The sequence below is a fragment of the Bos indicus x Bos taurus genome, chromosome 15, assembly GCF_003369695.1.
Source record: "Bos indicus x Bos taurus breed Angus x Brahman F1 hybrid chromosome 15, Bos_hybrid_MaternalHap_v2.0, whole genome shotgun sequence".
In the NCBI taxonomy this organism is placed as follows: Eukaryota; Metazoa; Chordata; class Mammalia; order Artiodactyla; family Bovidae; genus Bos; species Bos indicus x Bos taurus.
Genome location: NC_040090.1, coordinates 34,819,177 through 34,891,265, shown reverse-complemented (window position 1 = coordinate 34,891,265; position 72,089 = coordinate 34,819,177). Strand labels below are relative to the sequence as shown.

Genomic DNA, 72,089 nt, shown 5'->3' with positions numbered 1-72,089 from the left:
TTTGGAACCATCCATTTTCGAATCACATAGAGAGAAAAGATATATCTAAAGGAGCTGAAATAAGATTGATTATATTCTTTGCAGCCACAGATGGAGACGCTCTATACAGTCAGCAAAAACAAGACCAGGAGCTGACTGTGGCTCAGACCATGAACTCCTTATTGCCAAATTCAGACTTAAATTGAAGAAAGTAAGGAAAACCACTAGACCATTCAGGTATGACTTAAATCAAATCCCTTATGATTATACAGTGGAAGTGAGAAATAGTTTTAAGGGCCTAGATCTGATAGAGTGCCTGGTGAGCTATGGAATGAGGTTCATGACATTGTACAGGAGACAGGGATCAAGACCACCCCCGTGGAAAAGAAATGCAAAAAAAGTGAAATGGCTGTCTGGGGAGGCTTTACAAATAGCCGTGAAAGAAGAGAAGCGAAAGGCAAAGGAGAAAAGGAAAGATATAAGCATCTGAATGCAGAGTTCCAAAGAATAGCAAGAAGAGATAAGAAAGCCTTCTTCAGCGATCAATGCAAAGAAATAGAGGAAAACAACAGAATGGGAAACACTAGAGCTCTCTTCAAGAAAATCAGAGATACAAAAGGAACATTTCATGCAAAGATGGGCTCGATAAAGGACAGAAATGCTATGGACCTAACAGAAGCAGAAGATATTAAGAAGAGATGGCAAGAATACACAGAAGAACTATACAAAAAAGATCTTCACGACCCAGATAATCACGATGGTGTGGTCACTGACCTACAGCCAGACATCCTGGAATGTGAAGTCAATTGGGCATTAGAAAGCATCACTATGAACAAAGCTAGTGGAGGTGATAGAATTCCAGTTGAGCTATTTCAAATCTTGAAAGATGATGCTGTGAAAATGCTGCACTCAATATGCCAGCAAATCTGGACTCAGCAGTGGCCACAGGACTGGAAAAGGTCAGTTTTTATTCCAATGCCAAAGAAAGGCAATGCCAAAGAATGCTCAAACTACTGCACAATTGCACTCGTCTCACACGCTAGTAAAGTCATGCTCAAAATTCTCCAAGCCAGGCTTCAGCAATATGTGAACCATGAACTTCCAGATGTTCAAGCTGGTCTTAGAAAATGCAGACGAACCAGAGATCGAATTGCCAACATCAGCTGGATCATGGAAAAAGCAAGAGAGTTCCAGAAAAACATCTATTTCTGCTTTATTGACTGTGCCAAAGCCTTTGACTGTGTGGATCACAATAAACCGTGGAAAATTCTGAAAGAGATGGGAATACCAGACCACCTGATCTGCCTCTTGAGAAATTTGTATGCAGGTCAGGAAGCAACAGTTAGAACTGGACATGGAACAACAGACTGGTTCCAAATAGGAAAAGGAATAAGTCAAGGCTGTATATTGTCACCCTGCTTATTTAACTTCTATGCAGAGTACATCATGAGAAACGCCGGACTGGAAGAAACACAAACTGGAATCAAGATTGCCGGGAGAAATATCAATAACCTCAGATATGCAGATGACACCACCCTTATGGCAGAAAGGGAAGAGGAACTCAAAAGCCTCTTGATGAAAGTGAAAGTGGAGAGTGAAAAAGTTGGCTTAAAGCTCAACATTCAGAAAACGAAGATCATGGCATCCGGTCCCATCACTTCATGGGAAATAGATGGGGAAACAGTGGAAACAGTGTCAGACTTTATTTTTCTGGGCTCCACAATCACTGCAGATGGTGACTGCAGCCATGAAATTAAAAGACGCTTACTCCTTGGAAGGAAAGTTATGACCAACCTAGATAGCATATTCAAAAGCAGAGACATTACTTTGCAAGCAAAGGTTCGTCTAGTCAAGGCTATGGTTTTTCCTGTGGTCATGTATGGATGTGACAGTTGGACTGTGAAGAAGGCTGAGTGCCGAAGAATTGATGCTTTTGAACTGTGGTGTTGGAGAAGACTCTTGAGAGTCCCTTGGACTGCAAGGAGATCCAACCAGTTCATTCTGAAGGAGATCAGCCCTGGGTTTTCTTTGGAAGGAATGATGCTAAGCTGAAACTGCAGTACCTTGGCCATCTCATGTGAAGAGTTGACTCATTGGAAAAGACTCTGATGCTGGGAGGAATTGGGGGCAAGAAGAGAAGGGGACAACAGAGGATGAGATGGCTGGGTGGCATCACTGACTCAATGGACGTGAGTCTGAGTGAACTTCGGGAGTTGGTGATGGACAGGGAGGCCTGGTGTGCTGCAATTATGGGGTCGCAAAGAGTCGGACACGACTGAGAGACTGATCTGATCTGAAGGGAGCCTCAAGTATTTGGCTCAAAACAAAGGGCTCACTATCTTCTAAAAGATTGTGTTTAAAGGATAAGTAAGTTTGTGTATATATGCACATATATATAAAGGGAGGCTGCTTCATTAAAAGAAATAACTCTCAGTTGTGCAACACAGCTTGAAACAACTGTGTTCATACTGCAGAGCTGAACATGGTGGCTCCTTACTCATCACAGCTCCAAGCTCCAGGTAAACAAGGTTTCTGCCAAAAGGAACATCAATCCAGACACAGGAAAAAGGTATAGCCAAACTAAGTATACATTCATGTAGTGACTTGCTGCTGCTCAGTCGCTTCAGTCATGTCCGACTCTGTGTGACCCCATAGATGGCAGCCCACCAGGCTCCCCTGTCTCTGGGATTCTCCGGGCAAGAGTACTGGAGTAGGGTGCCATTGCCTTCTCCTGTAGTGACTTAGAAGTTTTAAAGAGTATTACACGGACTATATGGGCCAGAGATAAGTAGTAAGAAGGCAAAATACCAACAGAGACATGAAGAAATAAAAAGAGGATTCCAGTGTATCCTGATCCAAGAAAAAGTTGACATTAATTCTTGCTTAAATGACTTCACTTTCAACTCTGATTAATCAATTTTAATTACAATAAAGTGAACAAAGTCAGAGAAAGACAAATACATATGATATCACATATGTGAAATCTTAAAAAATGATATAAATGAACTTATTTACAAAACGGACAGACCCAAAGACATAGAAAACAAACTTATGGTTCCCAAAGAGGAAAGAGGGAGAGGGATAAATTAGGGATATTAGATTAATAGATACACTCCTATATATAAATCAGAAAAGCAACAAAGTCCTACTGTATAGCACAGGGAACTCTACTCAGTATTCTGTAATAACCTATAAGGGAAAGAATCTGAAAATAATATGTGTAACTGAATCATTTTGGTGTATACCTGAAACTAAAGAACACTGTGAATCAATTATATTTCAATTAAAAAAAAATGAAAAAAAATTTTTTTTTTCCTTCAAATCCACATATTAAATACTTTACCATTCAAAATAGATGAGGAATATTGTGAGAAATACAGCTAGAGAAGGAAGATTATATATATATATATGTGTGTGTGTGTGTGTAAGTGTACATATATATACGAATGTGTTTATATAGATATGCATTTTTATACATATGCATGTATACACAAACTAACTTCTCCATCTCCCACAATATTCCCTATCACAATGAACTGTAATGACATGAAATGTATGTATGATCTTTGTTTCAAGACTATTCTTTTTTTATATCCATCCCTTTGCTTGAATTTCTTCATTATGTTTTTCACTCAGTAAGCTTCAATTTACAGTTTACAATTCAAATAAAATCTAAGACATGGTAAAACTTATCTGTGGTAATAAAAACAAGAAATATTAATAGTTGCTTGAAATGAAGAGAGGTTTGGATGATGATTGGAATGTGGCCTAAGGGAGTCTCCAAGATACTGAAGAATTTCAGTACCCAAAAATAAGGTGATGATTACATAGTAGTAATCATATATTAAACATATATTAAAGTAAACATATATTAAAAGTTCATCATACGGAGAAACAGAATCATTATCCTTTTGATGGACATTTCAGTCATTGGGGTTAGTCTGAAAAAGACTACTACAAAAATTACCATATAAGACTTACCGTGGACTTATATGTGTTACTTTTTAGTAAATACTATGTAGTAGAATTGTTGGGTCATGAGGGAAGTTTGTATTTCTTTGAAAGTAAAATTCTAATAGAGACAAAAAAGATTAAACCATATTGATATGGGACATACAAAGAATACACATATATGTACCTACATTTATACATACATATACTACTATTCAATAATGTAGCTATAAAATGAGAACTCTCTCTTTGTCTTTCTTGCTTTATGCTTTAAAAATGAATATTTTACCATTCTATGTATATGAATGGCTTCAAATTCTTTGTAGAATAAGACAATATTAAATAAATGAATAAATATACACATAAATATATACAATGAATAACATTTCTGAAATGCTTTTTGCCTAAAGGAGATTATATTTTTTAATGGAAAATCTCAAATTAATAAATGCATATTGGAGAAAGGAGAGAATGGGGAGGTAAATATTCCAGAAGGAGTGGACAACTGATGAAAACCTTACTCTGAGAAAACAGTGCGACAGGCAAAGAAAAAGAAAGTGAGAAAAAAATAGAGAAAGTGGGAGAAAGGAAGGAAAGACACAAGAAAGAAGTGAAAGACGGGCAATTATAAAGGAGTAAAATGAAAATCAGAAAGTAGAGAAAAGAAGGTAAGATAATGAGATGGGAAGAAGGGAGAGATGTCAGCCTTTAGTATAAATTCCTGAGGAAACTATGAAGAAAAAAAGAATAGTAAAAGTAATGAAGATGATAACAGTGCATGAAAGCATTTTCTTCTCCTCATATTTCAAATGGATTTCGTTTGTGTACTGAAGCTGGATAAATAATTCTGAGACTGGACAACTACTGACAACATAATACCCCAAATAAAAACATAAATAAGTAAATAAACAAAAATGTGATGGCATCATGTGAGGATTGAAAGTGAGTGCAGACAGTTGAGCCTCACTCAGAAGAAAACTATCTAGGTGGACACCCTCATATTTTGGTCACTGTCACTTAAACCCCCACAATCTGCATGCTTGCTACAGAAAGGCATCTTCTCATTGCAATCTTAGTTAATTAATGATTTTTGAAGTCAGTGAGTGAACTACTAAAGCTCTGGGTCAGGAAACAGTCTACATTTGCAACCTCTGAGAGGGAAAACCCATTACTGACAATCTTCTTAGATCCTTACCTCTTCAGTTCAGTTCAGTTCAGTTCAGTCGCTCAGTCGTGTCTCACTCTGTGACCCCATGGACTGCAGTATGCCAGGCTTCCCTGTCTATCACCAATTCCTGGAGCTTACTCAAACTCATGTCCAGTGAGTCAGTAATGCCATCCAACCATCCTTACCTCTCAACAACTATCAAACTCCTCTGTGACATTCAATTAGTATAGTTAGCTTTGAATAAAACATATTTAAAACCTGGCTACTCAGTAAGTCTCCTTTATAATAATGTATACCTGTGGCAGATTCATGTTGATATATGGCAAAACCAATACAATATTGTAAAGTTAAAAAATAAAATTAAATTAAAAAATAATGAATAACTTTAATGTTTTTTAAAAATATATTTAAGAGATTCAGAGGGTTATCAGCACATACCAAAGCTTTGTATACCTAAAACTGTAATTCCAAAGAGTACTTTAAGCCTTTAGAATTCTAAGCCCTTAGAGTAAATGGGACAGAAAAGAGCCCAGCGATGACCTGCTGGGCAGTGTCCTCACTCACACTCAGCCTACTGCTTCTGCTAGAGGAAAATAGAATAATATTTTAAAATGCTGTCTTGGTCATTCATTTTTCTGTTCATCACAATATCATTTCTGTTCTCTGTGTTTAGAATTTTTCATCAACAAAAAGAGAGTGGGGGAGCTAGATTAATATAATTTAGATTTGAAATAATTTTCCACATAATTTGGTCTCATTTTGTTATTTATAGTCCTCAAGTAATTTATTGTGTATGAAAAATTGTTCCCATGATTCTAGATTCAAGTCACCTGGAGGCCTGTTGACTCTAATGTTCTTTGGCTTCCTGAAAACTAAAAAGAATAATTATGAGCAACAGACCATCTATGTCTGTAGAGATATGGTATATGTTTGAGTGATATGGAAAGTAAGACAATATAGGAAAATCGCAAGCCTTGAAAAGGTTTAGTATCTTATCAATTTATACAAAATATTAGTCTTCTTTGTGACTGGGCAAAAGATATCCCAATCTCCTTTCTGGCTTATTGATTCTATTGGAGATCATCTATTAGCACCTTTTCTTCCTCTTCTTCTCAATAAGTAAGAATTAGATGATCCTGTATGTGACTGGATTATTTAAAAACTATGGTGCACTGGGATGACCCTGAGGGATGGGATGGGGAGGGAGATGGGAGGTGGTTCAGGATGGGGGACACATGTATATCCATGGCTGATTCATGTGAATGTATGGCAAAACCCACTACAATATTGTAAAGTAGTTAGCTTCCAATTAAATAAATTAAAACAAACAAACAAAAAGCTGCTAAGTGGCTTCAGTCGTGTCCGACTCTGTGTGATCCCATAGACGGCAGCCCACCAGGCTCCCCCATCCCTGGGATTCTCCAGGCAAGAATACTGGAGTGGGGTGCCATTGCCTTCTCCAATGCATGAAAGTGAAAAGTGAAAGTGAAGTTGCTCAGTCATGTCCAACTCTTCACAACCTCATGGACTGCAGCCTACCAGGCTCTTCTGTCCATGGGAATTTCTAGGCAAGAGTACTGGAGTGGGGTGCCATTGCCTTCTCCAATGCATGAAAGTGAAAAGTGAAAGTGAAGTTGCTTAGTCGTGTCTGACTCTTAGCAACCTCATGGACTGCAGCCTACCAGGCTCCCCAATCCATGGGATTTTCCAGGTAAGAGTACTGAGTGGGGTGCCATTGCCTTCTCCAATTTCCTAACTATATGATACTAAAGATATCACCTTACTATTGTGGCTGTGGTCAATCTTATACATAGGAAGATGAAGAAAGCTCTTAAGCTCTGGAATTTTCATCTTCTTGTGAGTTTTTCTTTTTTTTCCCATTTCTATAATGAAGGAGTTTTCAGTTGTGTGTATTGTTTTGCTTCCTCAATATTATTAGCTTGTTTCTTGGTAAAATAACCAGTTTTTTCATAGCTACTACAGATAATATCTGAACTGTGCCAACCATCAATCTATTCTATATATTATCTCATTTAGCACTGAGGTAAGGGAGGTTATTACTCCTTTATAGGCAAGTGAACTCTAATATTCCATAAAATCTTCAGCAAGATTCTATAGTTAAGTGTGGGAGGGTGGGATCTAGGATTAGTAGCCAGATGATCTTTCATATTTTCAAGCACTTAATTTTAACTTCTTGTTTTTCAGTCACTCAGTTGTGTCTGACTCTTTGTGACCCCATGGACTACAGCACACCAGGCTTCCCTGTCCTTCACCATCTCCTGGAGTTTGCTCAAACTCATGTCCGTTGGGTCCATGATACCATCCTACCATCTCATCCTCTGTCGTCCCTTTCTCCTCCTGCCTTCAGTCTTTCTCAGCATCAGGGTCATTTCCAATGAGTTGGCTCTTTGCATCAGGTGGCCAAAGTATAACTGTGTTAACTGTGCTATGCTGTGCTTAGTCTCTCAATCCTGTCAGACTCTCTGTGATCCAATTACTGATAATTAGACAACTAATCTGATAAAAGCATTGTCATCAAGTGGGTGTGGCTATTTATTTTTGCCTTTACAATTCAGGCAATTTTTGAATTCAGGAGATACTGATTTATTTGGATTCTGAGATTTCCTTTTCTCTTAGCTTTTATCATTTCTCACAACTCACACATAATTATTAGCAACATCTTCCACACATTTCATCATTTCTCCCACTACATCCTTCCAAATACTACATAGAAATATAAAAGAAAATTATTTGTCATAACATTTATTGCTTTAATCCATATCTTATGACTATTATGACTACAGTATTAATATCAGTACAGTATATAGCATTCATATCGGTGCAGGATCACAAGCAAAGAGATCTCAGTGTACCTCCATCATTCTTTTTTCATTCATATGAGAATTATTACACAAAAAATCCCTTTTATACCTCTATGCTGCTGCTGCTGCTGCTAAGTCGCTTCAGTCGTGTCCGACTCTGTTCAACCCCATAGACGGCAGCCCACCAGGCTCCCCTCTCCCTGGGATTCTCCAGGCAAGAACACTGGAGTGGGTTGTACATGTGCTTTAAGTGGCTATGAAACAGCTACTTATATGATCTTTTCAAGAGACTGACATCACAGACAAACAAAAATAGAGACTTCCACTTATATTCATAAATGGCTTCCTTTTCCATGGTATATGAATATGACCAGATCAGAGGAAACCTCTTTGTGGGAGTAGTTTCAATCAGTTTTTAGGCATGGACAGAAAGTAGTAAAATGTGAAGTGGTCCAAAAATTACAGAATGATTAATGAAACAGACATTAATAGGAAATAAAAATAAATTTCTTAAATTTAAGATTAGGTTCTTATAAAAGGGAACCCAAGTCAAATACAGAAAAGAGTATAAAACTAGGGAGGTACTAAGAGTTGGTCATTATATTCAAAAGTGCTTCAGAATCTAAGCCACAGCTAATGAACCACAGTATACTGTAGAGAGTCATTGTACAATTTGGGATCATAGTACAGTATAAAGCTATTAAAAAGAAAAGTTGGATCCCCACTGCATAAAGCAGAATGATATACAACTAGTTATCTACTGAACTTTAACTTGTGGGGAAAAAGCATAATATCATGCATCCAGCTATATGTTACATGTAAACTATCTTAGTTCTGCTTTTGACTCAATTCTACCCTATTTTTAGCTATTACCCTTCTTGAAATATTTCTCTCTATTCTTTTTTTTTTTTTTTAATTTCCTAAAGCCTCCCTGTAAAAATATCCTCTGTATTTCACCTTCCCTATTCCATGCAACAGTTCTCCTTAAACATAAATGAAGGATAATTTATAGAACCAACAACCCCAGAAGCCTTTAAAAATAGATCACCTTCTCCAAGTCTCCTCTAAGGGGCATGCTTAATGCCCTGCCAAATAGTGACTTGTTCAGCATCTTGATATTGGAATAAGTGAATGTAAGATAGCTAAACTCACTCCTACCGATCTACAATTGAGAACTAATGCCAATGACTTGGGGATAAATAGCATGCTCTCTGGGACCAGGAGTAGACTGCTTAAGGGTGGAGATTCCCAATAGGATTGTGGACTAATGATCATGGGTGATAGAAACAGTACTTTCTGGATCCTTAAGAATCCTAGGGAGAATTTTCACTTACAAGAAAATTGGGTTGGTATCTAGAGATAAAGAAAGAAAGCCTGACAGTTTTGCAAATAGCCCAGACTCTAGGTCAAGGAAAATGCAAGAAGAGTGTTCTGAGTCATAGTTTCTACTTACATAAATGATGGGTTAGAAATCCTGAGACTTTTCCCTGTTGTCTCTAGTAAAGGTTTTGTAGGATGGCTTTCTACTGCCATTCTGTCATCCTGCATAGAACCTCTCAATATTCTGGCCTGATTGTCATCTAAAGCACTAAGTTTATTTCTTTAATGTCCAATATGTCTTAATGATAGTGAGGTCAGTGTCCTGTTTCTCTTCTCATTCATTCTCTTCTGTAGGTATGATAATCAGTGGTGAAAAGAGATCACTAACATCCGTGGAATCCATGAACATGTCATATATGGACCCCAAAACAGTGACACTGATTGGTATCCCTGGACTGGAGCATGTGCAGTTTTGGATTGGGTTTTCCTTCTTTGCTGTGTGCCTAGTGGCTCTTGTGGGAAACATCATTTTACTGCTAATTATCCCTACAGAATGCAGTCTGCACCAGCCCATGTACATCTTCTTGGCAGTGTTGGCAGCCACTGACATAGGACTCTGTGTAGCCATTGCTCTGAAAATGTTGGCTATCTTCTGGTTTGGCTTTTATTCCATGGCCTTTGATGCTTGCTTAGCCCAGCTGTTCTTCATCCATGCCTTGCAGGGCATGGAATCTGGAATCCTGTTGGCAATGGCCTTTGATCGCTATGTTGCCATCTGTGATCCTTTGAGGCACACAACCACCCTTACACCTTTCCTCCTGGTTAGTATGGTGCTGGCCGTGGCAATCCGAGCAACAGTGCTCGTTGGCATTTTACCCATTCTACTCAAAAGACTGCACTTTTTCCAATCCATTGTAATTGCCCACTCTTACTGTGAGCACATGGCTGTGGTCAAGCTGGCTGCAGAGGACACCCATGTCAATAAAACATGTGGTCTTTTCGTAGGTTTCACAATTCTAGGATTTGACATGATTTTCATCCTCATTTCCTATACCCTTATTTTCCAGGCTGTTTTTCGTCTACACCAAAAGGAGGCATGGCTTAAAGCATTCAACACATGTACAGCTCACATTTTTGTTTTCCTTGAGTTTTATATTCTTGCCTTTTTCTCCTTCTTCAGCCATCAGTTTGGACATGTTGTGCCCTCTACCCACATTCTTCTGTCTACCGTCTACCTCCTTGTGCCACCTGCACTCAACCCTATTGTCTATGGTGTGAAAAATAAGGTAATTCGCAAGCGTGTGGCATGGATATTTTTCCTGAATCACTGATAATAATGGTGATCCATCAAATATTAAAATTATAGGAAGAATATTTTAATTTCCTAAAGATAGAGATGACATTGGCTAAACTCTGTGTATTCATTGTTAAAGACTTCACTTCATCATACTCAAACTTTTAGACATTTATTTCACTAACTACAGATAGAATAAAATAAAATCTATTCAGGTCAATACTGATATTAGTCTTATTTAATAATTTCATTTCTAATTTCATTTTTATTGCTTCCTTTTAATTTGTATTTAATTTGTAATTATGTTATTTATTGATAGGAAAATTCATTAATATTTTTAAATGTTTACCTTTTGCAATATTTGTATTTTAAACTGCAGTTGCATCTTAAACCACTATCTCTGCTGCAGCCCCGAATTTTGGCATTTTGCCTTAAAGTGCTGTAATATTCCAGTAACTAATAACAAACTGTCATTCACATCTTCCTGGCTTAAACTTTAAAAACACCAAATCAGAGTCCCTCATTTGGAATAGCTTCTTGAGTCTACCTACATTCCTAATATATCTTACTGGATGAGAACAGAGAATGTTGGTTACAGTCTAGGGTAGATATCCTAGTGCAACAGTCATAGCTAAAGGAACTTTTGTCCAGGTGCACAGTTGCTACCACAGACTTTCTACTGGTGCCATTGACATCATTTCTGCTACCCCTAGAGCATCCCTCAAATCGAGCTGCCACCTTAACCACTGTAAGCTAGCCTTGAAATCTGGCTGCCCTACCAAAACTCCAGTCTTTAAGCAAGCACAGAGAAATTCCTAGGTGATTCTCCATGAGTTGGAGCTTTCCCAGAGTAAGAGACAATCAACCCACAGCTCAGTTTCATTTCCTACAGTTCTGCCTAGCCCTGTGTTCTGGCATCTAGATGTGTGTCTAAATTGTTGCATCTCCTGGGAGAGATTCACACAGTCTTAACAATGATAGGAGTCAAAGCCCGTTGACCTTTTTGTATATGGGCTTGCAGGTATTCTCACTCAAGGTCAGTCAGGTGGCATGGCTTAGTTTGGCCTGTAATCATCATTTGCCCCAGTGGTATTATCATTCATATCAGTTCAGATATGGCTACATTCATGGGTAGGCTCATTTCAAGTCCAGACGTGGAGAAGATAAATCTTTCTTCCAATACAGACATAATTTCATTCCAACTTTCATAAATTGTTCTTCTGGATTTGGATCCTTAAATGTGAGCAATAACCCAGACATGGTGATGGAAATTGTGCCATCTTTCTCAGTTCACCAGTTTAATCAGTTGCATACTTAAGGTTACTTTATACCACAGTGTACAGTACTGTTCTGTGCTAGCAAGGCACTCTTCCTGATCCATGAACACAAAGCTGGCATTCCTGCACTATTCAGATAATCAGTTGCTTCAATCCCATAGTGCAGTTACCTCTTTCACTTGTACTGTCACAACAAGGTCTTGAACACAGAAAGAACCTTTACACTTCTAGCCATCCTGGGAATGTTCTTAATCTGAATCGATTCATCTAATCTCTCTCTCTCTAAGCCAGCCATATTGTTAGGTCAACCTATAACTCTAGTTAATCCTCAAAGTATTAAAAAAACATTGTGCTTTCAAATGTCCCTGTGAAATGCAATTTACTTTACAACAATAACAGGATCCAATTGAAGATAATGTTATCCAGAATGTTCTAGGATCCCTCATGAATATTTTTTTTTTCACAATCCTAAATGTAAAATATATCTTCCTTATACTTCTGAAATAGAGGTAACACAAGAATTGCCCCTCAAAAAGTCCCCGATTACTTGTATGTATTAGTGACATATCATTTATCTTTATTTTGTAGGATTCGATTTACTAATGTATAGTTGAAGATTTTAACATCTATATTCATGAGTATTGATCTATAGCTTCTTTTCTTGTACAATTTTCATCTGGTTGTCATTATGAGCAAGTTTGGGCTCATAAAACAAGTCTGAAAGTTGTTTCCTTTCCCTCTTAGCTTCTAGATGATATTGAAAGTAACTGGTGTTATTTCTTTCTTAAATTCACTTAAAATTCACTAAGATATAGATGTAGAAAAAACAGATTATTTATTTATTCTTGAGTGAATTTTGATAGTTTGTTCCTTCAACAAATTCATCTGTTTCATCTACATTGTCACATTTATGTGCATAGAATTGTTTGCAGTATTCCATTATTTCATTTTGCTATCTATAAGGTCAGTATTGATATGCCTTCTTTATTTTTTAGTTTTTGATGTTAGTGATTTCTCTCTGTGTCAGTTAAGTTACAGATTTATGAAATAAAAAGGCTTTGGTTTCTTTAACTTTTTTTTTAATCTTTTGTTTTCAATTCAGTTTTTTATTTTTAGTATTTCTTCCCTTATATAGTTTTTGATTTATTTTGGCCTCTGTTTTCCATCTTTTTAAGATGGAAACATAATTTAGATATTGTTATTTTTCTAATATAAAAATTAATGCTATCATTTGCCATTAAGAACTAGCTTACCTACCACAGAAATTCTGGTTTCTTGTATTTTTATTTCATCACATTTGAAATATTTCCTAATTCTCTTTGACACTTCTTCTTTGAGCTATGTATTACTTAGATACTCTTTAATTTTCAAATATTTTAGAATTATCTTTTTCTTGATATCATATAATTTTGTCATTGACAATGAGTTTAACTGCATTAGGTCAGAGAACATATCAATACTTTGAATCATGTGCTAATTTTTCTTAACAATTGTATGTCCACTTGAACATTTATTTTTGGTTGTTAAACAGTCTTTTTATTTCAAATACTTTTGCTCATATTTATTTATTCTCAGTTTTCAGTCAACTATGTTTTTACTTTTGCCTTGGTTTCCAGGAAACTAGACCAGTCAAAGCAACAGCAGCAGTGGAGAAAGAAATATGTGGGCTTTTCTGGACATGCATAGTTGCACAGAAAATTTTAATATTCTCTAAGAAATGTTCAGGTAGTAAGTAATACAGGGATAATCTCCATAGAATAATAAGAAAATGTGGGAGAAGCCTTAAACATTCTGCTTTTCTAAGAAGATATCTACATTTTAATTACTTAAAGTATTACCCTTGACTCCAATCATTATATTATCTTTCATACACAACCTGTTCAGAAATTTCGTTACCTGTGTCTCCAAGACATGTCTAAACCTAATTTCGCAAATTTATTTCAACCAACTGTATCTAAACCATTATCAGCTCTTCTGAATTGCTGCAAAATCCTACTAATTTGTCTTTATCTCTCAGTTTTACTCACCTCCTACAAACTTTAACTGATTCTATAAATAGCATCAGAGCAACCCCATTAAGATTTAACTTATGCTGCCATTCAGTTCAGTTGAGTTCAGTTCAGTCGCTCAGTCATGTCTGACTCTTTGCGACCCCATGAATCACAGCACATCAGGCCTCCCTGTCCATCACCAACTCCCGGAGTTCACTCAGACTCACGTCCATCCAGTCAGTGATGCCATCCAGCCATCTCATCCTCTGTTGTCCCCTTCTCCTCCTGCCCCAAATCCCTCCCAGCATCAGAGTCTTTTCCAATGAATCAACTCTTTGCATGAGGTGGCAAAAGTACTGGAGTTTCAGCTTTAGCATCATTCCTTCCAAAGAAATCCCAGGGCTGATCTCCTTCAGAATGGACTGGTTGGATCTCTTTGCAGTCCAAGGGACTCTCAAGAGTCTTCTCCAACACCACAGTTCAAAAGCATCAATTCTTCGGCACTCAGCTTTCTTCACAGTCCAACTCTCACATCCATACCTTGCTCAAAATCATCTAATTATTTTCCATTTCATTCAACGATAACCTATAATTCTTAGTAAAACCTATACATGGCTCATGGTACAATACCACACCATTTTCTCTTTTATTTTCTACTGTTTTCCCCACATCACCACTCATCATCCCAGCCTCACTGTCCCCACAACCCACACTTTTCTCCAACTAAAGTAACACATGTGAACCTCCAATTTGCACATTAAACTGTCTATTGGGTATTAGCCTTAGAATATTTGACATTCATCTTCAATTAACATATCCAAAACTATTTTTCTCCAGTGATTCCCATATTACTAAGAGTGAATACATCCTTAGAATTGCTGATAACATTTCCCAAATTCTTCTCTGTAACTCTTTCATATATCCCATTCAAATCAACAAATGCTATTCACATTTCTACCAAAATATCCAGAACACATATTTATCTAATAACATTCTTGCAAACTATTAGTTATTTCTTGTATATTTGTAATAACAATGTAGTATATTATTAGTTCAAAATATTCACTGAACCTGCCTGATAGAGCCTCTTACTGTTGGAGTGTTATTTTTCAATCCTAGTGACATTAGTTTTCATCATGTAATTTGCATTGGCCAATATAATATAAGATTTAACTGTGTTATTTATGAATGAAGATTTATAAGCCATAATTTACTTTCAGAGTCTCTTTTTCTCTATGACACAATAAGTTCAGTTCAGTCACTCAGTCGTGTCTGACTCTTTGCAGCCCCATGAACTGCAGCATGCCAGGACTCTCTGTCCATCACCAACTCCCAGAGTTCACCCAAACTCACGTCCATCGAGTCCATGATGCCATCCAGCCATCTCATCCTCTGTCGTCCCCTTCTCCTCCTGCCCCCAATCCCTCCCAGAATCAGAGTATTTTCCAATGAGTCAACTCTTTGCATGAGGTGGCCAAAGTATTGGAGATTCAGCTTTAACATCAGTCCTTCCAATGAACAACCAGGACTGATCTCCTTTAGGATGGACTGGTTGGATCTCCTTGCAGTACAAGGGACTCTCAAGAGTCTTCTCCAACACCACAGTTCAAAAGTATTAATTCTTCAGTGCTCAGCTTTCTTCACAGTCCAACTCTCACATCCATACATGACTACTGGAAAAAACATAGCCTTGACTAGATGGGCCTTTGTTGGCAAAGTAAAGTCTCTGCTTTTGAATATGCTCTCTAGGTTGGTCATAACTTTCCTTCCAAGGAGTAAGCATCTTTAAATTTCATGGCTTCAGTCAGCATCTGCAGTGATTTTGGGGCCCCCCAAAAATAAAGTCTGACACTGTTTCCACTGTTTCCCATGAAGTGATGGGACCAGATGCCATGATCTTCGTTTTCTGAATGTTGAGCTTTAAGCCAACTTTTTCACTCTCCTCTTTTACTTTCATCAGGAGACTTTTTAGGAAAAGGAGTACGTCAAAGCTGTATATTTTCACCCTGCTTATTTAACTTATATGCAGAGTACATCATGAGAAATGCTAGGCTGGAAGAAGCACAAGCTGGAATCATGTTTGCCAGGAGAAATATCAATAACCTCAGATATGCAGATGACACCACCCTTATGGCAGAAAGTGAAGAGGAACTATGACACAATAGCAGTAGTTAATTATAATGGTATCACCTTCACAATAAGTTCCAGACTGAAGCAACAAAACTGAAAAATGAGTGAGAACATATTTTTGCTGTTATTATTATAAGTCCATGTGAGTTCAGGAATTAATTTTAATGTATTACTTAGTTCATGTTACTTGATACAATACTGATAAATGATCCCTTTTCTCAACCATTTCCCTCTTTAGCCAAAGATCAAAATAGCAATCAGAATTCTCCTCTGAAAATACAGTTCAAACTTTACCTATTTGAAAACTACCCTGGGTTTCTCATTTTAGTCAAAGTAACAGGCTAACTCTTACATCTGTTACAAGGGTACACATCCTCTCAGATCAGATCAGATCAGATCAGTCGCTCAGTTGTGTCCAACTCTTTGGGACCCCATGAATCGCAGCACGCCAGGCCTCCCTGTCCATCACCAACACCCGGACTTCACTGAGACTCATATCCATCGAGTCAGTGATGCCATCCAGCCATCTCATCCTCTGTTGTCCCCTTCTCCTCCTGCCCCAAATCCCTCCCAGCATCAGAGTCTTTTCCAATGAGTCAACTCTTTGCATGAGGTGGCAAAAGTACTGGAGTTTCAGCTTTAGCATCATTCCTTCCAAAGAAATCCCAGGGCTGATCTCCTTCAGAATGGACTGGTTGGATCTCCTTGCAGCCCAAGGGACTCTCAAGAGTTTTCTCCAACACCGCAGTTCAAAAGCATCAATTCTTCAGCGCTCAGCCTTCTTCACAGTCCAACTCTCACATCCATACGTGACCTTAGGAAAAACCATAGCGTTGACTAGACGAACCTTTGTTGGCAAAGTAATGTCTCTGCTTTTGAATATGCTATCTAGGTTGGTCATAACTTTCCTTCCAAGGAGTAAGCATCTTTTAATTTCATGGCTGCAGTCACCATCTGTAGTGATTTTGGAGCCCAGAAAAATAAAATCTGACACTATTTCCACTGTTTCCCCATCTATTTCCCATGAAGTGATGGGATCAGATGCCATGATCTTTGTTTTCTGAATGTTGAGCTTTAAGCCAACTTTTTCACTTTCCACTTTCACTTTCATCAAGAGGCTTTTGAGTTCCTCTTCACTTTCTGCCATAAGGGTGGTGTCATCTGCATATCTGAGGTTATTGATATTTCTCCCGGCAATCTTGATTCCAGCTTGTGTTTCTTCCAGTCCAGCATTTCTCATGATGTACTCTGCATAGAAATTAAATAAACAGGGTGACAATATACAGGCTTAACGAACTACTTTTCCTATTTGGAACCAGTCTGTTGTTGCATGTCCAGTTCTAACTGTTGCTTCCTGACCTGCATACAAGTTTCTCAAGAGGCAGATCAAGTGGTCTGGTATTCCCATCTCTTGAAGAATTTCCCACAGTTTTTTGTGATCCACACAGTCAAAGGCTTTGGCATAGTCAATAAAGCAGAAATAGATATTTTTCTGGAACTCTCTTGCTTTTTCTATGATCCAGCGGATGTTGGCAATTTGATCTCTGGTTCCTCTGCCTTTTCTAAAACCAGCTTGAACATCAGGAAGTTCACGGTTCACATATTGCTGAAGCCTGGCTTGGAGAATTTTGAGCATTACTTTACTAGCGTGTGAGATGAGTGCAATGACCCCTTTTATTTCTTAGATTATGCTTCTTACAAGTGATCCCTCCATTGTATATTTCTTTCTAGTTACCTCAGCTTTCTTACAGATAACAAAAAATGCAAGGTATGTGCAACTTCAGAGTCTTTACATTTTCTATTTTTGTTTTATTTTGTTTTGCCTGTAACATTCTTCCCTAGATATTCAGGAGGCTCATATTCACCAAGCATTGGAACACATTATTGTAAATCACCTGCTCTCCAATTCCTGTGTTTCCTCAAAGACACTCTACATATAGAACACCATAAAGTAGCCACTGAAAAAACTATAAGATGAATAATAAATGAATTTAGCTAAATCAGAGGATGTTAAATCAATATACAAAAATAAGTTACATTTCCAAAAGATACAAACTAACTATCCAATAAAGATATTAAAAATCAACCCCATGAACAACAGTGTCAGCAAATTCCTTGGTGGCTTAGTAAAGAATCCATCTGTCAAGGCAGGAGACACAGGTTCAATCCCTGATTCAGAAAGATCCCACATGGCATGGCACAACGAAGCCTGTGTACCACAACTATTGAGCCAGTGCTCTATAGCCCGGAAGCCTCAGCCACTGAGTCTATGCGCTGCAACTACTGAAGCCTGTAAGCCCTAGAGCCCATGCTACACAACAAGGGAAGCCACCGCAATGAGAAGCCCATGCATCACAACTAGAGAGTAGCCCCTACTCTCTGCAACTACAGAAAAGTCTGGGTAGCAATGAAGACCCAACACAGCCAAAAATAAATAAAATTATATATAAAAGCAATAGCATCAAAAACAATAAAATAATAAGGAATATATGTAACCAAGTAGATGAAAGGTAGGTACATTGAAAATTATGAAGCAATGATGAAAGACTGAAGAAGACACAAATAAGTGAAAAAAAATATCCCATGCTGATAGAGTGGAAGAAATAACACTGTTCAAAGATCCACAATATTCAAAGTGATCTCCAAGTTAAATGCAATCTTGCCTTTCAGATTTCCAGTGGAATTTTCACAGAAATAGAAATAAATAATCCTTAAATTTATATGGAAGCACACAACTTCCTAATATTTTATAATTTATATACAATTATATATAAAAGCAATAGTATCAAAAACAATAGAATAGTAAAGAATATATGTAACCAAGTAGATTAAAAAATTTCAAAGCACTCTAGAGCAGGAAGAACAAAGCTGGAAGGATCATACTTCCTGATTTGAAATATATTACAGAGCTACAATAATCAGAACAGTATAGTACTGGCACAAATCAGAAATACAGACACATGAAAGAGAGCCCAGAAATAAACCCACCGATGTATAGGCAACTGATGTGTGAGAAGAGAATCAAGAACAACATACAATGAGGAAAGCATTATCTTTTCAATAAATGGTTTGGAGAAACTCTCCTACCTGATCCAGTGGCACTACAGATATCGACCCACTCGCTTAGGGCATTTGCTATCTCCTGCGTAAAGACATCCAATCTTTGCTGGTATTATCTCCAAATCAGCAACTCAGCAGCACCTTCAAAACCTGTTTCATCATTAGTTAGGCATACAACTTCTGTGTCCTGTGGTATGTAAGAAGACCAGTGGATGGCATGGCCATGTGCCCACAGCTTCACCGCATTACTGTAAATTTTGTTTGATGTGATAGTTTGTAAGGTCCTTTTCTTGCATATAAATTATTTTGTGAACACTCATTTAGCTTTGATGGCTGAGGTCCTGCAAGCAGAGAAGGTATCTCATAAATAAAACCGGCTAAATATATGTCAGTTCCAATCATAATGAATTGTAGATCCTTTCAGAATGAAAGAGGTCCAGTGTAACTAACGTGCCATTAAATGTCTGGATGGTCTTCTCAAAGGATGGAATTGTACCAGCTCTGTCTGGAAGGTAGGACATTCCGCAGTAGCAGTAGCAAGAGTAGCCTTTGCATGTAGGAACCCAAGGAATTGAGACCATGCAAAACCTCCATCTCTACTCCCAAGTCTACTGCATACATCTGACATTTGTTCTAGCACTGGAGGTGACCAGTGACAGATGATGACTGCCAGTCAATCCATTCTGTCTAACTGGTTGTGCCATGTTCCTTCTATGTTCAGTGCTCTCTGCTGAATATTAACGGTAAATGTAAACATCTTTACACTTGTGCCCTCTGCTTTGAGTTAACCACACGTTTCTTTCCCAGATTTCCTTTTTCCAAGTTTCCATTATTTCTCCATCCAGCCTTCTAACTAATTGTTCTTCCAAATTTCCTAGGAGTCTGTAGACATTTTTACCTCAGGGCACTTTTTTAACACAAAATGTATGACCAGGAATACCACTTGAAGCTATAACTATTGGGTGCACTTGCTGTAGTCAGATGTTCCAAATGCCAGGTGTATTTCCATTTATTATTATCTATCAGGGTCAGTCTTGATCCTAATAGAGTGGTGCTATAGTACAGAGGCAGTCCGTTTCAAGGTTGTACTGATATATGCATTCAGAAGTCATTTGACTTGTTTTCTTTTCCTTCAGCTGGTCACAATAAACCATCCTGAGACAACAGATGTGACTTGGAGAAGTGATGGTAAAAAAAGTGATAGGTGACAGGGGCAAGTGGGAAACTGGTTTATGGTGATTACTTGTGTCCTCTGGCCCTGCTTGTACCTGGTCCAAAAGGTAGAATTTCCATCTTACAATGAACTGTGATGGGCCATATGACTTAGTTGATATGACAGAATTTAGGTAATAATTTGTAGTCTGGACACAGAATCACATTTCATTCCATGGTCAAGTGCTCTGTACCTCTTGGTACCTAACAAGGTCAAGTAAAATAACAAAAAAAGAAAATTCTGTGTTAGTTTCATGTTATAGTAACTCCTAGTTGGCTAAGGATTCTTTTCCAAATCAGTTTAGAAGTTTCTCCAAATAAATCATAAAACAGTGTCTATTTGCAAAATAAAGCACATAGGAAGGGAGATTCTTTTTATGATGCCAAGTATGAAATATCTTCTTAAGACTCTCAGTCAGACTCATTATGATGGGGGTGGAGGAGGGGGATGGATTGAAGAAAGGGGGAAAAAATTAGTAAAGGATTTCAAGGAGAAATTAGTAATGGAAAATATAGGGTAGAAACTTTGCTTCCTTACTACTAAAAAACGATATTAAAAAAAAAAAAAAAACTAGCATCACAGCAAGAAACATATGAGTGCAGTATACATGGCAAAACTGTTCAACCCATATTTCCACACAGTCCCATAAGTTTCTTCAGTAGAACTCACTAAAACCTGATGCATACTGATGTTATCTAAAATCCTGCAACACAGAGGAAGAAATACTCAGGCTCTATGTAAGAAGCAATAAGGGCAATGCTGTTCCTTGCAGACTGGAGAATACTGCCACAATGAATATTGCCTCCTAGACTAGGCCTGGAGAAGGAAATAGCAACCCACTCCAGTATTCTTACTTAGAAAATCCTGTGGACCGAGGAGCCTGGTGGGCTGCCATCTATGGGGTTGTACAGAGTCAAGCACGTCTGAAGCGACTTGGCATGCGTACATGCATTGGAAGAGGAAATGGCAACCCACTCCAGTATTCTTGCCTGGAGAATCCCAGGGACAGAGGAGCCTGGTGGGCTGCTGTCTACCGGGTTGCAGAGTTGGACAGACTGAAGCGACTTAGCAGCAGCTGCAGACCAGGCCCTTGCTAGGCTGTGAATATTGGAGAAAAGCTATGAACAGAGATGGAGATCACAGGCCTCAGGCATGGAGCTCCTGTAGCTCAATCCCCTCCCTGTCTCCTCAGGCTGGCTTCAATGAGGACCAGATTTTTCCCATGGACAGAGATGAGATTGTGGTTGACACACTAACAATGGACTTTGGGGCAGAGACTTAAGACTACTTGTCTTCCTTGACCCTATTTTCTATCAAACACTTTAAAAATATTTAGTCTTCTACATGCTCTTGGATCATACTAGTAGCATAACTATATCCTTATTTACTCCCTTCATGAACACAGTAACTTTGCCAAGAGCAAGTTTAACTTAAAGTCTTAGCTTTCAGTTAAATGGGACCACCCAAAGCCTGTAGAAATTACAAAGGGCCACAGGTGAGGAGAAACGGTTCAGCGAATGGCTGCTTTGCAGGAAATCCAGCGTTCACTTCTAGGAGATTCAAAATTCACCGTCTGACCCTCACCCCTTGTGTGCCCCCTCTTCCGTGACCTCAGATTATAGGCAATGATACTATAGGTGCGAGAAAAGGGTTCTAAGAAAGATGACCAGAAAAGAGAGCTGAGGAAAGAGAGGCGGCTGGTACAGAAAGGTGGGTGGAGGGACAGCGGTAAGGAGGAAAGACTGCCAAAGGAGAGAGGCAGGCGTGGAGGAAGAGACTGAGCCAGAAAGAGGATGCTGAAGAGTAGAAGGGCAGAGAGCCAGGGGTGACAGTCCAGGGCTGGATCCAAGCTGCGGTATGGAGGGGTGCAATACGGCTCCAAAAGTCGGCCAAGAAAGAGTTGGCTTACAGAGTGGACGGAATGGATCCTACTCTGCTTCGCCCTCCCTTAGCACTGTGCTCACCTGCCTGCAGCATCCAGCCATGCTTCCACCGCAGTTACAACTCTGATGACCTCTTTTCCTTGCCTCGACGGCCAGAGACTTCTCAGGAGGGCTGCCGTCAGGCCCCGCCCCTCCATCCTGCTGCACCTCCTCATTGGTGGAGAGAACCATTTCCGTTAGTCAGTCGCTTTAGCCCCACCCACTCAGAGTCCTGGAGGTAAGCAATTGGTCAGAAATGGAAGCCTACTTGCTTTGGGTACTCCTGCTCCCTGTTCATTTCAGCAATTTGCCTGACAGAGGTAGGAATATTATTATTACTACTATTGTTATTCTTGTCCTGGACTTTGGGAACTCTGTATTGCGCGCAAGGGAAGGGCAATAACCTGTATTCGCCACAGGCAAGAGAGAAGCCCCCTGTCTTGGGGGGTAAAAATTTCTGCCGCTTATGCCATGGCCTTACTCAACAACTCTAGAGGTCTACAGTGCCTGTACCTTACTAGAGCTGACCGTAAATTCCTCATATCTTTCCACCACAAATGTTTTAATCTGCTAGAGACTGCAAGGTTTTATGTATCACAAACTGTTGGGCTCTGTATGATGCAGCCAAGGCCTGCCTGCTTTATAACTCTTTCCTGCTTTGAAACTAGCACAAAGCTTAAAGTCTTTCCTGTCACCTCATAAAAGCTTTGAAGATATAATCACAAGGGTGGTACATGTTGTTTGTAATAGATGGAAAGGTGTACCAGAAATTGTGATTTATTTTGGTGATCGGAGGTGTGAGATGCAAACATTCATCCTTTATTTTAAAACATGTCTTAAAAAAAAAGTCTCAGAGCAAAAAGCTCTTTAAAAATTCACTAATGAGATAGGCCATTTAATATTCATAAGGTTTATTTCACACTTTTTGAAACAAATGTGTCTTACCAAGGCCTCCAATAAAATTTCCATTAATGGTTCAACTATTTCATTAAAATAAACTAGTTTTATATTCTCCAGAATCTATTGATTGTTCAGGGTCCTTTGAATGGTATCAGAACAGTAGGAGAATTAACAAGTCCTGAGTATACCTGAGTTTTTATGCCATTTTTGTTCTTTTTCCCCATGAATGTGAACTGTTTAATGTTCTTCCTGATAGAATTGGAAAATAACAAATCTGCCAGATCAATGTCCATTTGTTATATACCTGAGGAATCTAGCAAAAAAAACCCAAAAAACTTGTGGCACAGCACTGCAATTGGAGCTGTTCATTGGTTGTGTTTTCAGTAGTCCATTAACTCCCTCTCCACCTTCATGGTTTGTTTAAATAGAGACAAAACATTTGACTGTGTTAGACTTGTGTGGGGACCAGATTGGTGAATTAAATGAGGCTATGAATAGGGTAATCATTCTTCAACATTTAAGTTGTAATGAATATTTTGTTCTCTACCTTTCCTCTCAAGAAGCAATGTTGTTTTTATTTACTATCTGCAGAAGGACCGTTGGAAAGTCTCTCACTTAATCTTCTCTTGTACAGTCTCTTACTCACTGTTCAAGAAATCATTGTGGAATTTCTGCTATCTGCTACATATTGTCCTTTTAAATTATAGTTTTGAGAAGGGAGTAAATAATTACTGAATTTTGTGAATGCCATTGGATTTTGATTCCTCTGTGAATCAAAGTTAAAACAGGCCTCCATTTTAACCTTTTCCCTATTTTTTTTTCCTTAATGATACTTTGAGTTTCTGGTATCATGTCAGTTACAAATATCTTTGTAATAGGACTGGACTCCACTAGTCCATGGGGTTGCTAAGAGTCGGACATGACTGAACGACTTCCCTTTCACTTTTCACTTTCATGCATTGGAGAAGGAAATGGCACCCCACTCCAGTGTTCTTGCCTGGAGAATCCCAGGGACGGGGGAGCCTGGTGGGCTTCCGTCTATTCGGTCGCATAGAGTCAGACACAACTGAAGTGACTTAGCAGCAGCAGCCACTAGGAAATTCATTTCCAAGAAAACTTGCAATACTGTTGCAATATTCTTTCTCTTGGAAACACAGCTTTTCCTATAGTCTGGATTTGGATTCTGGATCTGGAAATTGTCTCAAATTGAAAACTGAGCAAAGTATTGTGACATTTCCACTGAAGTAGTTGCTCTCAGCCTCCTGATGACCTATCTTTGGTTTCTTTTGGTTATATACATTGAAAAATACCTTTTTTTTTTTTTTTTTTTTAGCTAACATTTATCCTCCCCCTGTAATGCCATATTATATTAACCATCTCTATGTTTCCTTCTGCATCAGGACCCTTGACCATTACTGTGGTCTTCACTTTCACTACAAAGAAAAATTTACCACCTTGTTTCATATTACTAAGTTCTATTAAGATGACATTATTTTATCTTATATTTCCTAGTTCTATAATAGTCTGTAGGAGAAGGCAATGGCACCCCACTCCAGTACTCTTTCCTGGAAAATCCCATGGATGGAGGAGCATTCGTCCATGGGGTCACGAAGAGTCGGACACGACTGAGTGACTTCACTTTCCCTTTTCACTTTCATGCATTGGAGAAGGAAAGGGCAACCCTCTCCAGTGTTCTTGCCTGGAGAATCCCAGGGATGGGGGAGCCTGATGGGCTGCCGTCTATGAGGTCGCACAGAGTCGGACACGACTGAAGCGACTTAGCAGCAGCATAATAGTTTGTAAGGGCTTCCCCAGTGACTCGACTTGTAAAGAACCCGCTTGCCAACGCCCGAGATACAAGTGACATAGGTAGGAAAGGTTCCCCTGGAGAAGGAAATGGCAACCCATTACAGTATTCTTGCCTGGAAAATTCCATGGACATGAGGAGCCTGGCGTGCTACAGTCCATGGGAGTCATAAAAAGTCATACACAACTGAGCAGGCACGCAGTCCATAATAGTACATGCCTTCTTTATTCCAGGCTATAGAGGCCAGTCATCACTAGATTCTCAGTGGTGGCAGTCTCTCTCTCATCAGAGCATTACTTCTGGATTCACTTGATAAATCCTCTCTACTGCCTTTTATAACATATAATTGGCTACTGGTTTATTGGCATTTTATAATTTGTCCATTTCATCATGCCCAGATCTCTGAGTGTTTTTATACATTTCTGTGTTGTGTGAGATGATGGCATTTCTAGCATCTTTATTTCAGTTAGTAAAATAAAATGTCCAAGAATCAAACTAGCCACATAATAGTACCATTTACAAGGTTCTTACAAAAAATGTTATATCATAGGGACTTGCTCCTGTATCAACCAACTTTTAATTTGTGCCCCCCCAATTATTGATATTGTCATTTTCTTTTATTTTTTAAGCAGAAGTTTCAAAACTTGTAGGTGTGTCAGCTCAGATGTCTTCATTCTATGACTCACTGTCCCACTCTCTTCCAAACATGGCCTTGAAGTAGCATAGAAGACTTACTAGGTTTGAGAATTTCATCTTACCTGGAACTTCACTATTCCTAAGCATTCTCAGTTCTCCAAGTATGGTAATGAAAGTCAGTCACCTTCTTTCAAGGATGTCCTCTGACTTTACAGCTTTACCTTAAGTTAATGGACAGCAATGTTCTCATTTCATTGTTGTTTTCCCATGTCATCATTGGTCACCAGGATGGTCACACAATCCTGTGGTCTGAAGAATTATGATTAATAATTTTGGTTTCTGTAGCCTTCTCCAAATGCGTAAGTTATTACTCTCCTTTGTCCATTTTGTTCCCCAAGCACAGTTCTTCTAACTGTCCTTATTCTCTACCTCAGGTCTTTTTACTTTTTCCTTTGCATGATTTTTTTTTCCCACCTTTACAAAAAATGTTTTCATTATATTTTAAACCTATTCTCAGAGGGAATATGAATACACCCTCTAGAAAAGAACCCTCTTCTGTTCTTTCAGAGCACTACTGATATTTTTTATATTATATTTCCATAATGTGAAATTATTTTCTCACTGTGTGTTAAATCACTTATTTTAAGCACCTTCTTAAATGTCCCTTCCTTCCAAGATACACGTTATATAATTCAAGGGATCTGTGTGCTTCATATTAATCTTGTGTCTTACTGCTCGCATGTCTGGGCCATAGGAGAATTCTAGTGTACATTCACTGAATGAATTTTCTTCAGTTAAGCACCTGGCTGAACTACAGTGTGACTGGTAGCTTAGGTTCCTGACTACTCCAGAATATGTGTTGTCATTGATCTAGAAATAAGTGAAGATAGTTCTTCAATATTAAATAAAATTCACACACATAAAAACAACCTATAAGAGCTGATCTATGAGTCAAAAACCTCATTTTCTTATGTAGACCTGTGTAGACTCAATATAAGCATAACTATGATGATGGTTCTAAGAACTCATCAGCCCAGCTTTTCTAATTGGACTCTTTTCCTTTTCTTTGAATCTATTTTTAATCATTGCCAAATTCTCATCAATTGGTTTCAAAATTAAAGAAAATAGATCCCAAATGGTAAAATTATTTCCAGTTTACTGGATTCCAGTTTAAACATTCTTGCTGGATAATGTTTCTTAATTCTAGGCTTAAATTTTAAGCTCTTGATAAATTAACCCCAATGGAACCAAATTACAACAGGCATTTTTAAATTTATTTTTATTTATTTTTTTACTTTACAATATTGTATTGGTTTTGCCATACATCAACATGCATCCGCCACGGGTGTACACATGTTCCCTTCCTGAACCTCCCTCCCCATACCATCCCTCTGGGTCATCCCAGTGCACTAGCCCCAAGCTTCCTGTATCCTGCATCGAACCTGGACTGGCAATTCGTTTCCTATATGATATTGTACATGTTTTAATGCCATTCTCCCAAATTATCCCCTCCTTCCCTCTCCCACAGAGTCCAAAAGACTGTTCTATACATCTGTGTCTCTTTTGCTGTCTCATATACAGGGTTGTCGTTACCATCTTTCTAAATTCCATATATATGCGTTAGTATACTGTATTGGTGTTTTTCTTTCTGGCTTACTTCACTCTGTATAATCGGCTCCAGTTTCATCCACCTCATTCAGATCAGATCAGTCACTCAGTTGTGTCCGACTCTTTGCGACCCCATGAATTGCAGCACGCCAGGCCTCCCTCTCCATCACCAACTCCAGGAGTTCACTCAGACTCATTAAAACTGATTTAAATGTATTCTTTTTAATGGCTGACTAATACTCAATTGTGTATATGTACCACTGCTTTCTTATCCATTCATCTGCTGATGGACATCTAGGTTACTTCCATGTCCTGGCTATTATAAACAGTGCTGCGGTGAACATTGGGGTACACGTGTCTCTTTCAGTTCTGGTTTCCTCGGGCCAGCAGTGGTATTGCTGGGTCATATGGCAGTTTTTTTTTTTTTTAAGTGTTAGAATTATATTCTGAAATAGCTATTATCAATTTTCTCCATTTTACCATTCAGAAAACTGAGGCAGACAGGTGGTATAAGTTGATGAGGATCAACACAGCTAGTAAGTGGTTGTTAGAGTCAGCTGAGCAATATGGCTTGAGAGTCAGTTGTTTTAAATGCTACCTTTTATTACCTCTCATAATTTTAGATATGCTGGTCTTTTCCATCTTAAATAAGACAATTTGAAATGGACAACAATAAAATAAGTTTAGATAATCAGAAATTGTAGCACAGAGTTACACTTTCATTTTGAGGGAGAAAGTGTGAAATCATAGGACAGTCAGTAGAAATGGGTCAGGTAGTACCCAATACCTAATAACCCACTTGCTTAGAAAGAATTAATTAAAAATCAAAGGGAAAAAGTGGCATGATTTTGAATAACTATAACTGAGAGAGGTACTCAGACTGAGAAGAGACTAGTAAAATATACTGCTGTGGCCTAATGACAAAACTATTTGATCATAATCAGGAAGAGTTTAGATCTTAAGGGAAACATAATTGTAATATATACTCATAATGACTTGGTGTACCCATAATGACTTACATACCATTAATTAATAATCCTACACGATATTCTATACAAATATGAGTCAATAGTAGCAAGAAAGACTATTTATGAGGAAATGCAAGAAGAGAATATTTCTCTATTTTACAGTATAGTTTGGTAGCAAATACGATTAGAGTATGGAAGATAGTCAATTAATGGGAGAGAGAGCTATAGACATTTTCAAAGAATATACTGAATTGATTTGAAACAAATTTAAGAAACAGAAAAAAAGGAAAATTGGTGGGGCAATTTTAGAATTCATTAAGCATTCTGGAGGAGTATTTGTAGGAATGTATATTACTTAGAAAGTTTCAAAGGATTCTAGCAACAAAATTAAATAAATTAAGTTAAACATGTAAGAATATGTTACAAAGAGATTACAGGAAGGCCTCTGGAAGACATATCATGACAGTTTTTAAAATTTGCATCAGCCTTCTCCGAAGACATTTTGCTAAAAACCATCTCAGTTTCCAAGGTTATGGAGTTAAAATAATTTCAGTCTTGTTGTTCCAGGGATATAGACAGCCCAATTAACTGAAACCTACAAATACATGGCAGCTTAATGAAAGTTAGAGGTAGTAAATCAATAACAACACTTCTAATAAAGCTAATAAGACTGAACAACAGAGTAATCTTGTATGAGTGAATATAGTGAATAAGATCATATAATTGTGGAGATATTTCAACCAAGCAAATATATTAAAAATAAATCATCTAAGTCAGCTATCATCTAAAGCAAGTTTTTTAAGAATAAGTCTAGTCAGTGCCAATTAATACTTCATATTACCAATAGAAGATGTAGAGATTCAATCTTCTAGAAAGAGGGTTAATATCTCTTTTCTTCATAAATCTTAGAAAATTGTTACAGAAAGAGTTGATTGTTTTAGAATTTGTGAGAAGTCAAAACGTGGAGGAATCGTTCTCTGATCCTCTTGGTTCTTATGCCATAGATCATTGGGTTCACCATGGGTGGAACAAGGACATAGATGTTAGCCACAAAGATGGGAATATGAGGAGACACGTGGTGTCCAAATCTGTGAGTAAGGAAGGAGAAAAAGGCTGGAGTATAGGCCACCAGGATCACACACACATGGGATCCACAAGTGCCCAGGGTCTTGAGCCGAGCAGCCTTGGATGGAAGATGGAAGACAGTGTAAAGGATGACAACATAGGAACAGAGGATTAATAGGAAATCTAAACCTCCAGTGAGGAAGGCAGCAGTTAGGCTGTATATTCTGCAGATCCTGGTCTCTGCACAAGCCAGCTTGATCAGAGCCATAAATTCACAGTAGGTATGAGGGATGACATTAGTTCTGCAGTAGGGAAGCCACCGAAGCATAAAGGGTTGAGGACTGAAAAGCACGACTCCACGGAAGACAATAGCCGGCCCCAAGTTCTGGATGATTCTGTGTGACAGGATAATGGAATGTCTCAGAGGATTGCAGATTGCCACATACCTGTCAAAGGCCATGGCCAAGATAAACCCTGAGGCCATGCTGCATAGTGAGTGAATGAGAAATACTTGGATGAGGCAGGCTTCAAAATAGATCTCCCTGTCATGGAACCAAAAAATGCTGAGGATTTTGGGCATAGCAGTAGTGGAAAGGATCAAGTCAGCCACAGAGAGCATACAGAGGAAGAAGTACATGGGCTCATGCAGGTTGGAGTCTGTTCTGATAATAAATAGAATGGAGCAATTTCCAAGGAGAGCACTTAAATAAATAAGGCAGAAGGGCATTGATATCCAAGTATGAATGGCCTCCATCCCTGGAATGCCAAGGAGAAGAAAGGTACTGGGATGGATATTGGTATTGTTTGGCAGTGACATGATGAAAGAATGCCAGTTATGTTCAAGTGCAGAATGGATTAGATTGTTTCATATCCATTTCGCCATCATTTACTGATGACTTTGTGTTATTTTTACATATATATTTTATATACATTATATTTATTTGTTATATAAAATACTTATAATGTTTTGAGGATAAAATGGATAAATAGGACTCAATCTCTAAACTTAGATGTTAACAGTCTAAATAGGGGAGAAACTGGTGCAAACCAATGATTAAATTCACATATGATTAATGCAGCAAAAGTTGTATGAATGAATAATTTTATGAACTATTATATAGGGATTGGAGAAGAAAATGGCAACCTACTCCAGTATTCTTGCCCAGAGAATACTGTGGAAAAAGGAGCCTGGTGGGCTGCTGTCTACGGAGTTGCAAAGAGTCGGACACGACTGAAGTGACTTAGCATGCATGCATGCATTGGAGAAGGAAATGGCAACCCACTCCAGTATTCTTGCCTGCAGAATCCCAGGGACAGAAGAGCCTGGTGAGCTGCCGTCTGTGGGGTCACACAGAGTCAGACACAACTGAAGCGACTTAGCATGCATGCATGCATTATAAAGGGATATTTATTCCACTTGTGTACATCAGAGGATTTGTAGATACGATGCATAATCTTGGTTCTCATCCATTCTGTACCTTTAAAATAGATAAAAATAAGATAAAATTATACCTTGTGTTAAGTTCACAATCAGGAAACTCTATTACCCTCTTTGCTCTGTTACTCCAATTTAAAATTCATTTGTCCAGACCATTTATAAAATGCATTAAAATGTAAATCACATTGTAAAATGAAGCAAATAGAAGATTCTCTCCTAAATTTAAATTGCCTGTCTACTCTGCCACATACAATTAGCATATTTTGAAAAAGAATTTGAACAGTCTTATGGACTCTGTGGGAGAGGGAGAGGGTGGGGAGATTTGGGAGAATGGCATTGAAACATGTATAATATCATGTATGAAACGAGTCGCCAGTCCAGGTTCGATGCACGATACTGGATGCTTGGGGCTGGTGCACTAGGACGACCCAGAGGGAGGGTATGGGGAGGGAGGAGGGAGGAGGGTTCAGGATGGGGAACACAGGTATACCTGTGGTGGATTCATTTCGATATTTGGCAAAACTAATACAATATTGTAAAGTTTAAAAATAAAATAAAATTAAAAAAAATAAAAATAAAAAGAATTTGATTACACATATTCTAGGTGCTTTTTCCAATGAATGAAAACTTTAAGAATGACAACAAAGACTCTAAACCAGGGCATATCCATCTCCTCAGACTAAGCACAAATTAGGAGCTACCCACATATGGCAGGTAACTAGTTTGAACCAGGCAGTAATCATCTTTCAACCAGTATCTTATTTCTCCTCCAAACCACCTCTCTTCTCTATTCTTTCTATCCAGCAAATTCAGACTGCAAATTTCTGGAGCTTGCAGAACTTAGCATTATACAGCTAAGTTGTGCCATGCTCAGAAGTCTCACTGTTAACTCTGAGGACAGTTTATAGATCATATATACAAGAGCAATATGTTACAATGGCAGCACACTGTACCCTTAGAGAGATATAAGTCAAAAACAAGAGAAAAATGGCTGAAGATATAGGAACTAGAAAACTCACAAAATAATGTGCAAATTCTATCACTATTATCCCAATATGACCAGAGAGGTCACTAAATAAAAAAAGTTCACTTCCATTAGGAAATATATAAAAGATGCATAACTTCTCAGAGCTGTGCTACTCAACAACTACTTTAAGTGTAGGTCAGAGAACTAAAAAAAAGATTGAAGTCCTAACATCTATAGAATGACATTGAAGAAAAATACATCTCTAAATTTTGAAGTTGGCAACCTCTGAGCATGTATAGATGATTGTTATTTGAAAATGAATGAGAGAAAAGACAAAAAGAGAAATCTAAAATTATTTGATAATGAAATTGGAAATTGAGTCAATATATATGGTTCAATATTTACTTGAACAATAACTTCATTTTAGCAGTAAAATAGAAGTTTAGAAACTAGATATTAGTATATAAAGGATAGGTAAAGAATACCCACAATTGTGCAATTAAATTTGCTTTTCAGAATAACTCTTCAATTAGAGAGCAAATCAACTTCAAAGTAACATCCCCTTATAAAATTATAAAATACGAGAACATATGCCATCTGCATGGCATAATTCCAATTCTGAAATCTGCAATAAATTTTTTGACTACGTTCAGTTCACTTCAGTTGCTCAGTCGTGTCCACCTCTTTGCTACCCCATGGACTGCGGCATGCCAAGCCTCCTTGTCTATCACTAACTCCCGGAGCTTGCTCAGACTCATATCTATCAAGTTGGTGATGCCATCCAACCATCTCATCCTCTGTTATCCCCTTCTCCTCCTGCCTTCAGTCTTTCCCAGTACCAGGGTCTTTTGCAATGAGTCAGTTCTTAACATCAGGTGGCCAAAGTATTGGAGCTTAAGCATGAGTCCTTCCAGTGAATATTCAGGGATGATGTCCTTTAGGATGGACTGGTTGGATCTCCTTCCCATCCAATGGACTCTCAAGAGTATACCTGTGGTGGATTCATTTTGATATTTGGCAAAACTAATACAATTATGTAAAGTTTAAAAATAAAATAAAATTAAAAAATAATAAAATAAATAAATAAATATTCCATAAAAAAATAAATAAATATCAGTTGAGCACTAAAAGAAATTTCTAAGAAATATGCCATATCAATTACTATAGAAGCTGTTTTTTAAAATAATAAAAATTTATCAACTTGTGGAAATAAAAAAAAAAGAGTTTTCTCCAACACCACAGTTCAAAAGCATCAATTCTTTGGTGCTCAGCTTTCTTTATAGTCCAACTCTCACATCAATACTTGAATACTAGAAAAACCACAGCTTTGACTAGATGGACCTTTGTTGGCAAAGTAACGTCTCTGCTTTTTAGTATGCTGTCAAGGTTGGTCAAAGCTTTTTTTCCAAGGAGCAAGCATCTTTTAATTTCATGACTTCAGTCATAATCTGCAGTGATTTTGGAGCCCCCAGAAATAAAGTTTCTCACTGTTTCCATTGCTTCCCCATCTATTTGCCCTGAAGTGATGGGACTGGATGCCATGATCTTAGTTTTCTGAATGTTGAATTTTAAGCCAACTTTTTCACTCTCCTCTTTCACTTTCATCTAGAGGTTCTTTTTATATATATTTATATTATATATTTATATTAATGATGGAGAGAAATTTTAGTAAGGAAACTTGAAGTTGAGAATGTTAAAATAACACCAACAATTTTCTCCTATGAAAATAGGAGAAAGAAGATGAGGATAAAAAAGAGTGAGATTTAGTGGAAAAGTAGAATAATTTTTAAAAGCATGTCATTTAAAATAGGACCAAACCTGAAAAAATATTCTACCAAGTTTACAAAAAAGACAGAGATGAATGAAGAAAATTTAGAAATACAAACCAGCAAACAAGGTATTTACTGTGAAATTACACATTAGGGAATTAAATGACCCCTAAAGTAGGCTCATTGTTCTTCTGGCAAAGGGATATTCTTTTGTGCACAAACTCTTTCCACTTAAATTAACCCTGACTCACTGTTTTTTGGTCTTCACTTTCTTCTGGAGAACTAGTGACTAAGGCCTGAATTAGAAACACATATTTAGATTTTTTATAGCTGTACAGTAGCTAAATCGTGTCTGACTCTCTGTGACCCCATGGTGACTGCAGCACGCCAGCTTTCCCTGTCCTTCAGTTCAGTTCAGTTCAGTCGCTCAGTTGTGTCCGACTCTTTGCGACCCCATGAATCGCAGCACACCAGGCCTGCCTGTCCATCACCAACTCCCGGAGTTCACTCAAACTCCCTGTCCTTAGAGTGTGATAAAGCAAAGAAGTCAGACAGCTTGGATCCTATTTAGGACACCCTCATTCAGCCTGTTTCCACAGAAGCCACATGAATTTAATACTTGTTTGGAATTTCTTTCTCTTTGTCCTGTTGCCACTACAGCAACTGACATTTCTTCAGTGGATCACAAAGCTGCTGCTTCTTACTTCAGCGGCAATAACATGTATTTTTTTAGACATGACACGTGCAGGTAGCATTCTTGAGCTTGCAAAATCTGAAAAGAAAGTAAACTCACAAGATCTGTCTCCTCCCAAGTGCTTCTTTCTGTAGCGCAGCTTAGAATTTTCCTCTTCAGCTCCTGGCAAGATATCTTCAATAACCTGGCTTATTCTTTAGTCTGTTGTATATATCAAATGATGATGTTTGTACTTTGCCCAAGGGTTTCATTAAGCAGAGGATCAATGAGCTGTAACTTTTATGTCTTTCTTCACTGGCATTAATTATCCATAGAGAACTTCAACTGAATGTCATGACTTTCCTAGAGATAAGATCAGATGGGAAGACTATAAAGTTCCTGGACAAAAGGAAAATCCTAGAGAAGTAGTATTTGGTGATCAAGAAGTACTTACCCTGGAGATTCATTTTAATCATCCAGTATCATTCTGTTTTCTGATCCCTTTCTCCTTGAGGAAGTACTTAGTACCTTCTGCTCCAAACCTTTGGGCATAAAGGGAGATATTGTGGTGGTTGTGTTATCTTTACCTTACCTGTCCTATATTACCAGAATCTCCTGACCTGTCTTTATTATAATCCACTTTTTCAGCTAACCTCAATTATAATAGTTTTAGCCCCACAGCCTCCCAGGAGTCAAGAAAGTGGCTCAGGTGTGCATGGGTTCCTTGTGGAGCCCAATATATGCCTGAGCAGAGATTCTTGAAAAAAGATAGAAGCCAGTCTTCAGCATTATTCTCCTCCATTTTTATTAAAGATACAAGAAAAGGGGAAGAAAACATAATTTTGTCAATGTAATCTATCTCACTGTGAAACTATTTTCCTTGGGACCTGCTGATTCATTAGAAATACATAGTTTATAAATATGCTTCTTAACTTTAAATTCTTTCAAATGTATAATCACAGTGGCTTTACACAATATTTTTTGACTTGGTTGAGTATATATAATTTCCTGTGGGAAAATGTAAGGCAACAAAGACCTTATGTTGATAGAGACGTCTCCAGGATTACATTATGGAAACATATATTATTTTATGGCCATAAAATACATCATTTAATTTATGTTCCATAATTTACTTAACCAGTCTTCATCTCCTGGATATATGTGTTATTTTCATTGTTACACTAATTGAAAAAAAAAAAGAAAAGATCAATTTTTTTTGTAAGTGTGATAGGAACATAATAGAAATGAAAATAAAACATAAAATTATCCACATCTATTGTTAGAACATTACTGCGCAAAGAAGCTGTGTAATCTCTTACTAAACAACCATATACATGGAACTTTTTCACATTCCTGTGTTTATTTATTAAACCAATTCCTTTCTTTGCATCAAGAAATAGGTAATATTATAGGAACTGAAAATGTAATAATCAAAGTGGACAAGGTCCTTTATTTTAGAGTATTTGTTGTAATGAGAGAAATCAACAAAAAACAAATAAAAGACATAATATTCTGGGAATAAAATACTATCTTACGAAAGATCAGAGGTTAATGTGTTGGAGACTGACTAGAGGTAAGAAGAAAGGTCAGGAAAGAACTCTGTTGGAGATAGTGACTGAATTGAGATCCAGATGATAAGAAAATACTAGTCATTCAGAAAGAGGAAGAAAAGTATTGAAAGAAAAAGAAATGATGGAAGGAGTATCTTGCTCACTGGGAGAAATTCTTACGAAGTTTTGAGGAAGAGGAAAAGAGTAGGATAGCTGAAACAAGTTATGTAAGGAAAGAGTGGTACTTGAGAAAGTTGAAAAGAGGCACATGTCAGGTCATTTAGGACTTTATAAATCAATGAAAAAAAGCTTAACTTTAATCTATTACAATAGGAAACCTTTTCAGCAATGTACACTGATCTCCTCTATAGATCTACTTCCGTGGTAGCTCAGATGGAAAAGAATGTGCCTGCAATTCAGGAGACCCAGGTTTTATGCCTGGATCAGGGAGATCCCCTGGAGAAGAGAATGGCGACCCCCTCCAATATTCTTGCCTGGAGAATTCCATGGACAGAGGAGTCTGGCAGGCTACAACAGTCCACTGGGTCGCAAATTGTTGAACGTGACTAAGTGACTAACACTTTCACTTTCATAGATTTACTGATATAAAATTAAGACTGTTTTCAAAGAGCAGGTTTAAGATGATGTCAGATTTTCTAAGGAAGCTAAATATGTAGAAACATAAATGTATTATGGAGTTAAATTTGTGGAATGATTATAAAACACAAAAGAATCAAGGATGACTACTAATTTAGGAACAGAAGCAAATAGATGGTTGACAATCAGGGTATGTGCCTCAAAAAAACAATACCAGCTTGGATCCTATGTGACGATTGTCAAAATAAAGTGAATTAAAAGGTATGACACCAGTTTAAGATATAATCAACAGAACTCGCTGTTGTACTAAATGTAGAGGATGAGGAAAAATAGGATTGGTGAAAATACTTTGTATCATCTGCTTCCTTACATGTTTCTCCAGTTTCTCCTTCTCCCTAATTTTTCCTATTCTGCCTTTATCTTCCTGCATATTTGTCATATTTCCTTCTATGGCCACACTTATTTCTATGGCTACAAATAACAGCTTGTGCATTGAAGATTTCCAAGTTTGTATCACCATCTCTGCCCTGTTTGTTGAAATAGAACTTCTCTATCCACCCAACAAATTGACTTTTCTATCGGGTATGTAATATGCATTTCAATTGAATACTTCTTGAACTCTAATCTCCACAATCCAGTTTCCTTCTAGCCTTCTTCTTCTCACTAAGCTGTGTGAAAATATGCCAGTGAGAAGCTTCTCAACCCCTCCCCTGTCCTCATTCCACCCACCACTTCTACACTAAGAGCTATTCCAGGGACATATTAGCCTTGGGAGAGAGCAATGTTTTGTTGAGACCTTCTGTATGGAACATATGGCTGAACCCAGTTAAAGCCTCTATATAAACTTTTAAGACTCAGGAGAGTGGGTGTGAAGATCTGCTTGTCTTGTGGCTGTCCAAGGCATTGACATTGTAAACAATTATTGGGAGATCACATTTAAAATTCATGGTATACAAGAGCAGACAAAAGAACATGGCACTGAATTGAAGCTCCAATTCCTCTATAATTACCTAGCAGTAGAGTCGATAGACGGAGAAGGCAATGGCACCCCACTCCAGTACTCTTGCCTGGAAAATCCCATGGATGGAGGAAGCTGGTAGGCTGCAGTCCATGGGGTCACTAAGAGTGGGACATGACTGAGCGACTTCCCTTTCACTTTTCACTTTCATGCATTGGAGAAGGAAATGGCAACCCACTCCAGTGTTCTTGCATGGAGAATCCCAGGGATAGGGGAGCCTGGTGGGCTTCCATCTATGTGGTTGCACAGAGTTGGACACGACTAAGTGACTTGGCAGCAGAGTTGATAGAAAGAGTAAAATATTAAACAGCTAGATTAAAATACTAAGTGTAAAACCATCTTGGTCAGCTAAAGTACTATCCTAGACTTGAATAGATAAGAATGATCAATCAGTAGGATCTGTTGATCCATACGGCAGAATAGGGACCTTGCAGAGAGATCAAACTCCATAAAGATATGGATGTTACAGAGACAGCCACCGCCCCAACTCTCATCTTGGATCAATGTGCTATGCAAGCACTGTGATTGATCTGACTTCTAGCCTAGGGAAACTTAACAAGTCATGGTCAGTTTATGTGGCTCTTCATGAAAAAAAATGTTTTTTGTTATTATCTTGACCTGTGTTTTCTTTTGCATATGGCTATACTGTTGTTGCATGTGCCTTTAGTGTATCCAGATAGTCACCCAACAGGCCACTTCCATGCTAGTGAAACCCCTTGCTGAGCACTAAGAGCACAGTGCAGAATAGAGTAGGCATATAAAATTCTAAGAGCTCATCTCAAGGTATACATTGTTGGAAGAGGTCTTTGAAAAGATTTCACTGCTAACTGACTGTGAAGCTAGACTAAGGGAGTCAGAGTTTCCTTACCCTCTCTGCTGCTCTTGGAATGTAAAATCCACCCATTATTCTCATTCCAGGAGTAACCGAGGACATATCCTTGAGAGAATAATGTACATTTAAGACCATATGTTGGAGAAGGAAATGGCAACCCACTCCAGTATTCTTGTCGAGAAAATCCCATGGACAAAAGAACCTCATGGGGTACAGTCCATGAGGTCACAAAGAGTCAGATATTACTGAAGTGATTAGCACAACACAAGACCATCTGGACAATTTTGGTGACTGATCCAACTGCTCTGTATTAACTCTCAAGATTCTGGAGGGAGATGCATGTTAATATGCATTATCTTGTTAAAAATACAAAGGTATTATGTAAAACAAGAACTAGACATAATCTTTCCTTTTCCAATTAATACACAGAATATTGGGGAAAAAAAATTCTGAGACTCAAGCAATCCTGATGCAGGGCAGGTTCCAGAGACAAGGAAGACTCACTTCCCTCCATACTCCATCCTGGATTCTGTTGTTATTAAGATATTGCCTTTAAAGTCTTCAAACATGAATTTTGAACTAAGATCTCCAATTCCCAATGGCTTCTTTCTCTGACCCCACAGGGAGACTATCCACATGCAATGCCCATGGGAGTCTTACACATTAGGAAACATGTCTACATGTCTATACCTGAGCTCATTTGGAAAAATCTGTGAGTCATGAGAGAACTAAAGGCTTCCTCAGTAAGGTGGGTGCTTATCCCCCAGAACTGCTGCTGACTTCAGGCAGTGTGCAGTTGTTCTCATTTGTCTTGGGCTGAGTGGACAGTAGCCAGATGGAAGGTCTCAGGTCTCCAGTTCGAGTAGACCGGCTTTGTAAAACAGGCTGGTGTATGAATTCTTGAGGCAATTGAACCTATTTGGAATTGTGGCCCCTGAAAAGACTTCCTCTGGCCTAGAAGCAACAACATCTCTACTCTGTTAAAGGTTGTGACCAGGATGCAACTTTCCTAAAAGTAAATTTCTGTGTGAACTTCCCTACTTAGTTCATTCCTTCAGAGGAAGGCTGATGAAGCAAAGGATAAGAGTGTGGAGCTATCAGCCCTATATTCTAAACAGACCTTAGAAATAGATGATATGTAATCAACGGTCCATGATATTCAAAGCCATCTTAACTGCACTGTGTCAGTTTACATTTACAAAACCCTGTAGAATATATATTCTAATGGCTAATACAAAGATTAAAAATTTTGTGATTATGCTTGGTTTCAAGTTATAGTCCACGAATTCGTATAGTATAGGTTTTGGCAAATGAACATTCTTAACTTGTTTTCTTATTTGTGTCATGATAAGAAAACCATCTGGTGGCTCAGATGGTAAAGAATCTGCCTTCAGTGCAGGAGCCATGTTCTATCCCTGAGACAGGAAGTTCCCCTGGAGAAGGAAATGGCAACCCACTTGCGTATTCTTGCCTGGAGAATTCCATGGACAGAGGAGCCTGGTGGGCTACAGTTCTTTGTATCACAAAGAGTCAGACATGATGAGACATGTCACAGTTTCCTTAAGGACTTAATGGGGTAACACCTGCAATGCAACTTACATAGTTCTAGTAGATACTCAGTTCCTGTTAGATTGTTTCCTTGTTTATTGTAAAGAATGATAGAGGAAGTAGGATTTAGCCAGAAGACATTATAGGCCATATATTTAATTCTTCCATCAGCAAGTGTGAGTTTCATGCTATTTCCTCTTCCTTTCCATCCTGTTATCAAATAAGAAACAAAATATTGACAAAATTCAATTTTTCTGAAGACGGATCCCTTGGTATGTGTGAAAGAGTTAATATCAAAATCAGGAAATGGTTGATAAATGAAGTTGGGGATAGTGTCTGGTGTCATAAATTTATAACAACTTACTGGTTATCCTTTATTTAAATTACTAACAAAAATAATAGCATTCCCTTACATCTTGTTTCTTTTTTTCTTTATTCATTAATTGAAAAAACAGCAAACATCAGAAAAGATATTGTCTCTGCCAAGTAACAATGTGTAATATAATAAAGGAGAAAAATATGCAGAAATGTAAAATACAGTATGACAAGAGATAGAAGGCAGGTAAGTGCACATACCATAAGGACACTGAGGAGGGATGTCAATGATGATCAGAGCAACTAGAAAGGTAATCTCAGGGTAGTTGACAGATGAGTAGAGTCTTCAGTTTTAACCAAAAATTACTGAAGGTTGGATGTGTAAAGAAACATGAACAAAACACAGGGTCACCACCTTCATGAATTGAATAAGTGACCAATTCCTTATGCAGAGAGATGTGAGAAAAGTTTCTAATTAAAGAGGTTAGAAAAATTTCATGATATTTTGCAAGACACAGAAGGCCACTTCTCATTTGTAATTCTGTTTCTATTTTTTTATGAAGATTACAATTTAACTCTTCATTACTGATTAATTTACCTTAACCTTAAACTATTCTGGTAACACATGTATACACTGAGTCCACGGAAACTATTTACAAAGTCAAATCATAGTGTTACAGCTCAATTTTATTCTTTCTCCACTCTTTTCCATCCATCATTCATTTTAGATGACTCCTAATTTGAGTGTGTATCCTTTCGGATTGTTTTCAGCATAAATTTTCAGTATACATTTGTTTATCTTAAATACATATGTTGAAGCTGAAACTCTAATATTTGGCCAGCTGATGCGAAGAGCTGACTCATTTGAAAAGACCCTGATGCTGGGAAAGAATGAAGGCAGGAGAAGAAGGGGATGACAGAGGATGAGATGGTTGGACGGCATCACTGACTCCATGGATATAAGTTTGAGTAAACCCCGGGAGTTGGTGATGGACAGAGAGGCCTGGCGTGCTGTGGTCCATGGGGTCGCGAAGGGTCAGACATGACTGAGCAACTGAACTGAACTGAATATACATATGTACATATATATATAATAATTTATATTACAGAATGTATCTTCTATATATTACATGCATATTTATACACACACACATATATATATGTATATTAATATGGGAATAGAAAACAAATTTAAGTGCATTTTTAAAATTTTGAATTTCTTCTATATTAGTTAAGTATACCTTATTTTGATTACCGCTTAATAATAAATAATATAAATTTGCCACAACTTTTAACTTAATTTTATTGAGAGACATTTTGAATTTTGTATTTTTTCTTCTATCATTGGCAGTTTTACAATGAAAAACACTGTATATATCTCCGTGTATATATAGAAAATTATTTTCTAGGATGGCAAGTAGTTAAAATGTTCTACCAAAAATATTATTTTTAGTAAAAATGTTTACTAAAAAATTTCCCTCTAAAATTGGGTCAGTTTGCACCCCTACCAATTGAGTGTAAAAGTTGTCCTTTAACCCAAATGTCACTACAATATATCACCAATCTTGATATTTTTTTGGTTAAGAATATAATATGTGTTTTGTATCATATTATTGTAATTTTCAATTTCCTAATTGCCAGTGAGGACTAGATTTTATTTTCCATTAAGAAAGTATTTTTAAATGGTATATTTAAATGGTACAGTGAGACAGAGCAATAAAAGACAGAATGCTAAGGTGCATGATAAATATGAAAGTCTTGATGGATCCACACATAACAGATAAAAGAAAAGGGCTATATGTATATCCACGGCTGATTCATGTTGAGGTTTGACAGAAAACAGCAAAATTCTGTAAAGCAATTATCCTTCAATAAAAAATAAATTAATTTAAAAAATGTTTTTAAAAACAGGATATAAATGTTCATTGTAGGGAAAAAAAAGAGGGGAAGTTCATTAGCTCAAAATGCATTAGCTCAGAGTATATCTACACTATCGATAGAACAGGGTGTCACTGAGAGAGCTTTTATCTAACAATGATAATTGTACCTCTGAGATATAACATATATTGAAAGTGCATTGGAAAAGTGTTAATTAGTAAGAGAAAAACTTATATTTGAGCCAGCTTCTTAGTGGAATTTTTTAAAAGGAAATTTTCAACCAACATCCATAATAAAACTAATGGTGATCATATTTTCTAATGTTATGCACAGGATCCTCTTTCCCTTTCTCACATATACAAATGCAATGCAATAAATGATCACATCCTTAGGGCAATTGATTATATTAAGAATGAGGTCTTTGAAATCAGTGTCTTAGGCACAAGCCAAGTCTAACATTGGATTGACCAAAAAGTTGGTTTGGATTGTTATGAAATATCCGAGAGTCATATGATGAAAATTTTCTATCTAAATAAATTACAAATGTTGTAATTACCTGCAATCCACTACCTGCAATTCCCTATATTTGGCATGTTTGTCAGAAGTTTCAAAGTTTTTTAAGGTTTTGTTTGTTTGCTTTAGAGGAAAATCCATGAAGAGAAAGCTAAATATCTGACACTGATTATGCCAGTGTATGATAAGACTGACGTCCATCCATCAGCCTTCATTCTCATTGGCATTCCTGGGTTGAAGGCTGCTCACATGTGGATCTCCATCCCCTTTCATTGGGGCTGCCTTTTGCCCTCTTGGGAAACTGTTCTCTTCTGTTTATCATCAAGACAGACTCCAGCCTCCATGAGCCAATGTACCTCTTCCTCTGCATGGTGGCTGTAGCTGACCTTATTGTGTGCACTACAGCTGTGCCCAAATTCTCAGCCTCTTCTGGTTCCATGATGGAGAGATTTGTTTTGAAGCCTGCCTCACCCAAGTGTTACTGATTCACTCTTGCTCCACCATGGAGTCTGGCTTCTTCCTGGCCTTGGCTTTTGACCTCTATGTAGCCATTTGTAATCCATTAAGACACTCTGCTATTCTGACCCATTCTGTAACTTGGGGGATGGGTCTAGCAATTGTATTCCGGGGCACAGCACTTCTCTTTCCTCACCCTTTCCTTCTATGGTGTCTTCCCTACTGTGAGACCAATATCATTTCCCACACCTATTGTGAGTTCATGGCCCTCATCAAGATTGCCTTTGCAGAGACCAGAATCCGTAGAGCCTATAGCTTCATTATTGCATTTCTTACAGGGGGAGTGGAGTTCATATTGATCATTTGTTCATATGTCCTCATATTCTACACTGTCTTCTACCTCCCATCCAAGAATGCTCGACTCAAGACCTTGGGTACTTGTGGCTCTCGTGTCTGTGTAGTCTTAGTGTCCTATACTCTAGCCTTCTTCTCTTTTTAAACTCACAGGTTTGGGCATCATGTGGCACCCCATGTCCACGTATCTGTGGACATTTATCTCCTAGACTCAAACATGTTGAACCGCATCATCTGTGGGGTAATGACCAAGAAGATACAGGACAAGTTTCTTAAATTTTTCAGGTTTTCAAAATTTCTGGACTAAATCCTCTTAGTTGTTGAGTGATGTGAACAAATGAACAAATAATATATTTTCTATCTTAAAAGTTGTGTTTTTATTTTTTTCATGAAGACCCTGTCTTAATGGTCAGAAGGATTAGATTTTTCTGTGGGAAGTAACTCATCCAATGGTATACTCTGTGTTATAACAGTCATTACATTAAGGAAGATATATTACCAAGTAGAACTCTCTTTCAAAGTATTAAAATATTATTTCCTATAATAGCCCAGAAAACTAACAAAATCTGTGGAGAATTATATGAGGCAAAAAATAAAAGCTATATATCATATATCTATTTGTTTATCATTTTAGACATTATCAGATTTAGAAATTTTCCTATTTTTTCTTCAGTCCTTTCTTCTTGATTAAATGTCCTTTTTTCTTAATTACATACTTGACAGTACTTAGTGAGATTATTTTGATGCTAGCTTTTCTGTTATCTGTTCATTTGAAGATTTATTTATTTCATCTTCAATCTTTTTTTTTTTTAATTTATTATTTTTGTTTGGCCTTACTGGGTCTTAGTTGGAGCATGCGGGATCTGGTTCCCCAACCAGGGATTGAACCAAGGCCCTTTGTATTGGGAGCGTGGAGTCTTAGCCACTGGACCACCAGAGAAGTCCCTCATCCTCCTTCTTGAATGATTTTTTTAGCTACACAATTCTGTCCTCCAGTTATACATTTTATTAGCCTTTGAAGTTATTATCCTTCAGTCTTTTGGAACTTATTATGCCTTTGAAAAAATCTGTTGACCAAATTGTCATTAATTTTTAATACTTTCTCTTTGTCAATTAATTCTATTGCTTTCTTTGATGTCTTATAGTTTAGCATATATAACTCTCATAGACCTTAGCTAAATGATAAAAGGCTACATACTATATGATTCTGTTTAAATGAAATCCTACAGAAGGCAAAACTATAGTGGGGTTAGTGTTCAAGTACCCATGATTTAAAATTTCTTAGGTGATTCTTAGATGTAGCTAAAATTGAGCTACAGCTATGCAGATTAAGGCACAGAGAAGTTAGTTGACCAGTGGGAAAATGTTTGGAAAAATGTTTTAGTCAAGTACTTCACCCTGACTCAACCTAAGGATATAAAGAGATCAACATTTATTAAGCATTTGCTTGGTCCCAAGCTCTTCACTATATGGTTTGTATACATAATTACTTAACCCTCACAATATTTTTGTAGAGTTAATTATTGTAAATACCCGTATGAAACAGCTCAACAAAGATATATTCAATAATCCGGTGAGTAGAGGAGCTAGGATTTGGGGTCTGTGGAGCTCTGAAGCCATAATTTTCCTACAGTCTCACAGTGATTCCTTCCGTATGCAGGCAAATTTCACTGAAATCTCTGTAAAACAGCTTCTCAAAGGCTGAAGTTTCTTTGCTGTTCATTCCATCCATCATAGTCATCCTCAGTTTAGATTCATTTAGCCAGTATTTTATATTTGACCAGAATTCATTGTGAGGTAGAGAGATCCATAAGGTAAGGTTTGTAATAAGTTTCAGGGGCTCAGAGGTGTACAGAATAAATATATTCTTTCCTTCCCATGTGATTCCTGAAAAGATCGATTTTTAAAAAAAAAAAGGTGGGTTCAAAATTTTCTGTCTTAGTGATAAGAGGCTTCCCTAGTGGCTTAGATTGAAAAGAATATGCCTTCAATGTAGGAGACCCGAGTTTGATGCCTTGGTTAGGAAGATTCCCTGGAGAAGGGAATGGCAGCCTACTCCAGTATTCTTGTCCAGAGTGATAAAGACCATTTTGAAGACTTAATTTGGTTTGTGAGTCAGGAATCACTCTAACTAACCCCCAGAGTTAAGTGTGTATTCCTAATCAGAATAAGAGGGCTCATCACATGAAGGAACACCAAAGAACATTGACTTTATTAGAAAGCCTCCCTTCCAGGAAGGGGTGGGGGGTAAAGTTGTCTTAATTAAACTTACTCAGTTTATTCTTACTAAATTTTCCAATCTACTGCTTCTTCCTAGTACATAGGGGAGAAGGGTATAGAGGAAGGCTGGCTTTACAATATATAAACATCAAGAGTAGGGTAGAAATATTTTGCTCCAGCTGTTTGATAAGGTTGATTGAAACATAGGAAGATTTGTTTTTGGTGTAATAACATCTAATTATACTTGTATAGAAATTGCATTTTCATTGCCCTTCCTAAATTCTTTATATATGTTAACACATTAAATTATCATGTAAACTAAACATGGTTTGTCACCTTAATATCTTCATTTTACAAATAAGGAAACTGAGTAATAGAGAAGTTATATCATTTTCCCGTGATCACAGAGATGGTTACAAGTTGAACCAGGATTTGAATGTAGGAAGTTTGGTACCGCATTTGCATTCTTAACAATTACACTATATTGAATTATATTACACACTGAAATCAATGTGACAAGTGCTATGATAGGAGTAGGAAATAGTTAATTAGCCACGGCTAAGGAGTTTAGAAAGTCAGAAAATAGTTCCAGAGATTATCAAGTAGATAGTTAAATAAAGTTCACCACGGATTAGGTCAAGTCAGTGTGTGTGTGTGTGTGTGTGTGTGTGTGTGTGTGTGTAAGGGGTAGTAGTGTCCAGTTTGAGTTAAACAGTTCTATATTCAGTCATCTCAGTTCCTAAGATTATCCCATTTTCTTCTCTGACAATGGGTGGTATATTCTGGGCACACTTACATGTCATGAATGTGAAAAGTGTAAGAGTGTAGACAACTTTGGATCTCTGTATTCTTACTACTGTTTGTCTCCCAAAACCATTTCTAATGCCATAGTCATCTCCTGTTCTCTCTTCTTGCTGGTTCCAGTAACAGAAAATAATAACCTTGCATTCGGGGTTTTCTTAATGAAGTCACAGAAAACTTCTTAGGGTTATTCTCTTAATCTGTATCTCTTTGAACGGAATGTACATATCCTCCTCATTTTTGTTCTGATTATAGGCAAATAGAGCATTGCCATTTAACTGTCTTCCTGTGAATGACTGTCAAGAAAAACACAAATTTATACACATACACATAAATATTTATTTTCAGGTTTATAAAACAACAGAGAATTGTCAAGTAAAATGAACTGATTTATACACATCACTCCTTAGAACAAAATCTGTCATCTTTTACTATACTAAGTTGTCACCATGCTATATCACCTTAATAAGTCTAATGAGTGAGTGATAGTTGCTCAGTCATGTTTGACTCTTTGTGACCCTATGGGCTATAGCTTGCCAGGCTCTTTTGTCCATGGAATTCTCCAGGCAAGGATCCTGGAGTGGGTTGCCATTTCCAAGTCTAAACACACTATAATCAAGAGCTCGTTCTCTCTCTTCAACACACCTAAAGTAGGTAGGTAAAGTGTATATTTATATATCCATATCCGTCTCTATATCTATACATAAAAAATAGTCTGGTACATTGAAATACTCAGTAGAAATAAGAATTACCAATATTAGGAGAATTATCACCATTGTGAAAGTGGATTTACTCTACACTGGAGGCTATCATCTTAATGACATGAAAAGACTGGAAGAGCTCATATGGAAAGCTACAGTGGCATGTGTTACTATTGTAGCTTTCCTTTGATGTAGTCCACTCACTTATAAAATTAGAACTTATTTTTGTCCCTTTCCTCAAAATTGTATGAGACTTCAAATCACTGTACAGAACAGCTACATTAGACAGATAAAATGTATTAGAACAGTATTTCTGGGGATGCATGTGTATGTGTGTTTTGAAAAGGTATATGGTAGGAGTTTCCTAGTGGTCCAGTGTTGAGTCCCAGCTTCCACTGCAGGGGGTGTGAATTTGATCACTGGTGGGGAACTAAGATCCCACATGGGCCTGGTCAAAAAACAAAAGGAAAATGGTTCATTGCAGCTTGAGTTTTGACACATAACTTTAAAAAAACATTCTAGAAAGGAGAATTTAATCCTACACCTAAGAGAGAAGATAATAGATGTGAGTTAAGATATTTAGTCAAAGGTAAAAATAATGATAATAGTAATTACTCAATTGAGGAAAAAAGAAGTATTTCAAGAAAGAAACAAGAATTATCTAGAAAACTATCCCTAATTTGAATATGGATGACTGTCTGCAAGGAGTGGCTTTTAAATTGAAGGAATTTGGGAAGGAGATGAACAAGAATATTATAATCATATTTCTTTTCTATGACTTAGATTCAGCTAATTGAGAGTTTAGTGTGTGGGAAACCTCATAGTATTTAGATGCAGGCACTAGAAAGAAGTGTCAAGTTCTGCTGGTCATTGCCATGTAAATTTGATTAAATAATTTCCCTTCTGTAAGTCTGAGATTTCTCACCTATTAAATGAAGCTAAAATGCCTACATGCTGGCGGTTGCAAGATTTACATAACTTAAGATGGATCAGCAAAAAAACAGTTAGTTACTGGTTAACCTGTTCAAATCCTGAAAGATGATGCTGTGAAAGTGCTACACTCAATATGCCAGCAAATTTGGAAAACTCAGCAGTGGCCACAGGACTGGAAAAGTTCAGTTTTCATTCCAATCCCGAAGAGAGGCAATGCCAAAGAAAGCTCAGGCTACTGCACAGCTGCACTCATCTCACATGCTAGAAAAGTAATGCTTAAAATTCTCCAAGCCAGGCTTCAGCAATACGTGAACCGTCAACTTCCAGATGTTCAAGCTGGTTTCAGAAAAGGCAAAGGAACCAGAGATCAAATGCCAACATCTGTGGGATCATGGAAAAAGGAAGAGAGTTCCAGGAAAACACCTATCTCTGCTTTATTGACTATGCCAAAGCCTTTGACTGTGTGGATAACAATAAACTGTGGAAAATCCTGAAAGAGATGGGAATACCAGACCACCTGACCTGCCTCTTGAGAAACCTATATGCAGGTCAAGGAAGCAACAGTTAGAACTGAACATGGAACAATAGACTGTTCCAAATAGGAAAAGGAGTACACATACATCAAGGCTGTATATTGTCACCTGGCTTATTTAACTTCTATGCAGAGTACATCATGCAAAACACTGGGCTGGAAGAAGCACAAGCTGGAATGAAGATTACTGGGAGAACTATCAATAACCTCAGATATGCAGATGACACCACCCTTATGCAGAAAGTGAAGAGGAACTCAAAAGCCTCTTGATGAAGGTGAAAGAGGAGAGTGAGAAAGTTGGCTTAAAGCTCAACATTCAGAAAACGAAGATCATGGCATCTGGCCCCATCACTTCATGGGAAATAGATGGGGAAACAGTGGAAACAGTGTCAGACTTTATTTTCCTGGGCTCCAAAATCACTGCAGATGGTGACTGCAGCCATGAAATTTAAAGATGCTTACTCCTTGGAAGGAAAGTTATGACCAATCTAGACAGCATGTTCAAAAGCAGAGACCTTACTTTGCCAACAAAGGTCCATCTAGTCAAGGCTATGGTTTTTCCTGTGGTCATGTATGGATGTGAGAGTTGGACTGTGAAGAAGGCTGAGCACTGAAGAATTGATGCTTTTGAACTGTGGTGTTGGAGAAGACTCTTGAGAGTCCCTTGGCTGCAAAGAGATCCAACCAGTCCATCCTAAAGGAGATCAGTCCTGGATGTTCATTGGAAAGAATGATACTGAAGCTGAAACTCCAATTATTTGGCCACCTCATGTGAAGAGTTGACTCATTGGAAAAGACCCTGATGCTGGGAGGGATTGGGAGCAGGAGGAGAAGGGGACGACAGAGGATGAGATGGCTGGATGGCATCACTAACTCGATGGACATGAGTTTGGGTAAACGCCGGGAGTTGGTGATGGACAGGGAGGCCTGGCGTGCTGTGATTCATGGGGTCGCAAAGAGTCAGACACGACTGAGCGATGAAACTGAACTGAACTGAACTGAACCTGTTGATAAGAGAATGATAAGTCAGAAAGCTGTAGCGAACTTGGTTCTGACATATCTCAGCTTGTTGGCTAATTCTTACATCAGGAATCAACCGGCTTTATATCCTGATCCTCACTGCATATGAATATTTGGATGAGTGTTTAATATTCATAATGAAGTGCATCTGTTACCCTTATCCTTAGAGATTTTCACAGACATATACATTACATATTTAGAGATTACACCTTTCTAGAATGATTAGGACTACCTTCTGCTTAAAGGAAGAAAACAAGTGATATGCTTGTGTTTACTAGGTTGTAATTGGTGAGGATAATTTCTGAATAGTTTAAGGTAAGTTCAGCTACCTTTCTCTCTCTGTGCCAAAAATAGGCTTAGGATGGGGCATTTATCCAGCCTTTAAATTTGATTAGAAAGGACTGAAGAAGAGGTAAAAGTGAGAAAGAGAAAGAAAACATGAAGAAAATAAAGCTTGATAAATCAGTAAATAGGATATAAGACAGTAAAGAGTTCAGGTGCACAGAAAGAATAGCAAAAGTGTCAACAGATATATGAACTGCACACAGATTATATCAGAATATGTTAGAAAGAATGAAGGCAGCAGTTGCTCAACTATATTTAAAAGTTTATGCCAACACATTCTTACAGTCAGTTCCCTATCCCCTTCCCTCAGTCACAAAGTTTTCCTTTCTTATCCCTATCCTACCAACTTCCACTGGTTTTTCCTCCTTCTCAGCTGGCAACAAAAAGTATCTGCACTTCTAAAACCCAATTTAGCCAGCAGGGACTCTTGAACAAGTTAGTAAATCTCTCCTAACATCCTTCTGAACTCCAGTTGATTTGGCGGAAGGGTTTTTGGTACCGTGGACACAGTCTCCAGATTGAGACTTTGTTGTACTGGAATACTCTGAAGGATAGGGGACAGAAACAACAAAACTGAGATCGAATCAACTCCTTGTTCAGTGAAATAATGTAGAATGTCCCCAAACATAAATAGTCCATCCAAGACTCAAACTTTCAAATTTACAATTAGCTTATTTCCAGGGAGGGAATTATTATTATTGTTAGCTTTATAAAATCTTTAAACATTTTTTTTTTTTCCTCACCAAATTTCCTGGGATTGGTTCTAGGCTTTTAATCCTCAACTCCTCAAGGTGGGTGGTGCTGTTCCAGTTATCATAATATATATATATATATATATATATATATACACACACTAATGGCTATATTAAATTTGGTATATTTCTTACTGTTATGCAGCCAGCATATTAGCTCAATATTTAGTAAACTGAAGAGCTAAAAAGAAAAAAAAAAAAGTACACTATAATTTCATCACAGAGACTCAATATCTAGTTTAATTGCACTGTCCTAAAGAGACTAGCGGAGAAGGCAATGGCACCCCACTCCAGTACTCTTGCCTGGAAAATCCCATGGATGGAGGAGCCTGGTGGGTTACAGTCCATGGGGTCGCTAAGAGTCGGACACGACTGAGCGACTTCACTTTCATTTTCCACTTTCATGCATTGGAGAAGGAAATGGCAACCCACTCCAGTGTTCTTGCCTGGAGAATCCCATGGATGGAGGAGCCTGGTGGGTTACAGTCCATGGGGTCGCTAAGAGTCGGACACGACTGAACAACTTCACTTTCATTTTTCACTCTCATGCATTGGAGAAGGAAATGGCAACCCACTCCAGTGTTCTTGCCTGGAGAATCCCAGGGATGGGGGAGCCTGGTGGGCTGCCGTCTATGGGGTCTCACAGAGTCGGACACAACTGAAGCGACTTAGCAGCAGCAGCAGCAAAGAGACTAGAGATCTCTTCAAGAAAATTAGACATGGGCTTGATAAAGTACAGAAATGGTATGGACCTAACAGAAGCAGAAGATATTAAGAAGTGGCAAGAATACACAGAATTGTACAAAACAGATCTTCATGACCCAGATAATCACAATGGTGTGATCAATCATCTAGAGCCAGACATCCTGGAATGTGAAGTCAAGTGGGCCTTAGAAAGCATCACTACGAACAAAGCTAGTGGAGGTGATGGAATTCCAGGTGAGCTATTTCAAATCCTGAAAGATGATGCTGTGAAAATGCTGCACTCAATATGCCAGCAAACTTGGAAAACTCAGCAGTGGCCACAGGACTGGAAAAGGTCAGTTTTCATTCCAATTCCAAAGAAAGGCAATGGCAAAGAATGCTCAAGCTACCACACAATTGCACTCATCTCACATGCTAGTAAAGTAATGCTCAAAATTCTCCAAGCCAGGCTTCAGCAATATGTGAACCGTCAACTTCCTGATGTTCAAGCTGGTCTTAGAAAAGGCAGAGGAACCAGAGATCAAATTGCCAACATCTGCTGGATCATGAGAAAAGCAAGAGAGTTCCAGAAAAACATCTATTTCTGCTTTATTGACTATGCCAAACCCTTTGACTGTGTGGATCACAATAAAATATGGAAAATTCTGAAAGAGATGGGAATACCAGACCACCTGACTTGCCTCTTGAGAAATCTGTATGCAGGTCAGGAAGCAACAGTTAGAACTGGACATGGAACAACAGACTGGTTCCAAATAGGAAAAGGAGTTTGTCAAGGCTGTATATTGTCACCCTGCTTATTTAACTTATATGCAGAGTACATCATGAGAAACGCTGGACTAGAAGAAACACAAGCTGGAATGAAGATTGCTGGGAGAACTGTCAATAACCTCAGATATGCAGATGACACCACTCTTATGGCAGAAAGTGAAGAGGAACTCAAAAGCCTCTTGATGAAAGTGAAAGAGGAGAGTGAAAAAGTTGGCTTAAAGCTCAACAGTCAGAAAACGAAGATCATGGCATCCGATCCCACCACTTCATCGGAAATAGATGGGGAAACAGTACAAACAGTGTCAGACTTTATTTTTCTGGGCTCCACAATCACTGCAGATGGTGACTGCAGCCATGAAATTAAAAGACGCTTACTCCTTGGAAGGAAAGTTATGACCAACCTAGATAGCATATTCAAAAGCAGAGATGTTACTTTGCCAACAAAGGTCCGTCTAGTCAAGGCTATGGTTTTTCCTGTGGTCATGTATGGATGTGTGAGTTGGACTGTGAAGAAAGCTGAGCGCCGAAGAATTGATGCTTTTGAACTGTGGTGTTGGAGAAGACTCTTGAGAGTCCCTTGGACTGCAAGGAGATCCAACCAGTCCATTCTGAAGGAGATCAGTCCTGGGATTTCTTTGGAAGGAATGATGCTAAAGCTGAAACTCCAGTACTTTGGCCACCTCATGTGAAGAGTTGACTCATTGGAAAAGACTCTGATGCTGGGAGGGATTGGGAGCAGGAGGAGAAGGGGACCACGGAGGATGAGATGGCTGGATGGCATCACTGACTCGATGGACGTGAGTCTGAGTGAACTCTGGGAGTTGGTGATGGACAGGGAGGCCTGGCGTGCTGCGATTCATGGGGTCACTGAGTTGGACACGACTGAGCAACGGAACTGAACTGAACTGAAAGTACTCTTGCCTGGAGAGTCCCATGGACAGAGGAGCCTGGTGTGCTGCAGTCCATGGGGTCCCTGAAAGTCAGACAGGACTGAGCAACTTCACTTTCAGTTTTCACTTTCATGCATTGGAGAAGGAAATGGCAACCCACTCCAGTTTTCTTGCCTGGAGAATCCCAGGGATGGGGGAGCCTGGTGGGCTGCGGTCTATGGGGTTGCATAGAGTTGGATATGACTGGAGCGACTTAGCAGCAACAGCAGCATCAAAGTAAAGAAATGCATGCAGTTTTCCATCATACTGAAGTCTATGATCTTCCCTGGTAGTTCAGATGATGAAGAATCCTCCTGCAATGCAGGAGACTTTGGCTCCATCCCTCGGTTGGGAGGATCCCCTGGAGAAGGGAATGTCTACCTGCTCCAGTGTTCTTGCCTGGAGAATTCCATGAACAGAGGTGCCTGGAACGCTACAGTCCATGAAGTCTATGATGGATTCAAATAGATGTTTCCTGTCAGTAATGGAAAACAGGGGTGAAAATCCAGAGAGAATCTTGTCACGTTGTCATCACTCTCCCACTAACTACTTATATGAAACCATGACTTATGGTTTTGCATCCCATTCCACGATGAGGGAAGAGAGGTTTTCCCCACACACCACCAGCTGGGTGTCCTATAAAGTAACTAAATTTGGACACTATCTACCTGGAGATAGTTTCAAATCCCACAAGTCACGGGTTCAGTCCTATAAGACTTACCACCATGCCCCCCTGCAAACCAAGGTATAATCTGGGCTTCTGGCTGATCAGCTGTACATTGGCAGTTCCAATGACCCCCTCCTTGGGATGGATTAATTTTCTAGAGCAGCTCATAGAATTCAGAGAATTATTTTACTTAACTCGGTTACCAGTTTATTATTAAAAGATAATAAGAATGGCTCAAGAACAGTCAGATAGAAGAGAGTCCTAGGACAAGGTATCCAGAAAGGGTAGGGATCTTCCACATCCTTTGCAGGCATGTTCACCAACCCAGAAGCTCTCTGAACCTTTTTTTTTTTTTTTAATGTCTTTATGAGACTTCAGTCTCCCCTCCCTGGAGGTAGCAGGGAGAGGGAGTGAAAGTCACATCTCTTTAATAACATTGTTGGCTTCACTAGCAACTAGCCCCCTCCTTAGGCTGGGTCCAAAAGTCACCTCATTAAGGTAACAAAAGACTCTTCCTTGCTCTCACCTCTCAAGAAATTTTAAGAGATTTGGAACACGTGTACACCCGTGGCAGATTCATGTTGATGTATGGCAAAACCAATACAATTTTGTAAAGTAATTAGCCTCTAATTTAAATAAATTTAATTAAAAAAATAAAAGTGAACAAACTCTTTTGCCAACCCCCAAAATAAATAAATAAATAAATAAATAAAAGCTCTGTGCCAGAAACAGGGGCTAGAAATAAATGCTTGTTTCTTACTATAAAGCACAGCATCACAACTATGTACAAATTGCCTTATCCTCTCGCTCTTGATTATATTTATTCAGTTATAATTGACATATGTTGTGTAATTTCAAGTTGTCCAGCATGTTGATTGCTGCTGCTGCTAAGTCACTTCAGTCGTGTCCGACTTTGTGTGACCCCATAGACAACAGCCCACCAGGCTCCCCCATCCCTGGGATTCTCCAGGCAAGAACACTGGAGTGGGTTGCCATTTCCTTCTCCAATGCATGAGAGTGAAAAATGAAAGTGAAGTTGCTCAGTCGTGTCCGACTCTTAGCGACCCCATGGACTGTAGCCCACCAGGCTCCTCCATCCGTGGGATTTTCCCGGCAAGAGTTCTGGAGTGGGGTGCCATTGTTTATTTATATTGCTTACTCTTTCCCTTTGCATGAATTTCTTTCCCTAAATTTTCAGAAAATATTTTCATTATATTTCAGATTACTTCTCAGAGACAGTGTGATCACTCCATCTAGAGTAGCCTAACTTCTGTTCCCTTGGAATGTCTCATATATTTTTATATCAGATTTTCACAATACAAAAGTATTTGCTCACTGTGTGTATTAAATAGTTCATACAGCTTCCCAAATGTCCCTTCCTCTCTAAACACACGTTATATAAGGAATCTGTATGTTTCATATCAGTCTTGTATGTTTCTGCATCCTAAACACATGAGGTCATATCTGGGCCGTAGTAGATTTTTAGTGTACATTCACTCACTCAATCTTCTTTAATTAGGCAGCTGGCTGAACCACAGTGTGATTAGTAGCCTGGGCTCCTCACTACTCCAGGATGTGTGCTGGCATCCCTCTAGAAATAATCAAATATATTTTTTCAATATTAATTATAATTCTCACACATAAAAAGCTTTGCCTCTGAGGGTTGATCCATGAGCCAAAGCATTAGTTTCTTCTTAAGAAGACTTGCCTGAACTCAGTACAAACATAACTATGATAATGATTCTAAGAACTCATCAGCTTTTCTAACTGGACTCTTCCTATTTCTTGAATCTCCCTCTTTTCTATTCGCTGGCAAGTTTTTATCATACATCATCAGAATTAGTGAAAATAGACCTCAAATGTTCCAATTATTTCCAGTTTACAACATTGGGATTCCAAAGTAAGCACTCTTGCTGGATAATGTTTCTTAAGTCCAGGCTTTAACTTATAGGCATATTCTTAAATGTTAGAATTACTTTCTGAAGTAACTGCTATTGATATCTCCATTTTACCATTCAGAACTGAGAAAGCCAGATAATATAACTTGATGAGAATCAACGTAGCTAGGAAGTAGTTGTTTTTGGATTCAAAACTGAGCAGTATCACTTGAGAGCCAGTTGTCTTAAATGATACATTTTTTGCTTCTCTTAGAATTTAGAATATTCAGGTAATTTTTGTACTAACCAAGATAATATGAAATGGATGACAATAAAATAAGTTTATACAACCAGAAATATGAGCACAGAGTTAACACTTTACTACTGAGGGAAGAGATATGAAATCATAGGGCAGTCAACAGAAAGGGGTCATGTAGACCTGATGTCTGATAACCCACTAGCTCAGAAAGAAGAAAACAAAATTTAAAGAGAATAAGTAACATGATTCTGAAGAACTACTAACAGAGAGGTACTCAGGTTACTGAATAATTTGGTAATATATGCTACTATGGCCTCATGACAAAACTGCTTAGGTCATTATCAGGAATAGTGTATATCTCAAAGAAAAGCATTATACTGTATTAGGTACCCGTAATGATTTGGTATGCCCCAAATGAGTTATATACCTATGATAAATGCATGATATTCCATACAAAAGTTTAGTCTGCAACTAAACTTCGGAAAGAAAGAGGAATGAACAATATCACAGTCAAGAGTAACTAGAAAAATGACTTATAAAGAAATGCCAGAATACAATGTCTCTGTTTTATAATACATATTGTGAGTAAATAGAGTATGCAAGATCACAAAATAATGGTAGAAAGAACTATATATATTTTCAGTGAATCAGTTTAATCAGTTTGAACCAATTGAGGAAACAAAAGGGAAAATGGTAGGACAGTATTGGATTCATGAAGTCTTCTGGAGAAGTTTTTGTTGGACTAGATATTATTTAGAAAACTTATAAGAATTCTAGGTAGATTGAGGAAATAGTAATATGCCACACAAAATTCCAGGAAGTAATCTGGAGAGAATAGTTTCTTCATCTGTCTTCTCAAAAGATATTTAGCTAAAACTATCCCAGTTTCTGAGGTTTTAGATTTAAAGTATTTTCAGTTTTATTGTCTAGGAGAAATAGACAATTAATTAAGCTTAGTGAAAGTCAAAATAATGAATCATACCAGTGTCTCTTGAAGCTCATAATATGGAACAACAGAATAGTATTGTGGAAGCAAACACAATGAAAAAGATCACGGAAAAGTGGAGAAATTGAATTATCAAGCAAATACATTAAGAATAAATCACCTAAGTCAGTCATCTTCTAAGCAAGTTTCCTGAGAATGACATTAAATCAATGCTAATTAATACTTTATATTACAAATAGAATATGTAGAGATTCAGGCTTCTAGAAAGAAGGTTAATATCTTTTTTTTTTTCCCATAAGTCATAGAAACTTGTTCCATAAAAGCTGATTGTTTTAGAGTTTGTGAGAAGTGAAAAGTTGGAGAGGACATTCTCTGATCCTTTTGGTTCTTATGCCATAGGTCATTGGGTTCACCATGGGTGGGATGAGGACAAAGATTTTAGCCACAAAGATGTGAATATGAGGAGCCATGTGGTGCCCAAACCTGTGAGTAAGGAAGGATAAAAATACTGGAGTATAGGCTACCAAAATGAGACACACATGGGATCCACAAGTGCCCATGGTCTTGAGCTGAGCAGCCTCAGATGGAAGATGGAAGACAGTGAAAAGGATGACAACATAGGAACAGAGGATTAATATGAGATCTAAACCTCCAGTGAAGAAGGCAGCAGTTAGGCTGTATGTTCTGCAGATCCTGGTCTCTGCACAAGCCAGCTTGATCAGGGGCATAAATTCACAGTAGTTGTGAGGGATGACATTAGCTCTGCAGTAGGAAAGCCACCAAAGCATGAAGGGTTGAGGAGTATAAAGCACAACTCCACAGAAGATAGTAACCAGCCCCAAGTTCTGGATGACTCTGTGTGCCAGGATAATGGAATGTCTCAGAGGATTGCAGATTGCCACATACCTGTCAAAGGCCATGGCCAAGATAAACCCTGAGGCCATGCTGCATAGTGAGTGAATGAGAAATACTTGGACAAGGCAGGCTTCAAAATAGATCTCCCTGTCATGGAACCAAAAAATGCTGAGGATTTTGGGCATAGCAGTAGTGGAAAGGATCAAGTCGGCCACAGAGAGCATACAGAGGAAGAAGTACATGGGCTCATGCAGGTTGGAGTCTGTTCTGATAATAAATAGAATGGAGAAATTTCCAAGGCAGAAGGGCATTGATATCCAAGTATGAATGGCCTCCATCCCTGGAATGCCAAGGAGAAGAAAGGTACTGAGATGAAAACTGGTGTTGTTTGGTAGTGACATGATGAAAAATACGGGTTGTGTTCAGTTGCAGAATATGTGTATATTTTCATATTCATATGACCATCTATTTACTGATGACTTCATTTATTAATATAAATCTTGAGAATGTTTTATACTCTAAAAATAAAATGATAAATAGGACCTAATTCCTAATTTCAGATTAACATTCTAATAGGGGAGAAACTGATATAAACCAATGATTAATTTCCCATGTGATCAATACAGTAAAAGGTTTATGAACAAACCATTTTATGAACAAAAAGGTAGAGACATTTATTCTATTTCTGTGAGTCACAGGATTCACAGATAAGATGTTTAGTCTTGGTTCTGAAGCACTCTGGACCGGTAAGATAAAGAAAAATTGTAACGTAAGTAAATTCACAATCAGATGAATCTAACCTTAACTGTATTAGCCCTCTTGAAAATTAATTTGTTCAAGACTGTTTGTGAAATGGGGCTTCTTTGGTGGCTTAGATGGTAAAGATCCTCTTACAATGCAGGAGACCTGGGTTTGATCCCTGGGTCAGGGAGATCTCCTGCAAAAGGAAATGGCAACCGACTCCGGTATTCTTGCCTGGGAAACCCCATGGCCAGAGGAGCCTGCTGGGCTCTAGTCCATGGGGTCACAAAGAGCTGGACACGACTGAGTGACTAATATTTTCATTTGTGAAATACAGTGTTCCCTCGGTATGCATGGAGGATTGGTGCCAGGACCCACCATGGATACTAAAATCCTCAGATGCTCAAATCCCTTAGTCAGTCATCTGTATCCTCAGTTCCACGTCTGTACCTGAAACCAGCCCTGGATCATGTAGTAGTATTACATGTATTTATTTAAAAGAATCAGTGTGCAAGTGGACTTGTGCAGTTTAAACTCATATTCAAGTGTCAATTGTCCTTTGAAATGGCAGTGATATTGCAGAATGAAGAGAACACAAGACTCTGTCCTAAATTTCACTTGACTGTCTACTGTACCACATCAATTAGCATGCTTTGATGAATAATTTTAATTGCACATAGTCTAGACTCTTTTTCCACAGAATGAGAACTATAAAAGTGATAGCAGAAGGTTCTAAATGAGGACACATTCTGCATTTGTCTCCTCAGATTATGTTAAAATTAAGAGCCACCTTCCTCATATGGAAGGTAACTATTTTGAACCAGGTAATAATCATCCTCTTTCAACCAATATCTCATTTCTCCTTCAAACATCACCTCTTTTCTCCATCCTTTCCATCTGATAAGTTTAAACTTCAGAGTTCTGGAGGTATTGTAATTTAGCAATATATAGCTAAATTGTGTCGTGCTGACAAGTACCACTGTTAATTCTGAGGACACCAGCTATGTAAGAGCAACAGTGGCAGCACATTTGCCCATGGAGAGATACAAGTCAAAACGAGGAAAACCAGCTGAAAATACAGGGAGTAGAGCCTGCAAAATAATAAGTGCATATTGTATCACTCATATTCCAAGATGACTAGAGAGATAATTAAGCAGATAAGTACGCTTCTGTTAGGAAATATATAGATGTATAACTTCTCATAACTATGCTGTTTGCCTAATTCAAATGTAGGCCAGGGAGCTAAAAAGGACTAGAAGTCCTAACATCTAGAAGATGGCATGGGGGCAGAAATAAACATATCTCTCAGTTTTGGAGTTGGCAACCACTGAGGAGCTTTCTCATCTGAAATTGAATAAGAGAAAAGACAATAAGGGAAATCTAAAATTACTTGCTAACGAAGCTGTAAATTGTCTTAATACATATGGTTTAAGATTTACTTTGAATAATAGCTTTACTTCAGCAAATAAAAGTTTAGAAAGTAGATATTAGCATGTAAAGGGTAGGCAAAACACATACATTATTGTGCAGTTAAGTTCCCTCTCAGAATAGCTCTTCATTTAAAGAGTAAATCAATTTCAGAGCAACACCCCCTTATGTAATTATAAAATATGAAAACATGCCATTGGCATGGCATAAATTTCAATTCTAAAATTTGTAATAAATTCCTGGACTGCATTGTTTTTGTTATATAAGTGATAAAATCAAATAACAAAACTTTGAATTACGAATTTTAAAATAACACCAGTAATAATTTCAAGTAAACAGGAGAAAATAAATGATGAGAAGAAAGAGAAAAATATAAAAAGTGGGATATAGCAAACAAGTGAGAAAAGGAAAAAAAAAAAAAAAAAGTAAGAGCAGGCCCATACATACTTGCTTAGAATTTTTTTTTTTTTTTTCCTTTGTCACATTGCCACTGTAGGAACTGACTTTTCTTCAGTGGATCACAAAGCTCCTGCTTCCACTTCAGCAATAATAATATATACTTAGACTTCATGTGCAAGTAGCATCCCTGTTGCAGAATCTGAGAAGAAAGTAATACTTACACAATTTCTGTCCTCCCAGGTACCGCTCTCTGCAGCACAGCCTAAATTTCTTCAGTCTTATCTCCCAGATAAATAGATTTGATAACATGGCTTATTCTTGAGTTTGCTGTACATACCAAATGCTGATGTGGGTACTTCGCCCTGGAGTTTGATTGAACAGGTCAAGGAGCAGTTACTGTTATGTCTCCTCTTTTCAGTGGCATTACTTATCCTTAGAGAACCTCAACTGAATGCCATGCCTTTCTTAGAGATATGATCAGATAGGAAGACTAAACTCTTGGAGAAAAGGAAAATCCTAGAGGAGTAAGATCTAGTGGTGAAGGAATATCAGCTTTGATTCAAACCATGAATTGACAGAAATAAGGAGAGAGATGCAATGAAAATATTTTATAACATCTTGTCAATTCAATGAGGATGTTCATTTATAGAAGATACTAATCATCGCTCAATCATCTTCTCACCACCTACTACTCTAAACCATTAATTTTAAATTAATTTTAATATGACTGTCATTGAATTTTAATATCACTCTGTTTTCTGATCCCTTTGGCCTTGATGAAAAACCCAGGGCCTCTTGCTCTACAACTCTAGTAATGAAAAAACATGCTGAGGTGGTTGTATTATCCTTCACCCCATCTGTCCTATATCATCAGAACAGGTCTGTCATAATTCAAATCTACTTCTTCTCAACTAACCTCAATTATATTAATAGTTCTAGGATCACAGGCTCCCAGGAGCCAAGAAAGTGGCCCACATGTGCATGGATTCCCTGTGGAGCCTAAGATATACAAGAGTTGAGCTTCTTGAGGAGGGGATCGGGTTATTCTCACACCACTTTCACAAGAGACAGGAAAATAGGAATAAACAGATAATTTTTTCAGTGGATTATGTCTCACTGTATAAGTAATTTCATTAGGGATATATTGACTGGTCACAAATACTTAAAGATATGCTTGTTTCACAAAATTCTTTCAAATTTTTGGCAACATTGGCTTTAGGTAATAATTTATGACTTATCTGAATACATGTAATTCTTAATTTCTTCTGAGAAAATATAATGGAGCAGAGATCTTTCTTTAAAGAAATGTAGAGTTTTCATAATTGTAATTATAATGGTCACAAAATATGTCATTGAATTTTGTTGCATAGTTTACTTAACCATTCTCCAGTTCCTGAATATATGTATTATTTTATTGTTTTACTAACTAAGAAAAATTATCAAGATTAATTCTTCATGTAGTATGATAGAAATAATAAAAAAATCACAAAACCATGTGCATCTACTGCTTTGAACATTGCTGTGCAAAGAAACTATGATCTCTAGCTCCATTATCATACATATGGAAATTTTTCACATTCCTGAATTTATTCATAAAAATAACTATTTTAGTCATCAAATCAACTCTTTTATATGTACTAAGACATAGTAATAGTCTAGAGACTAGGAATGTAATAAAGCAGACAAGGTCCTTCATTTTAGGAATATTTGGTGTAGTGGTTAAAATCAATAATAAACAAATAAGGGAACATAATATTTAAGGAAATAAAAAGTTCTTTTCCAACATGAATTTGCAATATAGAAAGCTTAGAATTTTTATCTTGAGTTTGATAGCAGTTAATTTCTTTAACATTGAACTTTTTAAAAAATCTATTTTCTTTTCTATACCATGTGTCCTATAAATTTGGATTTTTTGTGTTTCCTTAATTCTAGTAATTATTATTCATTTTTAAAGTATTTTCTCCTCTCATTTATTATTTACCTTCTTCTACATTTATTGATATATGTGTTTTTGGCTATTCTAGTTCGTTCCTCCAACTATTCAAATTTTTCCATTTTCTGATGATTATTAATTAGTAATATCATAATTATTTTATGATCTGTTACCTGCCAGTTTTTAGGGGTGTGTGTTTGAAAGTAAAATTGTATAATTTTATGTGCAGTTTCATAAATAGTGACTAGATCAGTTCTACTAATTGTCTTTTTTCTTCCCAAATACTCTTTAGAATCCTATCAGAATTAAGTTTCCTATGGCCGCCATAGTAAGTTACCACAGATTTAATGGCTTAAAACAACATAAACTTTTTATTTAATTCTGTATGTTAGAAATTCAACACATGTGTCACTGCACTAAAGGTTTCATTCTTTCCCAGAGGTTTTAGGATAGAATCAATTTTATTGACTTTCCAGCTTTTAGAGAATGCTCCTAATCCTTGGCTCAGAGTCTCCTTGCATCTTCAAGGCTGACAATGGATAATTAAGTTTTTATCACCATGTATCACTAAAACACTGATTTCTCTGCTGCTTCCCACTTCCACTTTTAAGGACCCTTATGATTACATGGGACCTGCCTAGATAAGCTAGAGCATTCTCCATATTTTAAGATCAGGTGATCATTAGACATCAATAACTTAAATACCCCTTTACCATGTGAAGTAATATTAAGTTCCTAGGACTTGGATGTGGATATATTCTATTATCCACTATTATAAGCCACTATTCTCCCTGCTAAAGGGGTTGCTTTTATTATTTTTTAAAAGTGTGTTTATGTTTTGTCTCAAGTATAGATTTCAAATATATATGTATCAGTTCAGTTCAGTTCAGCTGCTCAGTCATGTTCGACTCTGCGACCCCATGAATCGCAGCACGCCAGGCCTCCCTGTCCATCACCAACTCCCGGAGTTCACTCAGATTCACGTCCATCCAGTCAGTGATGCCATCCAGCCATCTCATCCTCTGTTGTCCCCTTCTCTTCCTGCCCCCAATCCCTCCCAGCATCAGAGTCTCTTCCAATGAGTCAACTCTTCGCATGAGATGGCCAAAGTACTGGAGTTTCAGCTTTAGCATCATTCCTTCCAAAGAAATCCCAGGGCTAATCTCCTTCAGAATGGACTGGTTGGATCTCCTTGCAGTCCAAGGGACTCTCAAGAGTCTTCTCCAACACCACAGTTCAAAAGCATCAATTCTTTGGTGCTCAGCTTTCTTCACAGTCCAACTCTCACATCCATACATGACCACAGGAAAAACCATAGCCTTGACTAGACGGACCTTTGTTGGCAAAGTAATGTCTCTGCTTTTGAATATGCTATCTAGGTTGGTCATAACTTTTCTTCCAAGGAGTAAGCGTCTTTTAATTTCATGGCTGCAGTCACCATCTGCAGTGATTATGTATTAATAATTGATATATATATATATATAGTATAATATATATAGTATATATAGTATATTATATGTCAGAGAAGGCAATGGTACCCCAGTCCAGTACTCTTTTTTTTTTTTTTTTCCACTCCAGTACTGTTGCCCTGAAAATCCCATGGATGGAAGAGTCTGGTAGGCTGCAGTCCATGGGGTCACTAAGAGTCAGACAGGACTGAGCGACTTCACTTTTATTTTTTCATTTTCATGCTTTGGAGAAGGAAATGGCAACCCACTTCAGTGTTCTTTCCTGGAGAATCCCAGGGGCAGGAGAGCCTGGTGGGCTGATGTCTATGGGGTCACACAGAGTCGGACATGACTGAAGTGACTCAGCAGTATATTATATGTAATATATAATGTTACTTGTATATTATATAAATATGTATATTACTTATATATATATGTAAGTAATTATACAATATATTGTATAATTGTAACTAGTTATGGGCTTCCCAGGTGGTGCTAGTGGTAAAGAACTTGCCTGCCAAAGTAGGAGACTTAGGAGATCTGGATTCGATCCCTGAGTCGGGACAATGCCCTGGAGGAGGGCATGGCAACCCCCTCCAGTATTCTTGCCTGGCGAATCCCATGGACAGAGGAGCCTGGTGGACTATAGTCCATATATGTATTGATTAATAATTATAGTATATAGAGAACCCAGGGACGGGGGAACCTGGTGGGCTGCTGTCTATGGGGTCGCACAGAGTCGGACAAGACTGAAGTGACTTAGCAGCAGTCCGACTCTGTGCGACCCCATAGACAGCAGCCCACTAACCCCCTCTGTCCCTGGGATTCTCCAGGCAAGAACACTGGAGTGGGTTGCCATTTCCTTCTCCAATGCATGAGAGTGAAAAATGAAAGTGAAGTTGTTCAGTCGTGTCCGACTCTTAGCGACCCCATGGACTGTAACCCACCAGGCTCCTCCATCCATGGGATTCTCCAGGCAAGAACACTGGAGTGGGTTGCCATTTCCTTCTCCAATGCATGAAAGTGAAAAGTGTAAGTGAAGACGCTCAGTCGTGTCTGAATCTGTGACCCCATGGACTGCAGCCTACCAGGTTCCTCCGTCAATGGGATTTTCCAGGCGAGAGTACTGGAGTGGGTTGCTATTGCCTTCTCCAACAGCTAATTATGTATATATATATATATAATTATAACTAATTAATTTATGTATATTTGTTTTGTTTCAAAAAGATTCAAATATATGTTTATTTTAGTATCCATTCGACAGAAAATTAATAGTAAACATATATTTATACCACTAAAATGTTTAAGAAGTTAAGAGTTAAGTAATGATACCTAATGCATATAAAAAAGAACATTTTGTCTTCAATTATAATTATCTTTCTTCAATTATACAATTTTCATTTTAAATTTAAGCAATATTCCAGTTTCCCCCTGAATATTTAAATCTTACTTTCTATTTTCTTGAATATGTTTTTTCACAGTTATTTTAAAGCCTATCTAAAAATTATATTTTTGAATCCTCTATGTTTATTCTAGTATTATTATTTTTTAATATTAGTCTTATGTTACACATCTGTGTTTCCTTTTCTGCTTGGTTATGCTACAGCCAAATATTTTCTGTAAAATTAAACTAAAAATAATTTAAGCTTAGGATAATGACATGCAATATTACACAAGTTTACAGGATTTGTATGCACTTCTGGCAGATGGTTTTTGGCACTAATAATCTCATATCTCTTTAATAAAATCAGATTTTGAGGTTACTGACACCTATTTTAGTCCCTCTAAGAACATATCTATTTGTGACTCACCCGTCCATCTAGGGAAGACCCCAAATAGGCCGAGTGTTAGAAGCTGCCCAGCTGTAATATCTATTTTAGTTCTGTAGTCCCTTTATTTTATTGTGTAGCCTTACTATTCTTAGTTATTTTATTCCACTAAGGAGTTTTCAGCTGGAACCCTTCAACCTGCCATTGTGTATCTAAATTCAGCAGCCATCAGAGGTAGAGTCAGAGTTTCCTTGCATTTGTCCACTTGTGCCTCCCTTAGGCTTTCTCTGTTCCTGTGGAAATTCCCGCTGTCTCATCCTGAATAACATCCATCCCTTAGGCTCACAGGCCCTTACTCTTTAATGTACTATTAGTGGCTCTGATTCCCTCAGGCTTTCAGGGACCCCATATAACCAGGAAAAATGAAAAGCTTCTTTCATCACAGATGTATAAGCTGGAAACGTTCTATACCCCTTAGAAAATACTATCTTCAACTTGAGCACTTTAAATATGGGCAAAAAACCAAAGCAGTGAAAGTTGTTTAAATGAAGAATAAACAGAAGTGGCCAACAGACAGGAGTAAGTCTGTTATGGGGCAGAAGGGCAAAGGTGGAAGGCAAAACAGCTATCACTTTGCTGATGGAAAGAAGCGGATAACTGTGGCTCAGGGAAAGAGGTTGGTAATGGGTAGTTGGAGACAGGGAATTTGAGTGAGGTGAAAAAGTAATGAATTTTGTAGGAAAAAAATTGTTTAACGTGTTGCAGTAATGTGAGATGAAATGTGTTTGGGTATTTTAGATAAGCAGAAGAGCGCATTTGAACACAGTTCTGAGAAAGGGCTTTGGGTTATTTTATACAAAAAGAAAGAAGGAAAGCATGTAATTTGAAAATGAGAGTGGAAATGAGGTCATAACTAGTAAACAGTGTAAGAGGCAATCTAGGGGATTTGAGCATGAGAGCACATAATGAGCTGAAAGGAGAACCTGGCCAAAATCACATGTATAATCCACCTCCCTTTTTCTATACACAAGGAAGAAGGATCTTATAAATAATGACAATAGATTCCCTTTTCTTCAGAGATAAGTACACAGCAATTAACACATTTTAAATACAGAAATGAACTGACTTGCCTGTGTCTTTAAGAATTATGGCTCTAAGGAAAATTGATTTGAGGGAATGACATAAGAATGAAAGAAATGAGATTAGCTAAGTGACCATAGAAGAGGAATGCTAAGGTAAGCAACAGAAGTGAATAGGTTAAAGTACTCTGGACCTTGAAATGAGAGGAGAGAGGACATGAATTTTAATAACCAAGGACAAAGCCTAGTTTTTACATTTGATCAATTGTGTAGCATGAGTTACATTTACTACGATGGAAATATTAAGGCTATTGCCAAGAGTTCCTTCTTAGCCATGTGATCTTTCCTGTGTCTTTCAGACATAAAACAGAGACATCTGATAGACTATTTGATATCACTCTGGAGATCAGTAGAGAGTTAAGGATAGAGATGTGTGGTGAAGTTACCAGTGGGTAGTTTTTAAAAGCAATTACTGAATAAAATATTTTAGGAAAAAGTGTAGCTATATATTAGAAATAAAAACAGAAGAAACACCTGGGGTACTTTTAGTATTTAGAAATCTGGCACTGGAGTAGGAACCAATGAAGTTTTAAAGAAATAAAATAGATCAATTAGTAGGGTTCAGTTCAGTTCAGGTCAGTTCAGTCGTTTCAGTCATGTCCGACTCAGTGACCCCATGAATCGCCACACACCAGGCCTCCCTGTCCATCACCAACTCCCAGAGTTCACTCAGACTAACATCCATCCAGTCAGTGATGCCCATTCAGCCATCTCATCCTCTGTCGTCCCCTTCTCCTCCTGCCCCCAATCCCTCCCAGCATCAGAGTCTTTTCCAAGAGTAAACTCTTCACATGAGGTGGCCAAAGTACTGGAGTTTCAGCTTTACCATCATTCCTTCCAAAGAACACCCAGGACTTTTTGTAGGGTAAGAGGAAATAAAGCAAGCATGTTTTCAAAAATAATATAGATTTAAAATATTTTCAGAGGAGAACATGGTCAACAGTTTCGCATACTGCTGAGAGTTATAATGAGAACAGGAACATTTTTTGGATTTGGTGACTAGGGATTGTTGATTAATTTGACTAGAACTGTTGCATTTGGAGAGGATTTTGGGCAGGATGCTAGAGTAATGAGAGTGTATATTTTGTAGACCACAACTTCATAAGGTAGCATTCTTGTTGCAGTTCAGTTCAGTACATTTCAGTCACTCATTCGTGTCTGACTCTTGCGACCCCATGGACTGCAGCACGCCAGGCTTCCCTGTCCAATAACAACTCCCAGAGCTTGCTCAAACTCATGTCCATTGAGTTGAAGATGCCATCCAACCATCTCATCCTCTGCTGTCAACTTCTCCTGCCACCTTCAGGCTTTCCCAGCACAGCGTCTGATCCAGTGAGTCTGTTCTTTACATCAGGTGGCCAAAGTATTGGGGTTTCAACTTTGGCTTCAGTCCATCCAATGAATATTCATGACTGTTTGCTTTAGGATAGACTGGTTAAACCTCCTTGCAGTTCAAAGGACTCTCAAGAGTCTTCTCCAATACCACAGTTCAAAAGCATCAATTCTTTGGCACTCAGCATTCTTTATAGTCCAACTCTCACAGCCATACATGACTACTGGAAAAACCATAGCTTTGACTAGACAGACATTTTTGTTGGCAAATTAATGCCTCTGTTTTTAAGTATGCAATCTAGGTTGGTCATAGTTTTTCTTCCAAGGAGCAAGTGTCTTTTAATTTCATGGCTGCAGTCACCATCTACAGTGATTTTGGAGCCCCCAGAAAAAAAGTCTGATACTGTTTCCACTGTTTCCCCATCTATTTGCCATGAAGTGATGGGACTGGATGCCATGATCTTAGTTTTCTGAATTTTGAGTTTTAAGCCAACTTTTCAGTCTTCTCTTTCACTTTCTTTCTTTTCTTTTTTTTTTTTTTTTTACAAGAGATAAGAGGTTCTTAAACAGTGGAGTGGCATAATCAGATAAATGTTGAGAAAATTAACTCTGCCAGCTTTGAGAATAAGCCAAATCCTGGAGAAGGTGGCTGGTTGAGAAGCATCAATAATAGGGGGATTTCATGATCCCTAAGAGTCTCCTACTCTCTGGCTTTTGTCTTAACATTTCACTATTAGAATTTTAAGTTTACAACTTAGTGCCTGTTAAAATAAAAAGTATAATTTTGGGGAAAAATGATATGGTGGATAATTAATTGAGCTGGGCTTCAGGATAGACTTTAATAAAGGATTCAGTTTTCAAATTCTTCACTTTTAGTCATGTCTCTAATCATACAAGAGAGCAAGGATCTAGTGACGACCCCGGGCAGGGGGAGGCAAGGGAAGGCGGGGGGAGGGGGCAGGTTTCTTGAGACCAAGCAGATGGAGAGAGTCTCTCTTGCTCCCAAATCAAGGGAACACTGGAAATTGCATTCATTTTCTCTCTGCAAAATGAATCACAGCAAACAATGGCTTACAACAATATACATCTGTTATCTCACGGTTTACAGGAATTAGGAGTCTGGGCAGAGCTTAGCTGGATCCTCTGCACAGGGCCTCACCAGGCTACAATCCAGGTGTTGGCCAGAGCTGTGATCTTATCTGAGGCTCAAGGTGCAGTTGCAGTGCTCATGGTGACTGACTTCTCTAAAGCCAGTAGTGGACAGAAAAGATGCTCCTTCTATATACAAAAATAAACTCAAAATGGATTAAAGATCTCAACATAAGACCAGAAACTATAAAACTCCTAGAGGAGAACATAGGCAAAACACTCGCTGACATACATCACAGCAGGATCCTCTATGACCCACCTCCCAGAATATTGGAAATAAAAGCAAAAATAAACAAATGGGACCTAATTAAACTTAAAAGCTTCTCCACATCAAAGGAAACTATTAGCAAGGTGAAAAGACAGCCTTCAGAATGGGAGAAAATAATAGCAAATGAAGCAACCAACAAACAACTAATCTCAAAAATATACAAGCAACTCCTACAGCTCAACTCCAGAAAAATAAATGACCCAATCAAAAAATGGGCCAAAGATCTAAATAGACATTTCTCCAAAGAAGACATACAGATGGCTAACAAACACATGAAAAGATGCTCAACATCACTCATTATCAGAGAAATGCAAATCAAAACCACTATGAGATATCATTTCACACCAGTCAGAATGGCTGCGACCCAAAAGTCTACAAATAATAAATGCTGGAGAGGGTGTGGAGAAAAGGGAACTCTCTTACACTGTTGGTAGGAATGCAAACTAGTACAGCCACTATGGAGAACAGTGTGGAGATTTCTTAAAAAAATGGAAATAGAACTGCCTTATGATCCAGCAATCCCACTGCTGGGCATACACACTGAGGAAACCAGAAGGGAAAGAAACACGTGTACCTCAATGTTCATCGCAGCACTGTTTATAATAGCCAGGACATGGAAGCAACCTAGATGTCCATCAGCAGATGAATGGATAAGAAAGCAGTGGTACATATACACAATGGAGTATTACTCAGCCATTAAAAAGAATACATTTGAATCAGTTCTAATGAGGTGGATGAAACTGGAGCCTATTATACAGAGTGAAGTAAGCCAGAAGGAAAAACACCAATACAGTATACTAACGTATATATATGGAATTTAGAAAGATGGTAACGATAACCCTGTGTACGAGACAGTAAAAAAGACACTGATGTGTAGAACAGGCTTATGGACTCTGTGGGAGAGGGAGAGGGTGGGAAGATTTGGGAGAATGGCATTGAAACATGTGAAATGTCATGTATGAAACGAAAAAAAAAAAAAAAGGCAAAAAAAACAAACAAAAAAACAGTTTCCAAACTGCTGAACCTTTTTCTCTATTCCCATCTTGATCTCTACAGTCTACTTTTGGGAGAGCATTTCCCCCTTTTTTCTCTGCACCTGTCTATGTTGGCTGGTGCTTTGTGTATTCTGTTTCACTTTCATCAAGAGGCTCTTTAGTTCTTAAATTTATGCCATAGGGATGGTGTCATCTTCCTATCTGAGGTTATTTATATTTCTCCTGGCAATCTTGATTCCAGCTTGTGCTTCACCCAGCCTGGCATTTCGCATGATGTACTCTTAATATAAGTTAAATAAGAAGGGTGACAGTATCCAGCCTTGACATATTCCTTTCCCGATTTGGAACGAGTCTGTTGTTCCATGTTCAGTTCTAACTGTTGCTTCTTGACCTACACACAGATTTCTCAGGATGCAAGTAAGGTGGTCTGGTATTCCTATCTCTTTAAGAATTTTCCACAGTTTGTTGTGGTACACACAGTCAAAGGCTTTGGCATAGTCAACAAAGCAGAAGTAGATGTTTTTCTGGAACTTTCTTGCTTTCTTGATGATCCAACGAATGTTGGCAATTTGATCTCTGGTTCCTCTGCCTTTTATAACCAGCTTGAACATCTGGAAGTTCATGGTTCAAATACTGTTGAAGCCTGGCTTGGAGAATTTTGAGCATTATTTTGCTAGCGTGTGAGATGAATGCAATTGTGCGGTAATTTGAGCATTCTTTGGCATTGACTTTCTTTGGGATTGGAATGAAAACTGACCTTTTCCAGTCCTGTGGCCACTGCTGAGTTTTCCAAATTTGCTGGCATATTGAGTGCGGCACTTTCAAAGCATCATCTTTCAGGACTTGAAATAGCTCAACTGGAATTCCATCACCTCCACTAGCTTTGTTTGTAGTGATGCTTCCTAAGGCCCACCTGACTTCACATTCTAGGATGTCTGGCTTTAGGTGAGTGATCACACCATTGTGGTTATCTGGGTCATGAGGATCTTTTTTGTATAGTTCTTCTGTGTATTCTTGCCACCTCTTCTTAATATCTTCTGCTTCTGTTAGGTCCATACCCTTTCTGTCCTTTATTTTGTCCATCTTTGCGTGAAATATTCTCTTGGTATCTCTCATTTTCTTGAAGAGATCTCTAGTCTTTCCCATTCTATTGTTTTCCTCTATTTCTTTGCACTGATCATTGAGGAAGGCTTTTTTTATCCCTCCTTGCTATTCTTTGGAACTTTGCATTCAGATGCTTATGTCTTTCCTTTTCTCCTTTGCCTTTAGCATATCTTCTTTTCTCAGCTATTGTAAGGCCTCCTCAGACAACCATTTAGCCTTTTTGCATTTATTTTTCTTGGGGATGGTCTTGATTACTGCCTCCATGTACAAGTGTCACGAACCTCCATCATAGTTCTTCAGATCTAATCCTTTGAATCTCTTTCTCACTTCCACTGTATAACTGTAGGATATTTTATTTAGATCATACCTGAATGATCTAGTGGTTTTCCCTACTTTCTTCAATTTAAGTCTGAATTTGGCAATAAGGAGTTCATGATCTGAGCCACAGTCAGCTCCCAGTCTTGTGCTGACTATAGAGCTTCTCCATCTTTGGCTGCAAAGAATGTAATCAATCTGATTTCTGTTTTGCCATTCTCTGTCCAGTAAAAGTTCTTTGTTTTAAGGCTTTTCTCTCTCAGTTTTCTTCTAAGCCACTGTTTTGTTAAAACTCTAAAGGAAAGTGAGAAGACTGCACATTTTCAAGTAAAACTTGGAAGCAATTGCAGAAAAAGATAAGTAATTCCCAGGATTACTCAGGGAAACCTGGTAAAAATATCCTGCAGTCTAAGGAGGAAGGGCCTTTTAAAAGGTGGCAAGAATACACACTTCCTAGTGTGCTATGGAAGGTCATTATAGGACAGAACTGGGGCTACTTTCTGAACTTAGAGTTAAAATATTTTAGTAACGTTTTAGAATCAGGGATTTGGATTCTAAACAAAATTGGTCTTTAGTTTGATCAATAGTATTTCTGAACCTCAGGTTACTCATATATAACCAAGTCTCTGTTGATCTCATATTCCAAGGTTCAAATATGATAATAAATATATAAATAATTATGAGTCTAAAAGTACTCTTATTTATTAAGATGTGATTGTGACTAATGAATACTTTTAAGG

At 37.9% G+C, this 72,089-nt stretch overlaps 3 protein-coding genes and 1 pseudogene across 3 annotated transcripts; 2 read left to right on the top strand and 2 right to left on the bottom strand.

Annotated features, from left to right (window-relative positions):
* The first annotated feature begins 9,628 nt into the window (after positions 1-9,628).
* On the top strand, positions 9,629-10,571 carry LOC113904775 (olfactory receptor 52A1-like). Its single transcript, XM_027561866.1, has one exon. It carries the CDS (start codon positions 9,642-9,644, stop codon positions 10,569-10,571), a length of 930 nt encoding a protein of 309 aa, XP_027417667.1. The 5' UTR covers positions 9,629-9,641.
* Positions 10,572-28,983: 18,412 nt separating this feature from the next.
* On the bottom strand, positions 28,984-29,928 carry LOC113904946 (olfactory receptor 52D1-like). The gene has a single exon (XM_027562009.1). It carries the CDS (start codon positions 29,926-29,928, stop codon positions 28,984-28,986), a length of 945 nt encoding a protein of 314 aa, XP_027417810.1.
* Positions 29,929-42,368: 12,440 nt separating this feature from the next.
* LOC113905196 lies at positions 42,369-43,326 on the top strand (annotated as a pseudogene).
* A 13,480-nt stretch (positions 43,327-56,806) lies between these two features.
* LOC113905198 (olfactory receptor 52K1-like) lies at positions 56,807-57,730 on the bottom strand. Its single transcript, XM_027562170.1, has one exon. The coding sequence runs from the start codon at positions 57,728-57,730 to the stop codon at positions 56,807-56,809; it is 924 nt and encodes a 307-aa protein (XP_027417971.1).
* Positions 57,731-72,089: the final 14,359 nt, after the last annotated feature.

Coding starts and splice junctions, on each gene's coding strand:
- LOC113904946 (XM_027562009.1), bottom strand. CDS start 29,928: ATGTCACTGCCAAACAATACCAATATCCATCCCAGTACCTTTCTTCTC.
- LOC113904775 (XM_027561866.1), top strand. CDS start 9,642: ATGAACATGTCATATATGGACCCCAAAACAGTGACACTGATTGGTATC.
- LOC113905198 (XM_027562170.1), bottom strand. CDS start 57,730: ATGTCACTACCAAACAACACCAGTTTTCATCTCAGTACCTTTCTTCTC.